General features: G+C 44.0%; 6 protein-coding genes and 1 pseudogene across 8 annotated transcripts; 2 read left to right on the top strand and 5 right to left on the bottom strand.

The window, feature by feature from the left end:
* Nucleotides 1-37929: 37929 nt before the first annotated feature.
* LOC127304234 (F-box protein At1g60400-like) lies at nt 37930-39291 on the top strand. Its single transcript, XM_051334933.1, has 3 exons — nt 37930-38679; nt 38725-39174; nt 39271-39291. The coding sequence occupies exons 1-3, from the start codon at nt 37930-37932 to the stop codon at nt 39289-39291; spliced, it is 1221 nt and encodes a 406-aa protein (XP_051190893.1).
* A 1203-nt stretch (nt 39292-40494) lies between these two features.
* LOC127302462 (uncharacterized) lies at nt 40495-41014 on the bottom strand. The gene has a single exon (XM_051332934.2). It carries the CDS (start codon nt 41012-41014, stop codon nt 40547-40549), a length of 468 nt encoding a protein of 155 aa, XP_051188894.1. The 3' UTR covers nt 40495-40546.
* Nucleotides 41015-42502: 1488 nt separating this feature from the next.
* Nucleotides 42503-43516, bottom strand: LOC127302461 (pentatricopeptide repeat-containing protein At2g36980, mitochondrial-like; annotated as a pseudogene).
* Nucleotides 43517-43612: 96 nt separating this feature from the next.
* On the bottom strand, nt 43613-45635 carry LOC127302457 (pentatricopeptide repeat-containing protein At2g36980, mitochondrial-like). The gene has a single exon (XM_051332929.2). It carries the CDS (start codon nt 45569-45571, stop codon nt 43613-43615), a length of 1959 nt encoding a protein of 652 aa, XP_051188889.2. The 5' UTR covers nt 45572-45635.
* Nucleotides 45636-47534: 1899 nt separating this feature from the next.
* On the bottom strand, nt 47535-52903 carry LOC127302460 (probable 1-acylglycerol-3-phosphate O-acyltransferase). The gene is made up of 9 exons (XM_051332933.2): nt 52523-52903; nt 51363-51599; nt 50695-50741; nt 50251-50369; nt 50008-50168; nt 49229-49338; nt 49036-49135; nt 47972-48095; nt 47535-47859 (listed from the first exon to the last, which is right to left on the bottom strand). Exons 1-9 carry the CDS (start codon nt 52747-52749, stop codon nt 47731-47733), a joined length of 1254 nt encoding a protein of 417 aa, XP_051188893.1. The 5' UTR covers nt 52750-52903; the 3' UTR covers nt 47535-47730.
* A 1394-nt stretch (nt 52904-54297) lies between these two features.
* LOC127302459 (probable 1-acylglycerol-3-phosphate O-acyltransferase) lies at nt 54298-58986 on the bottom strand. 2 transcript variants are annotated; one of them, XM_051332930.2, is made up of 9 exons: nt 58686-58984; nt 58142-58375; nt 57492-57538; nt 57056-57174; nt 56825-56973; nt 56093-56202; nt 55907-56006; nt 54826-54949; nt 54298-54740 (listed from the first exon to the last, which is right to left on the bottom strand). In XM_051332930.2, exons 1-9 carry the CDS (start codon nt 58877-58879, stop codon nt 54612-54614), a joined length of 1206 nt encoding a protein of 401 aa, XP_051188890.2. In that variant the 5' UTR covers nt 58880-58984; the 3' UTR covers nt 54298-54611. The 2 variants fall into 2 exon arrangements, with proteins under 2 accessions (XP_051188890.2, XP_051188891.2); XM_051332931.2 differs by lacking the exon at nt 54298-54740 and having other exon boundaries at nt 54927-55032; nt 58686-58986.
* Nucleotides 58987-61800: 2814 nt separating this feature from the next.
* LOC127302456 (uncharacterized) lies at nt 61801-63405 on the top strand. 2 transcript variants are annotated; one of them, XM_051332928.1, is made up of 3 exons: nt 61801-61911; nt 62629-62823; nt 62928-63405. In XM_051332928.1, exons 2-3 carry the CDS (start codon nt 62664-62666, stop codon nt 63131-63133), a joined length of 366 nt encoding a protein of 121 aa, XP_051188888.1. In that variant the 5' UTR covers nt 61801-61911; nt 62629-62663; the 3' UTR covers nt 63134-63405. The 2 variants fall into 2 exon arrangements, with proteins under 2 accessions (XP_051188888.1, XP_051188887.1); XM_051332927.2 differs by having other exon boundaries at nt 61812-61911; nt 62619-62823.
* The last annotated feature ends 7878 nt before the right edge of the window (nt 63406-71283 follow it).

The following is a 71283-nucleotide window of genomic DNA, read 5'->3' as shown; positions in this document are numbered from 1 at the left end:
AACGTATCTATAATTTCTGATGTTCCATGCTTGTTTTATGACAATACCTACATGTTTTGTTCACACTTTAGATCGTTTTGATGCGTTTTCCGAAACTAACCTATTGACGAGATGCCGAAGTGCCAGTTCCTGTTTTCTGCTGTTTTTGGTTTCAGAAATCCTAGTAAGGAAATATTCTCGGAATTGGATGAAATCAACGCCCAGCATCTTATAATTCCACGAAGCTTCCAGAACACCCGAGAGGGACCAGAGGAGAGCCACAGGGCCACCACACATGTGACCGGCGCGGCCCAAGGGGGGGCGCGCCCCCCTATTGTGTGGCGCCCCCGTAACCCTTCCGACTCCGCCTCTTCGCCTATAAGAAGCCTCCTGACCTAAAACATCGAGACGAATAAGCCACGGTACGAGAAACCTTCCAGAGCCGCCGCCATCGCGAAGCCAAGATCTGGGGGACATGAGTCTCTGTTCCGGCACGCCGCCGGGACGGGGAAGTGCCCCCGGAAGGCATCTCCATCGACACCACCGCCATCTTCATCACCGCTGTTGTCTCCATGATGAGGAGGGAGTAGTTCTCCATCGAGGCTAAGGGTTGTACCGGTAGCTATGTGGTTAATCTCTCTCCCATGTACTTCAATACAATGATCTCATGAGCTGCCTTACATGATTGAGATTCATATGAGTTTTGTATCACTATTTATCTATGTGCTACTCTAGTGATGTTATTAAAGTACTCTATTCCTCCTCCATGATGTAATGGTGACAGTGTGTGCATCATGTAGTACTTGGCGTAGTTTATGATTGTGATCTCTTGTAGATTATGAAGTTAACTATTACTATGATGGTATTGATGTGATCTATTCCTCCTTTCATAGTATGATGGTGACAGTGTGCATGCTATGTTAGTACTCGGTATAATTGCGTTGGTCTATCAGGCACTCTAAGGTTATTTAAATATGAACATCGAATGTTGTGGAGCTTGTTAACTCCGGCATTGAGGTGCTCTTGTAGCCCTACACAATTAGTGGTGTTCATCATCCAACAAGAGACTGTAGAGTGGTTTTATTATGTGATCAATGTTGAGAGTGTCCACTAGTGAAAGTATGATCCCTAGGCCTTGTTTCCGAATAGAAAAGCTACACCACAAAGATTCCTATCTCCCACGTCAACTGCACGCCAGCAAGCATTTTCTGGCGCCGTTGTCACTGTTTGTTTACTGTTCCACTGCATGTTTACTCACTGCCATATTTTATTCAGATTGCTATTACCACTCATATACATCCATATTACTTGCATTTTACTATCTCTTCGCCGAACTAATGCACCTATACATCTGACAAGTGTATTAGGTGTGTTGGGGACACAAGAGACTTCTTGTATCGTGATTGCAGGGTTGCTTGAGAGGGATATCTTTGACCTCTTCCTCCCTGAGTTCGATAAACCTTGGGTGATTCACTTAAGAGAAACTTGCTGCTGTTCTACAAACCTCTGCTCTTGGAGGCCCAACACTGTCTACAGGAAAAGGAGTGTGCGTAGACATCAAGCTATTTTCTGGCGCCGTTGCCGGGGAGGAAAGGTAAAAGGCACTCGCACTCCGGTCTCAGGTAACTAAGTTATTTTCTGTCGCCGTTGTAAGTGCTCGAAGCTATTTCCTTTAGATCCTGCAATTGCATCTTTTTGTTTCTTGTTTTTATTTTCACTAGTTAGACATAATGGAAAGCAACATGGAGCTTTTTAATCTATTTCCTGAGTTAAGGCATGGATGGTTTGATGCTAAAATTAAAAAACCCAAGGAACATATTAGTATGAACGCTTTGAACACCATTGTTGCTAATGATATGGAAAATTCTAAGCTTGGGGAAGCTGGTTTTGATGAGCATGATATTTTTAGTCCCCCAAGCATTGAGGAGAAAATTTTCTTTGATGATACTTTGCCTCCTATTTACGATGATTATAATGATAGTGGTCTTTTGGTGCCACCTACTATGGAGAGTAAATTTTATTATGATTATACTATGCCTCCTACACTTGATGAGAATAGTAATGATAGCTACTTTGTTGAATTTGCTCCCACTATTACTAGTAAAATTGATTATGCTTATGTGGAGAGTAATAATTTTATGCATGAGACTCATGATAAGAATGTTTCATTTGATAGTTATATTGTTGAGTTTGATCATGATGCTACTGAAAATCTTTATGAGAGAGGACAATATGGTTGTAGAAATTTTCCTGTTACTAAAACACCTCTCTTTTTGCTGAAAATCTTGAAGCTGCACTTGTTTTATCTTTCTATGCTTGTTGCGTTATGCTTCATGAATTTATTTATTTACAAGATTCCTTTTCATAGGAAGTGGGTTAGACTTAAATGTATTTTGAATTTGCTTTTTGATGCTCTCTTTTGCTTCAACTCTTATGTCTTGCGAGTGCATCATTAAAATTGCTGAGCCCATCTTAATGGCTATAAAGAAAGAACTTCTTGGGAGATAACCCATGTGTTTATTTTACTACAGTACTTTTGTTTTATATTTGTTTCTTGGAAGTTGTTACTACTGTAGCAACCTCTCCTTATCTTTATTTTATTGCATTGTTGTGCCAAGTGAAGTCTTTGATAGTAAGGTTGATACTAGATTTGGATTACTGCGCAGAAACAGATTTCTGTCTGTCACGAATTTGAGTAGTGTTCTCTGTAGGTAACTCAGAAAAAGCTGCCAATTTACGTGCATGATTCTCAGATATGTACGCAACTTTCATTCAATTTGAGCATTTTCATCTGAGCAAGTCTGGTGCCTCTAAAAAATTCGTCTTTACGGACTATTCTGTTTTGACAGATTCTGCCTTTTATTTCGCATTGCTTCTTTTGCTATGTTGAATGGATTTCTTTGTTCCATTAACTTTCAGAAGCTTTGAGCAATGTCCAGAAGTGTTTAGAATGATTGTGTCACCTCTGAACATGTGAATTTTTGATTATGCACTAACCCTCTAATGAGTTTGTTTTGAGTTTGGTGTGGAGGAAGTTTTCAAGGGTCAAGAGAGGAGGATGATATAATAGGATCAAGAAGAGTGAAAAGTCTAAGCTTGGGGATGCCCCCGTGGTTCATCCCTGCATATTTCAAGAAGACTCAAGCATCTAAGCTTGGGGATGCCCAAGGCATCCCCTTCTTCATCGACAAAATTATCAGGTTCCTCTAGTGAAACTATATTTTTATTCCATCACATCTTATGTGCTTTACTTGGAGCGTGTGTGTGATTTTATTTTAGTTTTGTTATTTTCATTCTCTGACTAAATGCTTGTGTGGGAGAGAGACACGCTCCGCTGGTTCATATGAACACATGTGTTCTTAGCTTTTAATGTTCATGGCGAAGGTTGAAACTGCTTCGTTAATTGTTATATGGTTGGAAACAGAAAATGCTACATGTGGTAAATGGTATAATGTCTTGAATAATTTGATACTTGTCAATTGTTGTGCTCATGATTAAGCTCTTGCATCATATACTTTGCACCTATTAGTGAAGAAATACATAGAGCTTGCTAAAATTTGGTTTGCATGATTGGTCTCTCTAAGGTCTAGATATTTTCTGGTAAGGGTTTGAGCAATAAGGAAGACAGTGTAGAGTCTTATAATGCTTGCAATATGTTCTTATGTGAGTTTTGCTGTACCGGTTCATACTTGTGTTTGCGTCAAACAACCTTGCTAGCCTAAGCCTTGTATTGAGAGGGATTACTTCTCGTGCATCCAAATCCTTGAGCCAAAAACTATGCCATTTGTGTCCACCATACCTACCTACTACATGGTATTTTCTGCCATTCCAAAGTAAATTGCTTGAGTGCTATCTTTAAAATTCCATTCTTTGTCTTTGCAATATATAGCTCATGGGAAAAATAGCTTAAAAACTATCGTGGTATTGAATATGTACTTATGTATCTTATTTCTTATTAAGTTGCTTGTTGTGCGATAACCATGTTTCTGGGGACGCCATCAACTATCCTTTGTTGAATATCATGTGAGTTGCTATGCATGTTCGTCTTGTCTAAAGTAAGGGTGATTTATCATGAGTTGAATGGTTTGAGCATGCATATTGTTAGAGAAGAACATTTGGCCGCTAACTAAAGCCATGATCCATGGTGGAAGTTTCAGTTTTGGACAACAATCTTCAATCTCTTATGAGAATATTATTTGTTGTTGAATGCTTATGCATTAAAGAGGAGTCCATTATCTGTTGTCTATGTTGTCCCGGTATGGATGTCTAAGTTGAGAATAATCAAAAGCGAGAAATCCAATGCGAGCTTTCTCCTTAGACCTTTGTACATGCGGCATAGAGGTACCCCTTTGTGATACTTGGTTAAAACATATGTTCTGCGATGATAATCCATGTAAATCCGAGCTAATTAGGACAAGGTGCGGTCACTATTGGTAATCTCTGCACGAGGCTTGCAACTTGTAGGATATCTTATACGTAATACATATGCATTATTACTACCATTGACAAAATTGTTTCTATGTTTTCAAAATAAAAGCTCTAGCACAAATATAGCAATCCATGCTTCCCTCTTCGAAGGGCCATTCTTTTACTTTAATGTTGAGTCAGTTTACCTACTTCCTTCCATCTTAGAAGCAAACACTTGTGTCAACTGTGCATTGATTCTTACATGCTTACTTATTGCACTTATTATTTTACTTTATGTTGACAATTATCCATGAGATATACATGTTACAAGTTGAAAGCAACCGCTGAAACTTAATCTTCCTTTGTGTTGCTTCAATGCCTTTACTTTGAATCTATTGCTTTATGAGTTAACTCTTATGCAAGACTTATTGATGCTTGTCTTGAAAGTACTATTCATGAAAAGTCTTTGCTATATGGTTCATTTGTTTAATCATTATCTTTATCATTGCTTTGAATCACTGCATTCATCTCATATGCTTTACAATAGTATGATTAAGATCATGTTGGTAGCATGTCACTTCAGAAATTATCTTTGTTATCGTTTACCTACTCGAGGACGAGTAGGAACTAAGCTTGGGGATGCTGATACGTCTCCAACGTATCTATAATTTCTCATGTTCCATGCTTGTTTTATGACAATACCTACATGTTTTGTTCACACTTTAGATCGTTTTGATGCGTTTTCCGGAACTAACCTATTGACAAGATGCCGAAGTGCCAGTTCCTGTTTTCTGCTGTTTTTGGTTTCAAAAATCCTAGTAAGGAAATATTCTTGGAATTGGACGAAATCAACGCCCATCATCTTATAATTCCACGAAGCTTTCAGAACACCCGAGAGGGACCAAAGGAGAGCCACAGGGCCACCACACATGTGGCCGGCGCGGCCCAAGGGGGGGGCGCCCCCCTATTGTGTGGTGCCCCCGTAACCCTTCCGACTCCGCCTCTTCACCTATAAGAAGCCTCCTGACCTAAAACATCGAGACGAATAAGCCACGGTACGAGAAACCTTCCAGAGCCACCGCCATCGCGAAGCCAAGATCTGGGGGACAGGAGTCTCTGTTCCGGCACGCCGCCGGGACGGGGAAGTGCCCCCGGAAGGCATCTCCATCGACACCACCACCATCTTCATCACCGCTGTTGTCTCCATGATGAGGAGGGAGTAGTTCTTCATCGAGGCTAAGAGCTGTACCGGTAGCTATGTGGTTAATCTCTCTCCCATGTACTTCAATACAATGATCTCATGAGCTGCCTTACATGATTGAGATTCATATGAGTTTTGTATCACTGTTTATCTATGTGCTACTCTAGTGATGTTATTAAAGTACTCTATTCCTCCTCCATGATGTAATGATGACAGTGTGTGCATCATGTAGTACTTGGCGTAGTTTATGATTGTGATCTCTTGTAGATTATGAAGTTAACTATTACTATGATGGTATTGATGTGATCTATTCCTCCTTTCATAGTATGATGGTGACAGTGTGCATGCTATGTTAGTACTCGGTATAATTGCGTTGGTCTATCATGCACTCTAAGGTTATTTAAATATGAACATCGAATGTTGTGGAGCTTGTTAACTCCGGCATTGAGGTGCTCTTGTAGCCCTACACAATTAGTGGTGTTCATCATCCAACAAGAGAGTGTAGAGTGGTTTTATTATGTGATCAATGTTGAGAGTGTCCACTAGTGAAAGTATGATCCCTAGGCCTTGTTTCTGAATAGAAAAGCTACACCACAAATATTCCTATCTCCCACGTCAACTGCACGCCAGCAAGCATTTTCTGGCGCCGTTGTCACTGTTTGTTTCCTGTTCCACTGCATGTTTACTCGCTGCCATATTTTATTCAGATTGCTATTACCACTCATATACATCCATATTACTTGCATTTTACTATCTCTTCGCCGAACTAATGCACCTATACATCTGACAAGTGTATTAGGTGTGTTGGGGACACAAGAGACTTCTTGTATCGTGATTGCAGGGTTGCTTGAGAGGGATATCTTTGACCTCTTCCTCCCTGAGTTCGATAACCCTTGGGTGATTCACTTAAGGGAAACTTGCTGCTGTTCTACAAACCTCTGCTCTTGGAGGCCCAATACTGTCTACAGGAAAAGGAGTGTGCGTAGACATCAGCCTCCCATTCCTCTTGGGTGCTCCCCTCCGGCTTCGTCTTCAGCAACGGCGCCTTACAAAGACCAACGATCCATATAAATATTATATTAGACATGGTGTTTAGGGAAAGAAGCTAAGGGGAGGCCTTCGATTAGCGAGATTTTCCTGAAAACTAGAGACGTGAAATTAGCCTTTCTTACGAGTATATAGATACTATATAAAAACTACAAAAAAGAAAATATGGAAAGTATGCAAAAACACACACAAAATGGAAAGGTCACACACCAATGTGGGAAGTATATTTTACGAGTATAATTAAGAAGCATCTTTACAAGTAAAGACACATGAAATGATTCGAAGCTTAAAGGAACTAGCTCGCGAGGCTTTGCCCATGGAGTCCACGTGCACACACAAACACTGGACTAGGTCCATTTATCGTGGCTACTTTGAGATTTACTCTTTTCGCTGTATGAGTAGCGTCGCCTACATGTCGTAGAGCTTGGTTCAAATAATCAAATGAAGTGAAGAAACTATCATGTATAGCCACATATAAAAGAAACAAGACAAGGGACTGCCGCGCGCCGCACACATACGTGGTCATTAGGGGTTGCCGCTATCCTCTCTGTTCTCGAGCTCGTGATGGTAGACATGGAACATGTTTTCCTGCGCATGTATGATGGCCCAACGCGTCGTCATTACCTTCTAACTCCTCTTCATCACCATCGTCATGTAGTCCTTTTCGAGGTACTTGCGCTCGTCAAACTCGGCCTTGATGACGGCGGTCGTCGTACTTCGGGGAGAACATGGCGTTCGGGTTGAGCCTGCCGTGCTCCGCCACTGCCTCAAGGCGCCAGAATCACCGCTGCTGCATGGCACCGAACTCGCCGCTCCGCTGTGAAATTGCGTCGGACGCAGTATGCCTCCCACTCCACCTGGGTGCACCCCTTCGGCGTCGTCTTCGGCAGCGGCGCCTTCCAACGACCAATGATCCATATAAAATATTCTATCAGAAGGGGAAAGAAGCTGAGGGGAGGCCTAATTAGCAATATTATCTTAAAAACTAGAGGCGTGAAATCAGCCTATCTTGTGAGTATATACATACTATATAAGAAATACACAAAAGAAAATATGGAAAGTACGCAATAACACACACAAAATGGAAAGATCACATACAACGTGGGAAGTATATTTTAGGAGTCGAAGTAAGAAGTGTTTTTACGAAGCTTAAAGGAACTAGCTTGCATGGCTTTGCCCACGGGGTCCACGTACACACACAAACACTGGACCAGGTCCGTTTACGTGGCTACTTTGAGCTTTACACTTTCCGCTGAGCTTGAATCCATCCCTCTCCCTAGCATGTGGGACTACATGCACACGGTATTCATGGGGCTATGTTACACCAACACCACTACTCCATGACGTAGTGCAACCCTTGCATGTGGGCCTATGAGAACATGTGATACCTGCTACGTTTGACAAATGCCTGCATGACCCAACAACATCCACATTTCCTCAGTTGGAACTATTTATGTGGCTGTGCATGTGGGGTCCGCATGCACACGTAGACACTGCACCGGTCCGTTCACATGTGGCTACCCAGTGGGTACTATACATCTAGTAAAAGTGTAATTTGGAGCTCTTGAAGTTGGAACAATATTGGACCAACGTTACCATGACGTAGCGTTTTCCATGTTTCTCTCTAGCTGGAACTATCATGTGGGTCTCCCGTGGGCTCCACGTTCACACGTAGACGCTGAACCAAGTCTGTTCACGTGGCTACGTCGCGTTTTCCTCTTTCTGCTGAGCAAGAATACGTCCCTCTCGCTTGCATGTGGGCTCACATGCACATGGGGTAATTCTTTGGGTTGTGTTCGACCTACGCCGCTACACAATGACAATAATATCTTCCATGTTTCTATCTAGCTAGAAATTTCATGTGCAGAAACATGGACAGTGTACCGGTTCCATTCAACCAAAACTGGCCACTGACACGGTCGTGGGAGGTTGTCATGTTTCTATCTGGCTGGACTTCACCCATCTCCCGTGTTTGTGGTGTTGGGGTGCACACGACTTGCCATATGAGTTCTAATAATGCCACCAAGAGAAACATTCACGTATACATGGGAGTCGGGCCCATATACGGACATGATTCATGGGCCAAGTTCACGCTAAGTTCAACTAATGCCACCATTGATATGGTGATGTAAGGCTGCCTCATTTTTGTATACATGGAACTCTTTTTCTAGTGGAACCTAATGGTGAAGGCTCACCTCTCTCTCTTTCTCTTTCTATATCAATTTCATCCCTTTCTCTCTTTTGCAAGGACCCAATATGTTATGGACGCGTTCGGTAGCCTACATGACCTCAAAACAGGTTGCACCGATACAAAGTCGATGTGTTTGGTTGGTCGCATGAGGCATTCATCTCGCATAGCACGAAGCGAAAGCACCGCTGAGGCAAGCCAAGCAACAACGGTCGAAACATCCGTTTTTTGTTGAGCCATGCCGGGGCAATGCAAAAGCGGGCACGTGGAAGCGTGCGGCATCTGTGACCGTGAAGATGGGAAACGCGGCATTACCCACCATGTTTCCCGCCATGCCTACCCTCACCTTCCCCTCTGGTTTACCTCTCGGCTTCAAACCCTCACGAAAAGTCCTATTTTCCCTCATTCGGCACAAGTGGACTGCGGAGACGCGGATCTGTGCTCCCCGGTGATTTGTCCAACTCCGACACCGGACTTCGGCGATAGCAAGCGGCTCAGACACGTATCTGCACTCCCCTATGATTTCTCCAACTCTGGCACCGGTCTTGGGCGCCAGCAACCGGCTAACGTGCACATCACCCTAACTCCCTCACCCCGACTTCTTCTCCCTCGTTAGCTATGCCAGAGGTAAACGAGTCTCCTCCCTACCCTACCCCCCTTCCGTGTGCACTCTGCATGTTGTCTCAAGTTAGAGACTAGTCATGGTAGATACCGTTTATTAGGTCAATAGCATGACACTCATCCATTAGGTAGCCGCACTAGTAGTTGTCATCCAGGCCTGAATCACGATGATGCACACGACATCTGTTAGGCGCTGCTTATCCTCGGCTCATGTACGTGCCTATGTTGGCCCTAGATCAGGAGAGAATAGCTAACCTCAACTACATTTGCAACAATGCAGAGTCCCTCCAAATGCCATGGATGAAAATATTACCATTCTTTGCACTAGTTCAATGCTAAGGGGCAATAATGGATTGTTAGAGGATAGAATCCACACCTTTGCGGAAGATCATGTTGGTATGTTACTTCATATGGTATGTCATAGCTAGAGGTTTAGAGTCATCCACAAGACATTCAGAAGATCCATGGAGACAATATCACATTATTTCTTCGGAGTGTTGTATGAAATTAGGTAGCTCAAAGAAGAGATGATCAAACCCCCATTATCTAGACACCTCCCAAGATAGTGAAAAGCTTTAGGTGGATGCCATATTTAAAGATGAACATTTGAATAGTTTTTTTTATCATGGCTTGACATGTTTCAAAATGGTCCAGAAACATGACTTTATTTTGTTTCATTTTGCATGATTGTATTGGTAATCTTGACGGTACTCACATCACTGCCAAAATTTCCGAGAAGAGGTTGCAACTTACAAGGGTAGGAAGCACTTCACAAGCAAGAATGTGCTTGCTTCTGTTGACTTCGACATAAAGTTCAGATACGTGCTTGCTAGTTGGGATGGATCAACACATGATTCAACCATCCTTGCTGACAACCTATCTAGAACTGATAGAATCAATATCCCTACATGCAAGTTCTACCTTGGAAATGCAGGTTATGATTGTCGGCCTAGGATTCTTCCACCCTTAAGGTCAACAACGTACAATCTCAACGAGTTCACTACTAACAACATGCCTAAGAATGCCAAGGATATGTTCAATCTCTGACACACTAGCCTTAATGTCACCATTGAGAGAGCATTTAGTGCTTTGAAGAACAGATTCAAGATCCTTGATCATAAGCCATTCCACACGTACCACGCCCAGGTAAAGCTAGTGATTGCATGTTGCATTCTTCACAACTGGATATTGGTGTTTGGCTAGAGGACCTTGTACCAAAGGAGGATACTGTTGAGCCTGCTAGCATTGACGTTGAGCATGGTGTTGAGGAAACTGATCACCAAGCTTGGAAGAACAAGAGGATGGAGTGGGCACATCCAATGTGGGAATACATAGGTCACGCCACCATCTGAGAAGAAGAATAGGAGAATAAGAACCCCTCCCCGGACTATGATCGACTGGAGTGTAACAATATGTTGAACAGTTGCTGCTTAATTTCTATTAGCTAGGATGCATGTGCTACTTCTTAATTAATACTAGCTAGGGTTGTGATGATGAATTGCTTGTGTGCTACTCCTTAATTCATAGTAGTTATAGTTGTGAACTGCCTGTGGACTATCTACTTCTTATGTGCTACGTGATTGTAGTGCTAAGGTCACAACTTGAGAAAAGTGGTAAGCAGAAACATGAGCCGGGTTCAACCAAACACACAACTTTGCATCACCCATGTACGAAGTGCTTGCATGGAGGCTACCAAAAGTGTTATTGCTTCACAGGCTACCAAACGAAATGCACAACATGCATGACCTAGTGCCTGTTTTTTCTTAGCACTGCCCACCCTAGCACTGGCTAGTTGGGCCACAATTTGGATGCAGGCTACAAAACAAGTCCTTTATTTCTCTTAAAGCGTCCGACTCTTACACAAATCTCTCTTACACCCAGCAAGGTATCTTCTTTCCTCCAAGTTAGTATTCAAACCTACATGAACCTATGTAGAATTGTCACATCCTTGAGGCACATGGCTGTACATGTTCTAGAAGAGTCTCATTCAAACAAATTCTACATGGGCTAGTAGGAGACACCACACATGGTTTCGTAGGTTAACCCACCTTTTTTGATTTATTATGTATTTTTTATATGAATTAAAAAGTTGGGAATGATTAGCGGAAGCATGCTATTTCGAAAGGGAGACATGCATGACCCTCGACACATGTGGTCATGGCACTGCCCATGGCTATGAGATCTAGTTTTTAAAGTCAGATTTGTGTTTCTTACATTTGCGCATCCGGTTTCCCCTATTAATTTCTTGGTTTTATATGAACTTTCTTTTAAACTTTTCTGATCTCAATGTGTCACATTAATATTCAAAGTACATGTGTGAACAAGTATTTACATGGTTAGTACGTAAACATTATAAACACTAAACATATAAGAGTGCACACACTATTTGTTAACTACACAAAAGCTAATATGGGACGTACACAATAGTATTTAGACTACACAATAATGTGGAAACTACACAATCATGTCAAGGAATATGGAAGTACATAAAAATATACAAAATTTATAAAGTGTACACACTAATAATGGTGACTGTGATTTTTCTCTGTATGTTGTGTTGCCAAACAATCGGGCATCTTCAAAACCGCTAAAGGTAGTAATTGATCAATTAAGTTTTTATCTAGGGCATGCATTGAATTGTTTTGCTTCTCCCTAATTTTATCTTCTACACCAAAATGATTGTCGATTTGGTACTTTCAAATGGCAAAAGCTTATAATTTTCCCATGTTGCCAAATAATTATGTATATTTGATAGTAGCAAAACACATACTATATTAAAGAATCTATTTTTAGGAGTTTTGAATATTCATTTATATGTTCAATATGATTTGTGTAGACAATAAATGGATAGTAGGTTTTTAGAATTGTTTTTTTCGTCCATTACCACATCAAAAGCAAACATAGAGTAAAAATGAAAATGCAGATTGTATTTTATGAAAAAGGAACAGAACAAGAATATTTTAAACGAAAGAGGCAAAGGAAAAGTGAAAGCCAATTTTGGCGGGAAGTCTTGGAAATTCCAGAAAAGTAAATAATAAAAATTTCTGAAATTATAATTTAGCCATTCCCACATACTTTTGTGAGTCGGTAATTTCTAGTGATGCATCCCAAAAAATGTTTGGATCATCAAGTGGGGAGAACTTATATAAGAGTATGAAGCTTCTACTTTGTTGTACAAGCCTAAATGTGACATATGTGCATATCAATCAATAATTATGCACGAGGAAGCTTTATGAACTCCTCAATTAGAGATCGATTGCTTAACATTAGAGAAAGGTCTACTAATAGTTTTTGAAGGACGCTTGTAAGTGCTACGCAAGAACCTCACTTCTTGAATCTGACCTACTACCAAAGAACATAGAAATTTTCTTCCACAATAACATGAAGGCCACACTTCTCACCCAACATTGTGCACAAGTAATGGACACTTTCATTAGTCAACAAAGTTGATTGTAGCAAGGTAGCACGGTAACATCATGCGTCTCTTTAAGTAAATACTTCTTCTATTTTCTTCATTTATGCAAGATACTCTAAATTGTCTACACGAGGCTGGGACAATGGAATGATTGAACTGTAAGACGCAATTCTACACACAAAAGTAACTATGCATTCCATACATTAAGACAACATAACAAATTGCAGGTTTTGAGCACATATTGCCTCTGTGAGAAACACTTCTATCACCAGTACCACTAGCTGCACAACCTGAAGAAATATTTTCTTTGGGTAAGTTTCATTTCTTTAGTGGATATTTATAAAAAAACAAATAATTGCATCTTCTGCACATGAATACTCTACCATAAATACTTTGTGAACTAAACCAGAAAGATTTTTTAAATCATGTATTTAATTGGGAATTCTGGTTTAGAAGGGATTATGGTTCCAAGAGCTAATCCATCGAGAGAGTTGGGAGAGGAAAGAGGAATGGGACACCCTGACATGAGGCACAAGAGGAAGAGGCCGACCTCTACCAAAGTTGATCCATATGGAGCTCACAGCGGTGGGAGGTGGATGAGGTAGCCCGCGCTGGCCTAGGTGGAGCCAGCCATTGAGAGAGAGAGAGAGAGAGAGAGAGAGAGAGAGAGAGAGAGAGAGAGAGTGAGAAAGATATATATAGGAGGATATGTGGAGGAGTCTCCTATGCCTCCGTCAGGGAGTTTGTGGCTACCTCCCGTCCTTGAATTTTCGTCGTCCATTATGTTTCCTCATTTGCAGGGAGGGCTGAAAGGGCAGGGATATTTGCCCTAATGCAGAGGTCTCCTCCTATGAATTTGCAAGTAGGTCGAGCTATAGTGCAAACACAACTAGGTAATACATGCTACATTCGACCAATGTCGGCATTATGCAACGCCTTCCACGTTTCTCTCCAGCAGGAACTATCATATGTGGATTTGCCAGTGGTGTCCACGTGCACATGTAGACACTGGACCGGGTCCATTCACGTGTGGCTACTCTGTGGATACTATACATCCAGTAAAAGCTCAATTTTGAGCTCCTGAAGTCTGAATAATATTGGCCCTCAAGAGTATGCAGATGAACCCAATAAAAAGGCGGATTGATCAACCGATTGACACCTGTAAGGGCATACATATATTAGGCAAGAGATGCTTCTTTTCCATACATCGAAAGATGGATCACCTTACTAACAAACGATCTATTGAGTTAGATTCCATACCTCTCCATTGCATACGGGCCCTGCGTGCACACATGATTCACGGGGCTTCGTTCGACATGCGCCGCTATGCCATGTCGTAGCGACGACCCTTGCAGGTGTGACCATAGGCACACGTGCATACTTGCTGCGTTCGACCAACGCCGCAATGACATAGCGGTTTCCATGTTTCTCTCTAGCTGGAACTATCACGCGCGGATTTGACCATCGGGTCCACGTGCACACATAGACACTGGACCAGGTCTGTGTTCACGTGGCTACGTCGAGTTTTCCCATTTCCGCTGAGCTACAATCCGTCCCTCTCGCTTGCATGTGGGCCCACATGCACACATGGTAATTCGTTGGGCGGTGTTCGATCAACGCCGCTACACTGTGAGGTAGCATCTTCCATGTTTCTCTCTAGCTATAAATTTCACACGTTGGTTTGCTTATGGAGTCCATGCGCACACGTGGATAGTGTACCAGTTCCATTCAACAAAAATGGGCCACTGACACGGTTGTGGGACGCTGTCATATTTCTATCTAGCTGGACTTGACCCATCTCCCATGCTTGAGGTGATGGGGTGCGTACGACTCGCCATATGGGTTCTAATAATGCCATTAGGGGAAACATTCACGTGAAGTTTCTCTCTTGTACATGGGAGTCGGGCCCATGTATGGACATGATTCATGGGCCAAGCTCACACCTGGTTCAACTAATACCACCATCGACATGGTCATGTAAGGATGTCTCATTTTTGTATACATGGAACTCTCTTGTTCTAGTGGAGCCAAATGGTGCACAAGACTCATCTCTCTCTCTCTCTATATATATATATATATATATATATATATATATCTTTCTACATCTATTTCATCCCTTTCTCTCCTTTTCAAGGACCCCGTATGTTTGGACACGTTTGGTAGCCTGCATGACCTCAAAACAGGTTGCATCGATACGAAGTCGATGTGTTTTGTTGGTCACATGAGGCATTCGTCTCACGGAGCACGAAGCGCAAAGCACCGTTGAGGCAAGCCAAGTGACAACGACCGAATAAACCTTTTTGTTGAGCCATGCCAGGGCAATGCAAAATCAGGCAAGTGCAAGCGCGCGACATTTCTGACCGCGAAGATGGGAAACGCGATATTCCCCACCATGTTTCCCGCCATACGTACCCTCACCTTCCCCTTTGGTTTACCTCTCTGCTTCAAACCCTCAAATTAAATCCCATTTACCTCATTCGACCCCTGTGGCGGCGGTAGGCCGCTGAGACGCGGATGTGCGCTCCCTGGCAATTTTTCCAACTCCGACACCAGACTTCGGCGATAGCAGGCGACTTAGATGCATATGGACCCCATGTAAGCGCGTAGCATCTGTGACCTGGAAGATGGGAAACGCGACATTCCCCACCATGTTTCCCACCATGCGTACCCTCACATTCCCCTCCGGTTTACCTCTCTGCATCAAACCCTCACGAAAATTCCTATTTTCCCTCATTCAGCACAAGTGGCAACAGTAGGCTGTTGAGACGCGGATCTGCACTCCCCGGTGATTTATCCAACTCCGACACCAGACTTCGGAGATATCAGGCGGCTCAGACGCGGATCTGCACTCCGCGATGATTTCTCCAACTCCGGCACCGGTCTTGGGCGCAGCAGCTGGCTAACATGCACATCACCCCAACTCCATCGCCCCAACTTCTACTCTCTCGTCAGCTATGCTAGAGGTAAACGAGTCTCCTCCCTACCCCTTCCCTACGAACTCTGCATGCTGTCTCGAGTTAGAGGGTACTGATGGTAGATACGTTTTATTAGGTCGATAGCATGAGACTCATCCATCATGTAGCCGCACTAGTAGTTGTCATTTAGGCCTGAATCATGATAATGCACTAGACAACTATTAGGTGCTGCTTATCCTCAGCTCCTGTACGTGCCTATGCTGGCCCGAGATCAGGAGTGGATAGCTAACCTCAACTACATCTACAATGATGTAGAGTCCCTCCAAATGCTCTAGATGAAAAGACACCCATTCTTTGCACTGGTTAAAATGCTAAGGGACAATAGATTGTTGGAGGATAGCATTCACACCACCGTCGAAGAGCATGTCGGTATGTTTCTTCATATGATATGTCATATCGAGAGGTTTAAAGTCATCCACAACATATTCAGAAGATCCATGGAGACAATATCATGTTGTTTCTCCCCAATGTTGTATGCAATTGTGGATGCCTTATTTCTGCGTGAATACTTGTATATCTTTTACTCATGGCTTGACATGTCTCAGTATGGTCCAGAAGCATGACTTCATTTTGTTTAATTTTGCATGATTGTATTGGTACTCTTGACGGTACTCACATCACTGCCAGAATTTCCGAGAAGAGGCTGCAACTTACACGAGTAGGAAGCACTTCACAAGCAAGAATGTGCTTGATGTTGTTGACTTCGACATAAATTTCACATACGTGCTTGCTAGTCGGGAAGGATCTGCACATGATTTAACCATCATTGGTGACAACATGTCTAGAACTGATAGGATCAATATCCATACATGCAAGTTCTAGCTTGGCAATGCAGGTTATGATTGTCGCTCTGGAATTCTTCCATCCTTAAGGTACGTAAGAAAGGTACCATCTCAACGAGTTCACTACTAGCAACAACACTCTAGCCTTAAGGTCACCATTGAGAGAGCATTTGGTGCTTTGAAGAACTGATTCAAGATCCTTGATCATAAGCCATTCCACACGTACCACGCCCAGGTAAAGCTAGTGATTACATGCATGTTGCATTATCCACAACTGGATACTAGTTTTTGGCCTAGATGACCTTGTACCGGAGGAGGATATTGTTGAGCATGATAACATTGACATTGGGCATGGTGTTGAGGCAACTGACCACCAAGCTTGGAAGAACATGAGGATGGAGTGGGAACATGCAATGTGGGAAGACTTAGGTCACGCCACCATGTGATAAGAAGAATACAAAAAGAAGAACCCCTCTACCTAGACTAATCGACTGGAGTGTAACAACATGTTGAACTGCTCTGCTACTTAATTCCTAGTAGCTAGGATTGTGTTGTTGAACTGATTTTGTGATACTTCTTAATTGATAGTAGCTAGGGTTGTGATGATGAACTTCTTGTGTGCTACTCCTAATTCGTAGTAGCTAGAGTTTTGAACGGCTTGTGGACTATCTACATCTTATGTGCTATGTGTGATTGTAGTGCTAAGGTCACAACTTGGGAAAAGTGGTTAGCAAAAATATGAGATGGATTCAACCAAACACACAACTTTGCATCACCTATGTCCGAAGTGCTTGCATGGAGGCAACCAAAAGGGCTGCTACTTCACAGGCTACCAAACGAGATGCACAACATGCATGGCCCGGTGCCTATTTTTGCTTAGCACTGCCCACCCTAGCACTGGCTAGTAAGCCCGTGATTTGGATGCAGGCTACAAAACACGTCCTTTGTTTCTCTTGAAGCGCCCGGCTCGTATCCAAGACTCTCTTACACCCCTCAAGGTATTTCTTTTCCTCCAAGTTAGTATTCAAACCTACATAAACCTATGTAGAATCGGCACAATCTCGAGGCACATGGTTGTACATGTTCTAGAAGAGTGTCTTTCACACAAATTCAACTTGGGCTAGCATGAGATATCACACGTGATTTGGTAGGTTAACCCACCTTTTTTGATTTATGATGTAAAATTTTGAGATGAATTAAAAAGTTGGGAATGCTTAGCCAAGGGTGCTATTTCGAAAAGGAGACATGCATGACCCTTGATACATGTGGTTATGGCACTGCCCATGGCTAAATCCTTTCTATGAGAACTAGTTTTTAAAGTCAGATTTGTGTTTCTTACACTTTCGCCCTGTTTCCTTATTTCTTGGTTTTATGTAAACTTCCTTTTTACAATTTTCTGGTCTCAATATGTCACAGTAATATTCGAAGTACATATGTGGATAAATATTTACATGATTAGTACGTCACCATTATAAACACTACACATATAAGAGTGCACACACTATATGTTAACTACACAAAAGCTAATATGTGACGTACACAATAGTATTTAAACTACACAATATTGTGGAAACTACACAATCACGTCAAAGAACAGGGAAGTATATAAAAACAGACAAAATTGAGAAAGTGTATACACTAATGGTGAGTTGGTGACTGTGATTTTTCTCCGTATGTTGTGTTGCCAAACAATCGGGCATCTTCAAAACCACTAAAGGTAGTAATGGATCAATTAAGTTTTTATCTAGCACATGCATTGAATTATTTTCCTTCCTCCCTAATTTTATCTTCTACACCAAAATCATTGTTAATTTGGTACTTTCAAATTGCAAAAGCTTATAATTCTCCAATGTTGCCAAATTATTATGTATATTTGATAGTAGCAAATCTATATTATAGAATCTATTTTCAAGATAGTTGAATATTCATTTATATATTCACCATGATTTGCGTAGACAATAAATGCATAATAGGGTTTTAAAAAAGAACGGATTTTTTTCGTCCATTACCACATAAAAAACCAAACATAGAGTAAAAATGAAAATGCAGATTGTATTTTATGAAAAAGGAACAAAACAAGAATGTTTTAAACGGAATCGGCAAAGAAACGTGAAAGCCAGGTCTAAACGGAAGTCTTTGAAATTCTTGAAAAGTAACTAATAAAAATTATTGGAATTACAATTTAGCCATGCCCACGTACTTCCGGGAGTCGGTCATTTCTAGTGATGCACCCAAAAAATGTTTGGATCGTCAAGTGGGGAATAGAACTTATAGATGAGTATGAAGCTTCTACTTTGTACATGCCTAAATATGACATATGAGCATAGCAATGAATAATTATTCACGAGGAAGCTTTATGAACTCCACAATTAGAGATCGGATGGCTTAGCATTAGAAAATTGTCTACTAACAGTATTTAAAGGATGCTTGTAAGTACTACACAACATCACTTCTTGAATCCGACGTATAACCAAAGAACATAGAAATTTTTCTTCCAGAATAACATGGATACCACACTTCTCACCCAACATTGTGCAGAAGTGATGGAAACTTTCACTAGTCAACAACGTTGATCATAGCAAGGTACCACGGTAACATCATGCGTCTCTTTAAGTAAATACTTTTTTTTATTTTCTTCATTTATGCAAGTCCCCAACTCCAAATTGTCTACATGAGGGTGGCACAACGGAACGATTGAACTGTAAGACGCAATTCTACATATAAAAGTAACTATGCATGCCATACATTAAGACACCATAACTACTTGCAGATTTTGAGCACATATTGCCTTCTGTGAGCAACACTTATATCATCGGTACCGCTAGTTGCAAAACCTGAAGAAATAGTTTTTTGGGTAAGTTTCATTTCTTTAGTGGGTATTTATAAAAAAAACAAAGAATTGCATCTTCTGTAAATGCCGTGCTCTACCATAAATCCTTTATAAACTAAACCACAAAGATGTTTTTTTTTTCAAATCATGTATTTAATTGGGGATTCAGGATTAGAAGGGATTAGGGTTCCAAGAGCTAATCCATCGAAGAGAGTTGGGGGAGGAAAGGGGAATGGGGCACCCTGACATGAGTCACAAGCGTAAGACGCGTCCACCATCAACCCCCCCCCCCCCCCCCCCGTGGGATGACTACCTCCGGCACGAAAACACGGGTGATGGGTTTCATCGGCGACTGGGACTATAACTTCGGCCGGCCTCCACGGTCTCATTGGCTGCTACCGCCTATGTCGCCACCTCCGCCGCCTCCTGTGCCCTAGGAAATGTGGGGTGATGAAAAATCGAGCTGCCGGAATAAATGACCGAGGATGAGGCGACGAGGCTAGGCATACTCATATCAAAGCTCCCGCAGCGGCCACCGCCGATGCTTCAGTATACCGTCGAGCACATGCCGACATGACTGTCGGAGGAAGACACCTTCAATTTGGCGTTGCAGGCTTCGGTGACGCCTCCTCCGCCTCCTCTGCCCTCATGGAACCCATCGGCAGCAGTGGAAGCTCCACCTCCACCACCGGCATTTGCTCCGCCAGTTCCCCGACTGGCCATGGGTGATCCCGGACCTCATCGACCTGACGCAGGTGCCAAGCAACGACGAGGTGTAGGCTAGGATTAGTAGACCATGGCTTTTTATATTTTCATGTTTTTATTTTTGCACTATGTAAATTGTTTTATGAATGATTGTTTGGGGGGGAATAAATGTGTCGGGCCGCTGTGGGCAGCCCCGGCCGCAAACGGCATGCCGCTCGTTGTCAACCGATTTCGCGTTCGTGTCCCGATGTAAACGGACACAGACGGTCACTCTTAGTGACCAAAATATATCAAGCCGCTGGAGGTGTCCTTAAACCTAGGCAAGATGCTGGAGTTTAGACAATAATCCTTGCAGATAGGCCGCCATTAATTGTCCAAAGATAGGTAGGCAAAGAACGCATATAGAAAGGTAAGGTACTATTAGCAATGACCTCCACACCAAGAAAAACACCTAACTCGATCCCTTCCTCGACAGGGACACCGATGGCTAGTCGAATCGCTTACTCCATGGAGGGAATTGGCATGCTTCCTTTCTCCAACTAGCCCATCATCTATCCACCAGTAACCAAAAACTATCTAGATAGTTTTGTTGTTGTGTGATCTATTCAATTCATTATGCTTTTATGTTGATTTATGTTGAAATCGGTTTGCTTACAATCCCAAGTTGATGTTTCCAATAGCTCTTTCGAATCAGATTTCTTGGAGACCTTTGGGTGGTATATTTCTCTGCTAGAGCAAGCATGGTGGTACGTATACTCGCTCAAGCCCGACCTTCGGTCTCGACCGCATCATGTACATCAACGTCAAGAACCACACTCAAGGCCGAAGTCACGGAGGCATGGAAAAGAAGAAGGAACAAGAGCGTCCGAGGTCGCCTAAGAGAGAAGGCGCCTGCCACAATTCAATTAGGGCCAAGACCCATGTACCCCCTTCTATGCCTAAACTACCCCTCCTTAGTGGCTCCCTATATATAGGCTCCCACCTCCCCCTTCAGTAGGATAGACATAACTTGAGTGAGAACTTGGCTTATGCCTCCACCATCCCTTTGAGATTAGGGAAACCCCCTCCTCTCTTAGACACAAACCTATGAGTTGTATCAAGGCACTCCTTATATGATTTATCTTTCGCACTTGGGATTCTACTGCGGTCTCTCACACGTGTGACTCCATAGATCGTATATCGGTATTTCTCTTGGGGATTCTACCTCGTGTCTCTCCTTGAGAGATTCTATTGGGATAGTGGTTCGGGCTATCGGGAGTAAACCGGAATTGTATCGGGTTGTGTTGCGTGCGTTCGCCGTGTTCTTCGCCGTGTTCTTCATGTTCATCCCTCGCCCCCCTCTTGTTCTTGGTCAATTCGTGAGATCGGGCCACAACCGAGCCCTTAGGGCTTGTTCATATGGTATCAGAGCAAAGGTTGCCACGATTTTGACCCCCGAATTTCTCCAATCGTCCAAAAAAATTCCCAAAAAATTGCCCCCAAAAAAATAGCTCGAAATTTGATCTCTGAATTTGTTGAGTTTTTTGTGGTTTTGATTCACGGATCTACTAGTGCTGATCTATCATTCCCCCATCTTTTCCCCATAGAATTCGTTCAATTTCGTGCAAATCGGAGAATTTTTGAGCCACTTTTCGTGTCCGTGTTCATAGCTGTGAAGAACAGCTGGGGAACCATCCCAAATTGATCCACGCGCTCCTCGATTCCCCTGGCCGCGCTCGATTTCCGCTGCCACCACGCGCTGCCCGCCCGCCGCTGCCGTGCCCTGCTCGCTCACCACCAGCGCCTCGCCCGCCCCACCATCGGCTCCTCGCCCGCGCGATCCCCTGGCACCAGCCGCCCAACCACCTCGCCCAGTGAAGCACGCACGCGCGCCACCCATATCCCCTGCAGGCCGCCCCGCACGCATCAAGCGCCTCCACCAGCAGCAGGCCCACGCCCCACGCGCACAGCACCGCCACCACCACCAGCTTCCGCCCGCGCGCAGCAGGCCACCACCACCACAAGCCGCAGCAACTTCCTCTGTCTGGCCCGCCTGGCCCGCTCCACTGCCGCATCCGGCGCTCCCCATCCACCTCGCCTCTGCGCTGCTCGCCTCCGCCCGCCTTAGCCGCCACGCCCACATCGCCTCGCTCAGCCCCAGCCCTGCTCGATTTCTGCTACTCTCGCACGCCACCAACCGAAGCAAACCGGGCGGCACGCCGGACAACCCGGTTGAAACCGGAGCATAGGCTGGTGCCAACCGGAAGAGGTACTGGGGCTCACCCGGTCAACATCTGGTCCAGCATCCGGTTCAAACCAGATGGGCCGGCCCCAGACCCGGCTGAACCGGTCTCCTGTGCAATTTTTGTCCAATTTTGACTCCATTTTTTGCCCCAAATTTTGACAACTTTCCGGCGCCCGTTTGACTCCAAATTTTAACAACATCCCCCAAATACTCCACGTAGCCCATCTCTAATTTTTGACGATTTTTGAAGCCCAACTTTTGACCGCTCGTTTCGACCCAACTTTTCGGGCATTGACTTAATTTGCCCGGTATCCGTTTTGGAGTGCCTTTGGTCCGTGAGAACCGCTTCCGCGCCTACATCAACACCGCGACAACGACACCAGCACCCTGGATTCCGGTGCATCTTCGACACCATCATCATCACCATCATCGCAAGTTCGTGTGCTTGACACCGCCTAACATCAATAGGTATAACTTGCCTCCCCTACCCCTTGTAGTCCCTTTCTTCCTTTGCGTACCTATCCCATTGAGAGTGGCTTTCCGAGCGTTGCGAAGCATTGCACAAGTGTCACGACCGTGAGAGGGTGTGTGTGCGTTGTGTTGAGCAAAGCTCCGAAGCAAGCTCGGTGAGAAAGATACACAAAACAAGAAAAGTGTGACATATACATAGAGAAAAATAAAGCTTCTAAGCATAGAAAAAAAAGTGAAAAAAGAGAAAAACAAAAACAAATAGAAAAAGAGTGTGCGTCCACCAATACAAAGGAGTGCAAAGCTTGTAAACACTAAGAGAGAAAAGAGAAGAGTGACATTTGTGCAAATCTTGTTGCTTCTCTCATATGCAACCAAGCTACGGTCTCTCTTGTGTTGGCGCGACACCGAGCTAATAGTCTTCGTTAGGACCATCGTTGTTACTTGCTCACTTCCGTGGTCGCGCTAACCCCATTGTTCTCCTTTGTGTGTGTGTTTCCGTGTTTCTTGACATAGATCACCACTTTTGACATTTGACTTTGGATCTTACCCACATTTGACAATAGACTTTTCCGTTGATCTTTTTCGTTTGCTATCCACCCCTTACCCACCACATATAGAGTTCTTAGCCTTTTGCGTGTGCTTTGAGTGTGTGTGTGAGTAACCCCGATACATTTTGACTTTGCTCTTGACTTGAACCACTTTTACGATACTTTCTTGATAGGTGAGATACTTGTGTAGTTTTCCTTCCACCACATACATATACACCTTCCTAGTGAGATATATACATGATGACCCACTAGAGCAAGCCGAGATGAGAGCATACTTCGCCGAGCTAGATGCTCGAGAAGCCCAAATGACACCCAAAGAAAAAGCCGAGTGCAACGCATACTTCAAACACCTTGAGAGCAAGAGAGATACACACCATGAGTCGAGTGAGGATGTTTCGATTTCTAACAACTTAACCTCTACTCCTCTTGTGTTGTCTTCCTATTTGTTAGGTTGCTCGGATATCGACGACGCCATTGCCATGAAGATGAGGGACTCCACTATATGTGAGATGAGCGACTCCACTATATGTGAGATGAGTGACTCCACTATATGTGAGCTCGAGAGACACCACTTTGAGGACATGAGTGATACACCGAGTGAGATGAGAGTGGTAGTTGATAGGTCATGTGAGGCCATTTCAAGTTCTAACAACTTACCCTCTACCTCTAGTGTGTTCTCTTGTGTCTCATTAGGTACCATGGATGACGAGACGCCGATCATGGAGAAGATGTACATGGTGCATGAAGATGATGATATCACACCATGCTTGATTGAAGATGAACATGGAGGCCACATCAAGCCTACCACTTCCACAACACCTACCTCATATGAGCGGGACTACAAAGGTACATATATGGGTGTTGATGATGCCATGATCCCACTAGTAGACATGATGATTTGTGAGTCCTTGCATGAGTTGGATGATCCTATTGCTATGTCATATGCTTCTTTCACTTTCCCTTGTGATACTTGTGATATCACCATTGTTGATCATGTGGAAGTAGTTGCTTGTGACACTTTGACCATGCCATGCTATGAGTGTTTCGATTTCTATCCTATTGCTTGCAATATGTCGAACAATTTCTCTTTCCCATGTATTGCTTGCAATGTTGATAATGATGCTTGTGTTGTGATAACCTTGCCGAAAAATTGCTCTGTCCCTAGGTTTGTCAACAATAATGATCAAATGTTGAACATGTTTTGTGCTACATGCTTGCAATATTCTCCCATTAATGCAACCAAAATGATGAACAATTTCTCTTTCCAATGCTTGGCTTGCAATAGTGTTAATATGCTTGTAAATGAGATTGCCCCCATAGCTCTCTCACTTTTTGGAGACTTTGCATATATCCATGTTGAGCATGTTCTTAAGTTTTCCCCGCATATTCACCATGTGTACTATAATATCTTGCTTACCGCTAATGGTGATGTGCAAAAGAAATGGCGCATCATGATGGATGATGTGTTCATATACCATGCGCACACGTTGTTCTTGTTGTCTAACATGTGTGTAGGTACCCAAACTCCAATGTCAACCTCGATTCAGCACGAGTTGACAAAAAGAGCTCTTGAGAGCATGATACAAGTGAGCTCCAATGAGTAGTTTTGCCCGCACACTTCAACTACACAAGATCTCTCAATGAGAGCACACCGACACTTTGATAAGGTGACCTCCTTCTACTTGCGCCCTCTTCCTAAATCCATTGAACTTTGGCTACGCTTTGATTGCTCCTTTGCTTTTCTTGTGCTATTTATAGGGCTCTTGACAAGTGAAGGGACATTCAAGCGTTGGTGTCATCTACCTCCTCTACACGTTCACGAAGACTCATCGTCGAGGACGACTCTTTTTCAAGTGGGGGAGATGATGCAGCCCGACCTTCGGTCTCGACCGCATCATGTACATCAACGTCAAGAACCACACTCAAGGCCGAAGTCACGGAGGCATGGAAGAGAAGAAGGAAGAAGAGCGTCCGAGGTCGCCTAAGAGAGAAGGCGCCTACCACAATTCAATTAGGGCCAAGGCCCATGTACCCCCTTCTATGCCTAAACTACCCCTCCTTAGTGGCTCCCTATATATAAGCTCCCACCTCCCCCTTCATTAGGGTAGACATAACTTGAGTGAGAACTTGGCTTATGCCTCCACCATCCCTTTGGGATTAGGGAAACCCCCTCCTCTCTAGACACAAATCTATGAGTTGTATCAAGGCACTCCTTATATGATTTATCTTTCGCACTTGTGATTCTACTGCGGTCTCTCACACGTGTGACTCCATAGATCGTATATCGGTCTTTCTCTCGGGGATTCTACCTCGTGTCTCTCCTTGAGAGATTCTATCGGGATAGTGGTTCGGGCTATCGGGAGTAAACCGGAATTGTATCGGGTTGTGTTGCATGCGTTCGCCGTGTTCTTCGTGTTCATCCCTCGCCCCCCTCTTGTTCTTGGTCCTTTCGTGAGATCGGGCCACAACCGAGCCCTTAGGGCTTGTTCACCTTTGGGTGGTATATTTCTCTGCTGGAGGAAGAATGGTGGTACATATACTCGCTCAAGCGGGGCAGTGGTACATGATTCCAGTGGGTTCAACGTGAGAGATTTAGCTAGATAAATATCTTCTAATTTTTTAATGCCAAATGTATGACTTGATGGTTTAATTGAGAGACAAGATATATGGCCATGTTGTCTTAACTGAAGAGAAAAAATAAATGGATAGATACAGTGTTTTATTTTTGGGTTGTTGTTTGTGTATACTCCTATATGATCCATGTTGTTGTTTTTATATTGACGGTTGGTACTATTGTTATGTCGGGCTCCACTCGACAACCACAATAGGTAAGCAGCAATGGTGTGTTGCGACCAAAATCTCGACCTGTGCTTTCTACGGTGGACATAAAAACTAATTTTTCTCCGAACATAGATAATAATTGCATCCCTTGCAGTAAATTTATGTAGCCGACGACATATGTGCACAACCATGGTGATAGGAACTTTGGTATTTAAGCAAGCGCATGTTATTATAATTATCAGTGACCAAGGATAGCAACTTTGGTTCTTACCAAGATGATTGGTACATGAGCTACATTCACCTACAGAGAAATATTCATCGAGATCAATATGATCATTGATATGGGATTGATTGGAAGTGTGCTCTTTCAAAAGGAATAAATGGAGGCCGGCCTACACATGTTGTCGGACCTCTACCCATGGTGTGAAGTTATTCTATGCGATCTATCTTCGCAAGCCAGATTTATGTTTCTTACATTTTCTCCTCCAGCTTCTAGTTTTTCCTAGTTGTTTGTAAAACTATTTTTTTTCACGGTCACACCGTGTCACTATTATATTGGGAGTACAAAAACAAAACATAGACACACACACATGTTTAGCATATAAACATCGCCATTAGACATATACATATTACACATAGGAGTATACACACAATATGAGAACTACACAAAACCAAATATGGGAAGTACACACATGTGTAATCTACACCCTAATTTAGAAAGTACGTACAAGGCGATAAGACAAAAATTATGGGAAGTACACAAAAAGACAGAAAAGTGGGAAGGGGCACACCAATGTGGAAAGTATATTTTTGGAGTAGAAGTAGGAAGTATCTAAACATGTACTAGGGAAGACCATACAATTTTTTGGCTACGCGGTCAAGGGGTAAGTTGTTTGGAGGATAATTCAGAGCCACACCTGCGAGTCGGATGCCATTGGCCGTGAACGGTAGTGTATTGCTTACATGCCAAATTGTTCCATTGTTTCAGTTGATCATAATCTGAGCGCGAAATACTAGCATATATTTCATTTGACATGGACACCGTCACAAGGATAATAATGTCCCGGTCATGTTGCTATCTGCGCATGGCTGGCGTCGCACAAGTGTACTTGAAATACGGGTCATCAGTGGCATTTACTCATCACAATGATGACGTAGAGGGCTGCAGAGTGGCGCCCAGCTAACCACTTTGTTAACTAGTGTCAACGCATTTACGCCACATGGACGATAGCTTCAAGGGATCGTCACAGACGCAATGCATGCAAGCATGCATCAGCTCTCGTGTATGTACCTCGCTTCTTTTATCACGGGACCTTGGAACCATGAGTTCGTGAAGACTTCTACATACACTCTATTTTCCACTACTTAGGACATGTTTGGTTTCTAACCTGGTTTTTTCTCCTTATTTTAGTTTTGGCCCATCAGGAATTATGTGTGGAAACAAATTTTGGGCATATTTTTTACAATTTGTTTGGATGCTCTCTTGGAGTTTTGATGCAATTTCGGCCTGTTTGTTTAAATGCATTGTTTTCATGATGCAAACACCAAAGTTGAATCTTTGTTCTGGTTACCAGTTTAAATTTTTTGATGCTACCACCACATAAGAAACACCCTATACCACTTATGTACCACACATACACATTGCATGCACTTAGACAGTTAACATCATACTAACAGGTAGATGACACACATAACTATTGCATCTAACAAATAGGGGGTTCACACAAACACAACTAATCAAAATACACCATCGAGAGAGGCATCGCATGCCCTGGTATTGGGGTTCATATCATAGAAAACAAAAAAATTCTACCACAAGAACGAATAAAACCAAGATCCAATCTATGAAAAAACCAAGATCCAATCTATGAGATCTATGCAACGACATAGATGAGAAACTAACACTCATACATCCAAAGTATTAACGAGATCAGATATTATGGTTGATGTAGATGTACACTTGATGAACTCCGGTTCGTGTTGCAGTCCTTTCCAGTGATGCGATCGGGCAGCACTTCCGTACTCGGTCACACATATGGTGTCGATGATGACGCCCTATCCCCATTCCAGCGGGGAAGTAGATGTAGTAGATCCCCTCGAAATCCTAGCAGCACGACATCATGGTGGAGGTGGAGGAGAAATCATGCAGGGCTTCGCCAAGCCATCGCAGGATAGAGGGAGGAGGGAGAGAGAGGGAGCGGCTAGGTTTTCAGGGGAAGGTTGTGGTTGACCCCTGCCCTCTCCTCACTTTATATAGGAGCTGGGGTCGGCCAAGGTGGCCACCCAACTCATCTAGGGTCGGCGGCCAAGGGGGAGACTTGCCTCCCAAGTTTCTCCCCCTTAATTTTAGGGATTTGGCCTTATCCCTTTAGGGCGGGCGCATGGGGCATGGTGAGCCGCAATCCTAGCCCATGTGGGCATGGTGCACCACCCATTTAGCCCACGTGGTCCCTCCGAGACAGGTGTGCCCCACCATGGGAACCCCGAAACCTTCTAGAAGATTCCCGGTACGATACCAGAAAAATCACGAACTTTTCCGGAACCCTAAAATCAATTTCCGTTGTATGAATCTTATTCTCTGGACCATTCCAAACCTCCTCATGATGTCATGTATCCAATCCTAGACCCCGAACAATATTCGGTCTCTATCTCATATTCCATATCTACTTGAACAACATCGAACCTTAAGTGTGTCACCCTAAGGCCGGTTCGCGAACTATGCAGACATGACCGAGACACCTCTCCGACCAATAACCAATAGCGGGACCTAGAGATCCATTATGGCTCTTACATATTCAATGATGACTTTGTGATCTAAAGAACCATAAACATAGAATACCAATTCCTTTTGTCGCGCGATACTTTACTTATCCGAGATTCGATCATCGGTATCTCCATACCTAGTTCAATCTCGTTACTGATAAGTACTCTTTAACCGTTCTGTGATACGACATCCGTTGTGAACTATTCACATGCTTGCAAGCCAATTGGATGCCATCTCACCGAGAGGGCCAAGAGTATATCTCTCCATCATTTGGATGGACAAATCCCACTCTTGATCCATGAGCTTCAACTCATACTTTCAGAATACCCAATGCCACCTTTATAAACACCCAGTTACAAAAGTAGCGTTTGATGCCATCAAAGTATTCCTCCGTTGTTGGTGATTAACATGATCTCATGGTCGAAGTATTATGTTCCTATGCATTTGAGAGCTACAACAAAGTAAACTTTAATGACTTGATCTTATTGCTATGTTTACTATGGGTGTGTGTCCATTATATCATTCTCCTAATGACATGATCTTGTTATTAAAAACATCCAATGTTCATGATCAGGAAACCTTGATCATCAATTAATTAACAAGCTAGTTTAAACGAGAGGCTTACTAGGGACTCCGGTTTGTTTGCAAAACACACATGTATTAATATTTCCAACTAATAAAACTATAGCATGGGATGTAAACATTTATCATGAACACTAAGATATAATAATAACCACTTTATTATTGCCTCTCGGACATATCTCCAACAGTCTCTCACTTGCACTAGAGTCAATAATCAAGTTTACATTTGTAAAGATCCAACACTATGGCATTCTGGTTCTTATCATGTTTTACTCATGGGAGAGGTTTCAGTCAATAGATCTGACACACTCATAAATGTATGTATTTTGCAATTCATTTGCGTCTTCACGCATCACTCATTTTTCAAATGAGTCAGCATTATATATGTTTGGTCTTCTGGTGAAACCTTAATTATGCGGTCTGAAATATGTTATGAATATTGTCACACACAATATAGCTTTATAGTTCTGACACTATCGGAACTATAACAAGTTCTAAAAGAAATCCTTGACTCAAACACCCTCGGTCATTGTAAAAACAATGATATATTCCGCCTTCATTTGTAGAATTTATCACAATAGTTAGAACCCATCTAAATCTAGTATAGACTTCTTCTAGCCCATTGTGCTACCTTTTAATGAACACTTAGCCTAATTGAGATTGAAATTCATTTTCATATGTGACCAAACTAATATCGGTGCAACACTTTACATCGATTTATTTGTCATTACCACATACAAAACTATATATATATATATATATATCCTCGGCTTTTCCAAAGCACTTAAGGATATTATTACTGTTGTCCAATGATCATCACATGAATCACGTACTCTGGTATATGCTCGTAACACTTTAAACCACATGACAACAAATTGTGTACATATTATTCATGATCTAAAATCACTCATGAGTGTCAAATACACTCAAGTTTTGTTAAACCTCCACACAGAAAAGAACACCTTCTTGACGTTTCCATATTGAATTACTTCAATATTTCTTCTATGTTTGGTCAAAATTTTCAAAATAGTTGAACATATGTTTCACCAGAGTACTATAATTTGTAGATAACCACAGAAAGAGATTTATTCAAAATCATACAAAAAGAATTTGAGCACTTCGAAAACTGGCAAATCTTGATGTTGGATGATTTCTTGCCACAAAATATGTGTTTCCCATTTGTTAATTTTTTCACTATCGAAACTGCAAATTGCACTTAATTGGTGTTCGACGTGATACATCATCTGCATGGACATCATGAACTATGCACTAGAGCCACTCTCAATGTTTCAAATGAATGTGTCTCATATCTTTTAACAACTTTCACCCTCATTTATATCTTCCCTTTGCTTTCTCCAACCTATATCCCCACCCTCCTAGTATCTAGTGCAACTTGGTTGTTCTTCTATGTTGCTCTCATCCTCCAACCCCACCATCTTTGCCCTCTTGGACCTGGTCACCACAAATAACACTCGCTTGCTCTTCTAGTCACCTGTTTAACTTCCTTCCCGTGGGAGAGAACGTCAACTTTTCACTAGGTGCACAAGCATTGGCTTTAGTTAGCTTATCCAGCCCTCGTTAGTTGGTAACCTCGAGTAGACTCATTCATTTTCAAGGAAGCATGTGTTGTAGAGTAATAATCTTTTGTAGTTATGCATGCCCGTGCTAAGTAATTCTCGAATTAAGTGTGTTTCGTGATTATATGTGTACATTGAACTTAACAATATTTGAATACGAGTTCAACTCCTCTCCCCAAGCCCTTATGGTTTTCCTGTAGAGTCAGTCTCAAATCTTCATATTAATCTTTTTTATCAGTTTATTATGAAGTGATATTTGTTTGTATACTTATTTTTTTGCATGTTTCTCTCCCTCGAGCCTATCCCTAACTTGGGTGGTTAAATATTTTTTGATTGAATAAAGTACTTTGGGAGAAATATGAAATGTTCTTTTCTGTATGGAGCATACCAATGATCAAGGCCATGATGGTCTTCCCAAAGAGATTTTCCAAGAAATATTGCCTGTAATATGTGATCAATAGAAAATGCAATTTTCTCTGTGGTGCATAATAAGGACCCATGCCCCTTGTACATTTATTATGCTAGCCATTTTCTTGATTGTCTGTGATGGACGAGTGTTTTTGAAATAAATACTTGTCCATTAAATATAAATACCTCTATTTAGCTTTGAAGTGCTTGTCCCTTTTTTGTAGATCTTGTACTTTTATATCTATCTTCTGCTAGATTTGTCCGTTATCAGAACTTTTTTCTAGATTATTGTGGTTTTTTTCCTGCCTTCGCGGCAATTGCTTAAGTCTTACCGTGAGTTCATCCTGAATTTTCTCGAGTGTCAGACAGGGGATATTCCGTTATATATTTGGTTTGACATGATACTGCTGGTTTAATAATTTCCATACTTGTTTTATGACTGATTTATTACCTACTATATTATCATTTGCTCACTACCTCTTCGGTACATCCATACCCCAACTCTTGTACTGATATTGCCATGTGAATTGGTTTAGCAATACCGAGATTCCATACGGCCGGTACGTGGTTAACCGTCCACCTCCACGCCAATCAAGAAAATGGGTATAAAATTCGATCAGCCAAACGCGCTATCAGTCAAGAGCAAGGGAGAGACGCGGCCGACTGTTGGGCATCTTTGCAGTTGCTACTCCTAAAAGTATTGAAAATTTGATTGATGGAATGACGGGAACTGACTGCCCTACGACGGGTGGAATGACGGGCACCTGCCGCGCGGGTGGCGCCTCAGCACCACGCGGGTTCCCATCCCGCCGGTGCCACTGTTCGTCCCGGAGCGACACAAGGAGATCCCGCAGAGGCGGGTCGTTCTTCCGCCAGACCTCCGTGTTGACCCCGCGTACGCCATCAACTCCCCCATGTGGGATGACTACCTCCAACATGAAACCGAAAAGTGGCGGGTGATGGGTTTCCTCGGCGACTGAGACTACAACTTCGGCCGGCCTCCACGTTCTCATTGGCCGCTGCCGCCTATGCCACGACCTCCGTCGCCTCCCCTGCCCCAGGAAATGTGGGGCGAAGACAAATCGAGCTTCCGGAATAAAAGACCGAGGAGGAGGTGACGAGGCTAGGCATCCTCATTTCGGAGCTGCCGCAGCCGCCACCGCCGATGCCTCGGTACACCATCGAGCACATGCCGACATGACTGTCAGAGGAAGGCGCCTTCAATCTAGAATTGCATGCCTCGGTGCCGCCACCTCCGCCCTCATGGGACCCATGGGCAGCATCGGAAGCTCCACCTCCACCTCCACCACATGCATTTGCTCTGCCGGTTCCCGACTGGACATTGGTGATCCTGGACCTCGTCGACCTGACCCAGGTGCAAAGCGACCAAGAGGTGTAGACTAGGTTTATCAGGCCATGACTTTTTATATTTCATGTTTTTTTTGCACTATGTAAATTATTTTGGATCGATGTGGGCACCCCTGGCCACAAACTGCCTCCCGCTCGTTGTCAGCCGATTTCACGTCTGCGACCCAATCTAAACGGACACAGAACGGTCACTTTTAGTGACCGAAATGCATCAAGCCGCTGGAGATGCCCTTAAGCCCATGCCAGGTGCTGGAGTTTAGACAATAGTCCTTGCAGAATGACCACCATTAATTTTCAAAGGTAGGTATGAAAAGAACGCATATAAAGAGGTAAGGTAATATTAGCCATGACCACCACCGCCACACCAAGAAAAAACACCTAATTGGATCCCTCACTCAACAGGGACACCAATCGCTAGTCGAACCACATACTCCATGGAGGGAATCAGCATGCTTCCTTTCTCCGACTACCCCATCACTTGTCCACCGGTAACGAAAACTATCTAGATAGTTTTGCTGTTGTGTCATCTGTTCAATTCATTATGTTATGTATATTTATTCATGTTGAAATCTGTTTGCTTATAACCCCAAGTTGATGTTTCCTATAGCTCTTTCAAACCGGATTTCATGGAGAGCTTTGAGTGGCATATTTCGCAGCTGGGTGAAGAATAGTGGTACAAATACTCGCTCAAGTGGGGCAGTGGTACATGATTCTAGTAGGGTTCACGTGAGATATTTAGGTAGATAAATTTCTTCTAATATTTTTAATGCCAAATGTATGACTTGATGCTTTAATTGAGAGACGACATATATGGCCATGTTGTCGTAACTGAGGAGAAAAATAAATGGATAGAAATAATGCTTTATTCTTGGGTTGTTGTTTGTGTATCCTAATTCCATGTTCACAATATCTGTCTACATACATGCCAATCGAAGAACATTCAATGTGATCCCTGTTGTTGTTTTTATATTAACGGTTGGTCCTATTGTTATGTTGGGCGCCACTCCACAACCACAATGGGTAAGCGGCAATGGTGTGTTGCGGCCGGAATCTCAACATGTGCTTTCTACGATGGACATAACAACTAATTTTCCTCCGAACACAGGTAATAAATTCATCCATTGTAGTAAATTTATATGCATGTTATTATAATTATCGATGACCAACGATATCAACTTTGGTGCTTACCAAGATCATTGGTACATGAGCTACCTTCAACTAAAGAGACATATTCATCGACATCAATAGGATCATTGATATGGGATCGAATGGAAGTCTGCTCTTTCAAAAGGAAGAAATGGATGCCGGCCGACATACACACACACGGCACACATACATGTAATCTGCACAATAATTTAGAAAGTACGCAAAAGACAATAATTACACACAAAATCAATTGGAAGTACACAAAAAGACACAAAAGTGGAAAGAGCGCACACCAATGTGGAAAGTATATTTTAGGAGTAGTGTACTAGGGATACCGTACAATTTTTTTGGCTACGCGGTCAAGGGGTAAGTTGTTCGGATGATAATTCATAGCCGCACCTGCGAGTCGGATGCCATTGGCCGTGGACGGTAGTGTACTGCTTACATGCCAAATTGTTCCATTGTTGCAGTTGATCATGACCTGAAGGCGAAATACTAGCATATATTTCATTTGACATGGACACCGTCACACGAACAATAATGTCTCGATCATGTTGCTAATTGCGCATGCATGGCGTCGCACGAGCGTACATGGAAGACGGGCCATCAATGGCCTTTACTCATCCTAGCGATAACGTAGAGGGTTGTAGAGTGGCGCCCGGTTAACCACTTTGGTAACCAGTGTCAAAACATTTATGCCACATGAACGATAGCTCCAAGGGATGGTCAGAGACGCAATGCATGCATGCATGCATCAACTCTCCTATATGTACACTTATTTTGTCACGGGACCTTGAAACTATGAGTCATTGAACACATCCATATACACTCTTCTTTCCACTGCTTAACACATATTTGGTTGCTAACCTGGGTTTTTCTCATTATTTTAGTTTTGGCCCGTCAAGAATTACGCGTGAAACAAATTTTGGGCCTGTTTTTACAATTTGTTTGGATACCCTCTTTGAGTTTTGATGCAATTTCGGCCTACTGTTTTTGTTGAAATGCATATGTTGTTTTCACCAAAGTTGAATCTTTGGTTGGGTTACTAATTTAAATTTGTTGATGCTACCATCACATAAGAAACACCATATAGCACTTAGACAGTTAACATCATATTAACAAGTAGATGGCACACGTAACTATTGCATATAACAATCAGGGGGTTCAGACAAACATAACTGATCAAAATGCACCATCAAAAGGGGCATCACATGCCCTGGAACATCAGGGGTTGAAACACCGATCGAAAACGACCACATCAGTTTATAATTTCGCCAGTTTGCCACGCTAGTTTGCCAGTTTGCGTCGATGTGCACCTTCCCCGCGTCTCTCCGCCCTTCCACTCGACATGCTGGACCGCGGCAATGCGTGTACAGTGCTAACGTCGTTAGACACGTGTCGAGCAGAGAAGGGGTGGTCACGTATCCCCCTGATCACAAGGCTTCACCCGTACATACAAACATCAAAACATAGATAAAAAGAAGGCTTCATGGGAGGTCACCGTCTAGCCATGGTCATACTAGATGTACTACCTAGCGGTGGAGTTGTTGGACTTGCAGATCGTCATCTTTAGACAGAAGGCCTCAATCTTGAACTACACCATATCGTTGTACTTGAGATCATACTTGTACAATGCATAGGAGTATACACACAATATGAGAACTACATAAAATCAAATATGGGAATTACACACATGTGTAAACTATAAAATAATTAGTAAAATACACACAAGGAGATAAGTACACACAAAATATGGGACATACACAAAAATAGTAAGGGCACACACCAATGTGGGAAGTATATTTGGTGATAAGAATCAAGAAGCATCTCAACATGTAAAAACACATGAAAGGGTTCACATAAATTTCACTAACTTATATGGGTTTAAAATAGTATCATGTCAAACTTTTGGGACTAGATTTAGATAAAATCATATGGAGTTGAAATTTAATCAAATTGAATTTAATTTTGAAAAAATTGGTCAAAATATTCAAAATATTTGTACATATGTTTCACCAGAGTACTATAATTTATAGATAACCACAGATAGAAATTTATTTAATATCCGATATAAAAAAATCAAGCACTTTGAAAACTGACAAATCTTGATTTTGCATGATTTCTTGCCACAAAATATGTGTTTTCCATTTGTTAAATTTTTTCACTATCGAAACAACAAATTGCACTTAATTGGTGTTCGACCTGATACATCGTCTACATGGACATCATGAACTATGCACTAGAGCCACCCTCAATGTTTCAATGAATGTGTCTCATATCGTTTAACAACTTATAAAGTAATTTATATCTTCCCTTTGCTTTCTCCTACATATATCCCCACCCTCCTAGTACCTAGTGCAACTTGGTTGTTCTTCTATGTTGCTCTCATCCTCCAACCCCACCATCTTTGCCCTCTTGGACCTAGTCCCCGCAAATAGTACTCGCTTGCTCTTTTAGTCAACTGTTTAAATTCCTTCTCATGGGAGAGAACACCACCTTTTCACTAGGTGCACAAACATTGTATTTAGTTAGCTCCCGCATTCCGGGTGGAGTACTCACCCCATGCGCAGCTCTTCAAGGAACCACGGGTGGAGAGGGAACTACAGAGGGAGGGGAAGAGGAGAGGGAGGCGCCCAAGGGGTCTCCTTTTTCCCTCAACCCTAATTGTGTTTACTCCTCTCCTCCAAATCCTTCCACTATATATAGGGGGAAGGGGAGGGGTGGAGTTCATGCCTTGGCAAGTGTGGGACTAAAAAGGGGCATGGGAGAGGGGTGGCCGGCTGGGCCCTATAAAGGCCCATGCCCCCCTCCCACCTAAAAAATCATAGCCGCCCACCCATAAAACCCATGGGGTGGCCGACCAACTAATGGGCCTCCCTCCGGGAGGGGCCCATTGAGGTGGGTTGCACCTTTTTATAAATAAATAAACATATATTTAATATTAATTCATTTAATTACTATATAATACATATTATTTAACTCTTGATGATCCGAGACACCACTCGTATCACTCCGAACATCCTTCGGATACTCACGGAACCCTTTTCGGTTCTCTCTTCTCTATTTTCCGGCGTTTACAATGAATCCAAAATAATAAACCCTTAAGCGTGTTTCCCAAAGGTTCGAGAATAACACATACATGATCGAGACATCTCTCTCTCTGATCAATGATTGCCAGGGTGTTGTGGAGAACAATAGCAACTCCTATGAATTCTACAAAGATGCAATCATCGTTTGAACCCATTACATTGCATATCATTCCATTTGTTACTTTGATACCGATACTCATCCGAGATTTGATCATCGGTATCAGGATACCTAGTTCGATCTCGTTACCGACAAGGCTATTCAACTCGTTCCATTCGATTCCATTCTAATGACCTAGTCAATTAGGGATGCACACAACCATTAAGCATGAGTACTAAGATTTTTAATCTTGATGAATATTGAAGCATAGTCCCCGAGATAAATTGCATGAGTACCAAGTCCAACCTAGACCTCAAGTATTAATAGAAACGTAAATTCGCATCCACCGGAATTTAAACTCAGATGATGAGTTTGTACATACACTCCCCAAACCAGTTGAGCTAAGCTCACTTCTACAACGAGTTATTAATTGCCTTAACCAGTTGAGCTAGGCTTAATTACTTCCCTAATTAATTAACAACACTTCCATAAAAAATAAAGTTATTAATTAGGGCACGCACTAAATCAGACCATAGCTTAGGAGAAACATGAGAACGTTCCTAAATAACATCTTAAACCTACGCAAGCTATTTCCTATTCGACCGGGAAACATAATTTCTGAAGGTTATAATTTAGACGCGAACAAGCGAGACAATTACCGTCATCGATCGGGAGAACCAAAGTGCACTAGCGGCGGGCCTCTTGGCGCAGGCCGGCGCTCTCCATGAAGAAGCGCACGGCAGACGGGAACGTAAAGGTTAAGTTGGAGTCGCCGGGAGTCGATCGGCTTGGCGGCCTTCCCGACGACGTGCTTGGCCACATCCTCGGCTTCCTTCCCACCCCGCTGGCGGTGCGCGCGGCCCAGTTATCGCGTCGGTGGCGGCGCCTCTGGCCGGCGCACGTGCTCGCCCTCAACCTCTCCGTCCGGAACTGCACGAACCGCGGCGTCGGGGTCACGTTCCCCCGCCTCTGCACGGAGGCCCTCTCGCGGTTCCCGACGTTCGACATCCCCTCCATCTCCCTCGAGTTCGGCAGGCACGTCTACATCGCCGAGGCCAACACGTGGTACCCGGAGGCCATGGAGCGCGCGGCCGGGTCCGTGCGCGTCACGGTGCCACGGGGGGTGGTCCGGCTGGAGCTCCCGCGGTTCACGCGGGCGGAGACCCTCAACCTGACGCTGCACCACGGGGCCTATCTCGAGCTCCCGCCGGCCGGGGACGATCCGGTGCACTTCGACAGGCTGACGGAGCTGGTCCTCGCGACGGTGCGGCTGCCGGCCGGGACGCCGCCCTTGCACGATTTCCTCTCGTCGTGCTTCCCACGGCTGCGGAGGCTGCGCCTGTGCCGACTGAGGGGCGGGGAGGCCACACGCGAGCTGGTCCTCCGCTCCGACGTCCTCGAGGCGCTCGACGTCGACAACGTCGACGACCTGACCAGGCTGGACGTGGCGGCGCCCAACCTGCGGTCGCTGAGCGTATGATCCTGCTTCCGCTATCCAATCACTGCCACCGAGACCGAGACCGATGTGGTTGTCTCGGCGCCGAGGGTGGAGTCCATCTGCTTGTACCGCAGCTACCCGAAGCGGCTCGTCTTCCGGGAGGACGGCACCCTGACGCGCGTCCGCCGGCTCTCCGGCCTCAAGCTCGCGACGCTCGGGCGAAGCGACCAGTTCGACTACCCTTACACCAAGCAGCTCCTGCAGGCCTGCTGCCTCACCACGGAATACCTCGAGCTGGACTTGCTTCTGCCGGACGAGATGACTCTCCTCAACTGGTTAGGCCCGGAGTCGTCTTCGTGCGAGGACCTGATGACCTACGTCCCAAAGCTGCCTCGTGTCACCGTGCTCTCTCTCACGGTGCGGTGGGGGATCCATGCCAACGTCGGGCCGTGCCTGGCGTCCCTCCTCTCGCGTGTCCCGAGCGTAAAGACGCTCTACGTCGACTCCGCCCCATACTGCATCACCGTCTTGGTAAGTTTCATACGTCAATCGCGAATTAAGTTTGTTCTAGATCAAATCCTAAACCATTAGATTTGCACATGAGAATTACATATATTTTTTTCCCAGTTAGACGTAAATTACACATGAGTCAGTGAACGAGAATTGAGTTAGTTCTAGATTGCATCTAGTACATGTTTTAAAAGCGCATCTAGATGCATATGTATCTAGACAAAGTTAAGTCAAATGTATTTTTTGAACGCAGAGAATTATATGTATGTCGACGACTTTGTTTGCATGATTTCTGATATTTTTTCCATCTCTTGCAGCAGAGTCCCGTGCCACGGCGAGGAAAGTATCGGTGGGGTCGCGCCATTTGCGCAGATCAGAAGATGAACCTAGACTCCCTCCGAGAGGTCAGTGTCCATGGGCTAAGGGGTATGGACGCCCAAGAGTGTAGGCTCATTGACTTTTTGTTGGGAGTCGTGTCACCGTCGACCGAGAGGATATCACTGGTGTTTCGCGATGATACATCCGAGCATGTTGTCGATGAGATCACCACTGAGTTACCAGCCAACTTTCCTATTGCGACCCATGGACGTTGGGTCAAGATGACAAGGTTGAACGGGCTCGAATTGACAAAACTTACGTCGGATGCATCGGAGCATGGAAACTCCAAGAGATTAGAAAAAGAGTAGCAAAATATCTATAAAAAAGGTCAACATTGGTTAAATGGAAGTACGTGCAATGTGCATCCAACACATGGCTCAACGCCGTGAAGGAAAACCAACTGGAAGTGGTCTCCGCGTGTGATACTTGTCGCAACGAGAAGTATAGTGGGGTGAGGGCCGGTGGTACTCCGGCGAGGCAGATTTCCCTTAGGGGAGACGGGGGGGGGGGGGGGGGGGATGGTTAGCTCAGGAGCACGCGACGGGGTGGCCAAAGAAGGTCAACTTTTCAGGAATTCTTCTCTATGTTACATACTGTGTTTGTGATTTGCTACATGTGTGTATAATTTTTGTTGTGTAACTATGGGAAAAGTGCTTCAACAATTCTTGCTACCTATGCTACGATGAGATTGCACCAATTTACATATGTAGTTGCATGATGTTAGATAAGTTAGGCAAAACTGATGAATGTATTGAAAAAGTTGTTACAACACGGTGTCACATTTTTAAAATTGCAACATACGCAGAAATTATATTTGGAATTCTTTTGTAGCCGTCTGCTGCATAATTTCGCAACTTTAACAAACTATGGAAACAATATTGGAGACTGATGCTACATACTCTAGAAAAATGGTTGATGGGGTTTGCTCTTTTATAGCCAAATGTAACCTAGCGTTTGCCTACTGATAATGCCAAAGTTTGGCCACCTCCTTATTATTACTCGTAGCTGAATTCAGTCACGCGCTGGGATAAAACCAGTCTACTCGCAAGCTACGGCCGTCAAAGTCATAGCAGTTGAGCTCATCAATGGCCTTCTCGGCATCCTCCCGGCGCTCGAAGACCACGCAGGCGAAGCCCTTGCACACCGCGGGGGCGTCCATGGCGACGTGCCACATCCGCAGCGGCCCGAACCGGGCGAAGAGCGCGGCGAGGCGAGCCGGGCGGGGGCAGCGCTCCGGCAGGTTGGTGACGCGCACGAAGCGCCGCAGGAAGAGGCGGTGGCTGGACGGCGCGTCCCCGTCCTCCCTCCAGACGGCGCGCCTCGCCCTGCAGGGCACGTACCCGGCCGGCGACACCAGGTAGTCGTAGGGGCAGGCGAGCTCGACGTGCTTCTCCTCCGCGTCCTCTTCCCCGCAGATGCAGCATGACTCGCCGTTAGGGTCCTTCCAGAAGTTGATCGTCGTGTCCCCTGCGTCCTCTTCCATTGCCGCGTGCTTAATAGACTGGAGTTTCTTTCGATATTTGACGTTGCCTTTTACATCAAGCGAATCTGGTCCGAGTCCCTATCGAACTGGAATTGGACATCCAGCCAGAACTCACAATTATAAACAAGCCACAAGGTCATGATATAGAAAAGGAATCGACCAGATCGCGGCAAGGTACGGCAAGTAGAGGAGATGGCTGGCCGCAGACAATGGAGGACGATCGTCCAGAAGAAGAAGAAGAAGAAGAGAGATACTAGAGCGGCGACGATGAAGAAGAAGAAGATCGTCAAGGAGGAGTCTCAGCCAGCGCCGCAAGGTTCGTGCGTTTCTTGGACAAACAAAGCTGAGCTCATCTTTTGCTTATATAAGCGACCTCCACAAACACGAGTACCCACACATCTGAAAAGCCACCGGCCGACTCAAGTTATATGCCGCGTGCAGGGGTCGCATAAGCCGGCGGCAGGACACGGTGGGCGAGGCAGCGGCGCCGATCAAGGAGCACGCCGACAGCAAGGGTGAACTCGGTAAGTCTCCAGGCCTGTACTCTCATAGTCTCAGGTTTCCCTAGCCTCTTTGATTCATCATAGGGAAAACGGAGGAAAAATATACGGATATGAATTTGTTTTGGTTGTCACTATCCGTCCATTTGGTTTAATAAAGTAGTGGAGCGAAAGAAAACAACGGAGGAAAACTTTGTCTGGCCTCGCATATATAGCAGTTTTGCAATGCACTTGCATTCCCATCTCTACTGATTTGGCTATGCTTATTGAGAATCTTGTGTTTATCGTATGAACCCAACACACCCAAGGTTATCTGTTTTCGGTCCTCTATTTTACCCAGAATTAGCATCACAATCCTGTCTTCATACTTATTCCTTTATTTTTTACAACCAAAGAGGCCATTCATATTTTTCTCAGGCAACGAGCGCCGCTGGCAGAAGAGGACGTGTAGCTTCTGCGGAGTAAGCAGAATCCACGAGAACGATCACTTCTGCCCCTACAACTACATCAACGGGGCTTTCAACCTTAGGACCTGCAGGGCGCGGTGCCAGCCGGGGAAGCACCCGCTCTTGCTACCCTCCTCCTCCGGCTCCAGCTCCGGCTCCGGCTCCGGGAGCCACCACTTGCTGCGGCGCCTTGTACGAGTCACCAATGTGCCGTTGAGCGCCATCCCCGGCGAAAGCGACCTGTGTCGGCTCTTCAGGCGGTTCGGGCCGCTCGTCGGGTCCAACCTCACGAGCATGAGCCTCCACGACCCTGTCGGCTTCGGGTGGGTAGCGTTCGAGAGCCGCGAGCACGCCGAGGAGGCTATCGACAAGCTCAATGGACACCTTGTTGGTGACCGCAAGCTCCGAGTTGACTGGGTCTATCCTCAAACCTGAACACCTCCAATGTATCTCTGTGTTCCGATCCTATGAACCTTTCTATCAGCAATAAATTCAAATGCTAAGTTGAACTCTTTTTTTCGTTTGTTCATTCTCGTCCTCAGTTCCAGCAACAGCAGTGTTTGGGATATATATTGAGCAGGGCTACACAATATATGACAATGTCAACGCAGCCAAAAATTACTGTGTTAAAACTCATATTAATTTGCGGACTGCAACACACTGTATTCCTCACTTCCTCATCCAACAAGTGAATGATACCACATACTATAATCTGACGGATCAAGGTGCCCTCCTGATGATACAAACACCTTAACAGCACCCTTCACGTGGATCCAGCTACAGCCGGGAGACTTCTCGACACCATGCTCTGACATGGCTCTCCTTACCATCTCGGCTTCCGTCCACTGCCCAGTGGCGCACAACAAGTTGGACAGCATGACATAGCCAGCATCTCTCGAGGGCTCTGTCAACACCATGCTGCTCCCCCACCACCTTTTCGATCCTTACGTCCAGGTGACCAGATGTGTAGGAGCTAAGCAGAGCCTCACGAATGTTGCTGCTATGTGGCTGAACCGTTTCTGAATATTGATCCAGCATCTCAATGGCCTTCGCGATGCTACCTGATCTAGCATACATATCCAGAACACAAGCTAAATGTTCTGGTGTTGGTTTGAGTCGGTGGACAGATACCATTGACTCAAAAAAAAGGCTCTTCCTTGCTCCGTGAGTCCAGAATGGCTGCAGTCAGTGAGCAAGCCTGCAAATGTAACTTCGTCGGGGCAGACATCATGGGACAAGATGGCTTCATGCAGTGCTAGTGCTTCGTTTCCCATCCATTTATGCGAACCTGAAGAACATGGTGTTCCACGAGACCAAGTCCTTCTGAAGAACAGTATTGAATACACTGCTTGCACCTTCTACATCTCCGCACTTGGCATACATATCCAGTTGTTGGCCACATACAAGTAGGATACATAACCAGTTTCGAATGCACAGGCATGGATCATCCTTCCAGTGGCCAGAGATGGCACGGCAGCACAAGCATGAAGCACAGCCCCCAAAGTGAAGTCGTCAGGTTGGATTTCCTTCTCTGTCCACATACAAGTAGGATACATAACCAGTTTTCGAATGCACAGGCATGGTTCGTCCTTCCAGTGGTCAGAGATGGCATTCCAGCAAAAGCATGAAGCACAACCCCCAAAGTGAAGTCGTCAGGTTGGATTTCCTTCTCTGTCCATATCTTGACCAACAGTGCAGCGATGCATAGTACTTCTCATTTCGTCATCCAACAGGTGAATGATATCGCATTCTATTGAATTAAGTTCTTGACCACCTGATACGAACACCTTAATAGCACCCATCACTTGGATCCAGCTACAGCCAGGAGACTTCTTAACACCATGCTCTGACATGGTTCTTCTCACCCGCTCCGCTTCCGTCCACTGCCCAATTGCGCACAACAAGTTAGACAACATGACATAGCCAGCATCCTTAGCAGGTTCCATCGACACCATGCTGCTCCCCATGCTCCTTCCGATTCTGACATCGAGGTTGCCCGACGAGTAGGCACTAAGAAGAGCCTCGCGCATGTCACTGATATGTGGCTGGACGGCATCTGAATATTTGTCCAGCATCTCAATGGCCTTTTTTATGTTCCCTGATCTAGCATACATGTCCAGAACAGAAGCTAAATGCTCCGGTGATGGCTTCAGTCGGTGGACAGACACCATTGACTCAAAGAAAGCTCTGCCTTGATCTAGGAGTCCACAGTGGCTGCAGGCGGTGAGCAAGCCTGCAAATGTAACTTCGTCGGGGCAGACATCATGGGACAACATGGTTTCATACATTGTCAGTGCTTCATTTGCCCATCCATTTATCGCGAACCCAAACAACATGGTGTTCCACGAGACCAAGTCCTTCTGTAGGACATCACTGAATATATTGCTTGCACCCTCCACGTCTCCGCACTTGGCATACATGTCCATCAAGCTGTTGGCCACGTACAAGTAGGACGGAAAACCCCTCTGGAATGCACAGGCATGGATCATCCTTCCACTGGTCAGAGATGCTGCAGTAGCGCAAGCATGAAGCACAGCTCCCAAAGTGAAGTCGTCCGGATGGATATCCTTTTCTGCCAATATTTTGACAAACAGTTCAAGGGCCTCTTCTGCACAGCCATTCCTTGCAAAACCTCCGATCATCGCAGTCCATGAGATGACATTTGTCTCCGGGGCACTTCGAAACAGAGCAGCTGCTTGCTCAACGTGGCCAAGCCTTGTGTATGCGTCAATCAGCGAATTCCATGACACCACGGTCCTACTCTCCATAGACTCGAAGATCTTCACGGCATGATCTAGCAAGCTGAACTTGCTGTAGAAGGAAATAAGCGAGTTACTGACCTCGGGGACGGCATTCCAGGCACTCTGCACCGCAATCTTGTGGACTGCAAAGCCAGTAGATGGGCAGGGCAGCTCCGTGCAAGCATCAATTAGAATGCAGAGTGTTGCATCGTCGCAACAGAGGCCTGACATACGCATCTCATTGAACTGAAGAATATATTGTTTAGCACTGCCACTGCGGGAATACCCCATGAGCAGCGTATTCCAGGCGATATTGTTTGCGGAAGGCATTTCGTCGAACAGCTCCTGTGCAAGCTTCATGCGGTCTGAGGCGACGTAGGCGTTCAGGAGGGAGCACCAGGACAGCGCGTTGCGCGCGGGCATCTCCCGGAAGGCGCGCGCGGCGTGGTCCGCGCGGGCGCACCTGGCGTACATGGCGACGAGCGCGTTGCCGACGGGGAGCAGCGCGCGGAGGCCGAGGCGGAGGACGCGGGCGTGGAGCTGCGCGCCGGCGGCGGGGCAGCGGAGCGCCGAGGCCGCGGAGAGCGCGGCGGTGAGGGAGAACGCGTCCGGCGCGGCGCGCATGCCGGCGAAGAGCGTGAGGGCGGCGCGCGGCTGGCCGGCCCGGGCGTAGGCGGTGAGCATGGCGTTCCAGGCGACGGCGTCGCGGCGGGGCATCGCGTCGAACACGGCGCGCGCCGCGGCGGCGTCCCCGGCGCGGCCGTGGGAGGCGATCCTGGAGGTGGCGGCGGCCAGGCCGGCGAAGGTGGAAGGGGCTCCATGCTCTGCCACGCGTGCGGCGGCGCGACCAGCCTGAGGGTTCAGGCTCATCAAATGGGATAGGCGAAGCCGCGAAAGAGTCTGCGGCTCGCTGGTGCTGAAATGGAATCGCAATTTTTTTGTTCTCATTTTGCTTTTTTCGATGAAGGGAATACTATATTAATATCACAATTACATCTAACCTTTGCAATAACGTAAAACCCAAAGAAAAAGAAATAAGAAACAAAATACCTGCCAAACAACAACAATACACCCACCACCAAGACAACAATACATCCACTCTCTAACGTGCAGCGGAAACAACAAGAGGTGGCAGAAAAGGACACAAAACCCATATAGGGTTCCGTCCTCCTCACCGGCGATACTGCTGCTTCACTCTGCCTTTGGTGGTCTTGCGGTCTTGGAGGTGAAGTTCAAGTATAAATCATGTTTCTTTGGACCCCAGGAAAATCTGCAAATCAAGTTAAATAGGAGCGCATCCCGACTTGTGATGTGGGGAATCCATCCCTGCATTCACCCAAGCCCCTCACCCTCACTCATATTTTTGGATTTTCGGCTATAGCCGTAAGGAAGCTAGAACCAACCTAGAAGGAAGGTAAAGGTGAGAAGCGAACACCCGCAAGCATTACTAATTCAAAGTTGGTTTTCATGTTTGTTTATGTGGTTTTATGTCAGTCTCTTTCGATCTACAGTTGTTATCACTGGCGATGGTTGCTGCTCTGGTGCGCTGGTCCTTTGGAACCTTAACACGACGATTTCCCGTTTGTCTACTACAACAAGCTCTACTATGACAAGTTTTGCCTGACTTCGGCGATGGAGGGGCGAGAACAACGGCGCGTCTTCGACTCGTGCTAGTGTCTGTAGTCGTCGCTAGGTGGTCCGAGTACCAATTTGTATTTTTTTTACTTTTTGGGCTATTTGTACTATTGTTCATGATTATTAATAGATAGGTGGATTCCTCGCAAAAAAATACACTCTCCAACTCGAGGACGTAGTTTCCCCATAAAAAAAACATGTGTCATATAACAATTATACTAAATATAGTAAAGAAATAAATAAATCTAAATATTCCCAGTAAAAAAATATATAGAATAGAAAAATATGGGAAGCCTTCAAGAAGAGAACAATGCTCTAGCATCATCATCGCCGATCAAAGATCTTAGATTTTCACCCTGAAGATAGTTTCCGCTCTCAAAAGAATGCCTCCAACAAGTTCATTGCTAGACACAATCAGTTAAAGCCAGATCTTGGGTTTTCACCCTGAAAGATAGGACTCTGAACTTCACCTGTGCTGTCGTCCCCACTTTCATACCACTGCTGTGAAGCTCGGAACACCAAGCAAATCCCTCAACAACACAGAGACTTGAACCTCCCTTAGCTAGTCCTCCCATCCGATCTTCATGATATTCTCTTCTTCTGACTTCACCATGGCCCTAAAGTCATCTGATGTCAACACAGAAGAGAGCTTCACGCCGCTCCCTCCTGAGCGAAATGGTCGGAATAAAAGCATCCCTCTAGAACCAAACAGTCGGAATAAAAGCATGATCAAAATGGGGAGAATTTTACTTTCCGGTCTCTGCACCAACTAAGGATGCACATAGCCATTAAGCATGAGTACTAAGATTTTTATCTTTGTAAAGATTAAAGCAGAGTCATCAAGATGAATTGCATGAGTACCAGGTCCAGCCTGGGCCTCAAGTATAAATAGGAACCTAAATTCGCCTCACATGAATTTGAACTGAGGTGCTAGGTTCTCATTTTGCTTGACATCCAGTCACACATATCTAAGTTAGCTTCACCTTCCGGAACAAACGTCACCTTTTGTATTTTGAGTTTCTAACTTGTTACTGTTGAGATAAATTAATGCAGTGATACAAATGCTATTGCCATGACACAGCAATGGCTGCATCAGATATGTGCAATAATAGAGTCGGTACTATAAAGATGGGACACACAAAACTGAGATTGAAAGAATTAAGAATTTCACTCACAATAAAATGATCTAACACGCGACTAGAGAAATCTCAAATATTATAACCACTATTATGTTTCAGTATTTTGGTAACCAAGCACATATGGATGACACATATTCACACAACTCATACATACAAAAGCAAACCAGTACATCTGTCATTAACATTTCCTATCGTCGTATAGCTTTGCTTTATGCTCATACCGCTATTCGGTATGAGATCACACGAGACAACGCATCATGCAGATATCAGGCCATCGGGAAGAGAGAGGCCTTCCTCTGCACCTTCAGATAAAAATTTCCGGCACGCGTAGAAGATCGCTGAGTGGAACCCCACAGGGTTATCTATGAACACGAAGTGTCCTCCCTGCATATCCATTGAGTACCTATCGTCAGTACCAAATTGCTAGCTCTTATTGTATAGACTACCACCAAATTGCTAGCTCTTATCGTATAGACTACCAGAGAGGAATACTGACCTGTGGGACTCTGATGATTTCACAAGGAACTTTCATGTTCTCGCGTGCTTGCTGTGCGCCTTTGTAATTCATCCAATCATCATGGCCATATATGAAAGTAGTCGGCACTTTCCAATCGGATGCACTGTTGCAAGTTACGGTACAGTGAGAAAACATCAGAGATGTATTCACTGCTTCACGCAGCATAAAATCAGTGATGTGTGTGTGTTTGTTGCCTCATCTGTATTACAAATATATGGATGAATACTGATTGTATAGTTCATTAGTTATCCACTAATACTCTGTTGTTGAAATCAGAGTGAAAGTTTGACACGGAACTCTTCCACACAAAGATTGTATCAAGTAAAGTAGTTACCCAACAGGGGCAGTTTCTGTGCAGAGAAAGAGAAATGTGGTGCAATGGAGTAAAACTAGTGCCTAGTTCAACTGCATCAGCTTGGTGCTAAATCCTTATCAAGTAAAAATCATGTGAAGAATATTTTCAACTTTCTAAGCCATAATCAGGTAAAACAGAGGATCTGGGATCAATGATATTACAAAACTGATATCAGAATATGAGAGAAATGCAGTCAAATGTTCAACTATTCGGTATGGATCGCCCATGCTAGAATTGCATCATGTTCAAGCTAACCCTAGGTATATCTGAACTTAAGAAATAACTTAAAGGTAAAAGGAGATTATCAACTGTGCCGTGGAAGAACATGAGTTAAAAATCTTACCCTGTCTGCACAGACTTGGACACCAACAATCAATGAAAACGAATTTTGCTAAGCTAGTTGAGCCCACACATCCATTTTTCACCTTTTTAATGCAATTATTTTTGGAAATTGGGTGCAGGTGCAGCTAGTTGCAAACTTTCATTTTCCATCATCCTATCTAGGAAGTAATGAATTGTAGTTTCTCTCACTAGAAAAGAGAACCAACAGCTCTAAGTAAACATATACAAACTGTTATCTGATACAATTAATGATTAATGAGAATCATAACTAATGCACATGCTGTTAAGATTTAAGATGACCAGGATTTCTTTGGTAGAAACTAAGCACATAGAGAGAGGAGCTGACCTCTGCAGAAGAGGTTTCTTTGCAAAAGCCCCAAAGGAAAAAATATACTTTAAGCACAGCTCTCCACTAGCTTTTGCAGCTAAAGTGTGGTAAATATAATCTTCATACATGGAAAGCAACAATAAGGTTCAGCTGCAAGCATCATTTAAGAATATGGACTTATTACTGATATAATGTAACAACAAATGTTTACCTGTCAGCAAGCTGGACTCATGATCTGTTAGTAATTCACCCATTGAATGTGAGCCAAATCTAGCTGTGGTATATCTCCGTACTAAATCTGGGCCCCAAGGACCCAATCCTCTGTTTAAGAAAAACAAACGGATGTGAGGACTCAGGACAAAAGGTATTAAGAGTATATTAGGAACAAAACAACCACCCAAATGTTTTCTCTAATAAATCACAGCAGAAATCTCAATGCTTCTGCACTAGAGCAGTTCTGTACTCAAAATTGAACATCCTGCTCATCTACTTTGCTAGAAGGAGAAATGAAGCCCTTCCATCAGTTTTATCTGACTGAAGAATGGCGTGACTACTATAAATGCCCAGTTTTAAGTTGTAACTGCCAATTCAGAGCATATGATGTCTCTGTGACGTATAAGGAAGTTTCAAAAGGAATTTGGCTCTATTTATGTTAATTTGTACTACTTTGAACGTCTGGAGTACAAATTGGTACTGTCCAATTTGAAAGAATCACAGCTTCTTTTTGGAACTTCCATTCACTTTGCGTAACACAACCTTACTAGCAGGTTTCCCATGATATGGTTGTCAAGGCTACCATAAATGATTGCCGCAAAACACTTCGATCAGTACATGGGCAGATGTGGCAGATTTCTCTCCTACCTACAGTATTCAAATTTAATTACAAGTGCCTGATTGCTCCTAATTGTGAAGTGGTTTCCATTGCCACCTTGCTTTTTTTTCATATTGTAGCTGAAATAAAAATACAAACAGAAGAAGCCCTAGACTTACCTCACTATTCTCTGGGGAGTAAAATTGGACTCCCAGAGATGGTTCGCTAGCATGCCTTTCCATGTTGCTCGAAACTTGGTTACCCACTCAGAGCTTTGATCTGTTTCTGATGAAAAGCCAGCAGAACCAACCAAAATCAAGTGTTGCACATGTTCAGGATGCTGAAATGAAACATGTAAAGTTTAGTACAATCATAGGCACTGGTGGAGTAGCTTCACTTGCTAAATGTATAATGTATATTACCTTCAAGGCATACTTTGCCGCAACGTATCCCCCGAAAGAATGACCAAGCAATATAAAATTACTAAGGTTCTTCGCTTTGCGCCATTCCTCAAAAGAATCTATGAACCAAGCCTCAGTTTCTGTTTACAAAGTTGACCAAAGAACGAACGGAAACTTGTTAACCATTCTTGCAAAAAAGTGCATGTACCAAAAACTAAAATCAAAAAAAGCAATATCATGGCGTAAACCTATGTAGGTTTCCCAAAGCAGCAGCAGTTCACAGGATCACCCAGAAATCAAAAGGACGGGGGCATTTTAAGATGGTTCGCCATAAAACTATATTCCATGTCATGCTAAACATGAACAACATAAGGAATAGTGGCAACTTAAGATCACCAATAGCATAATAAAATATCTAACAGCATTTTACAAAGTCATGCAACAAATAAAATTTCTGTATCTAACCTTCAGTACTTTTACAGGTGAAGTCAGGTCTGCTTGATCCACCCCAACTGCAAAAGGGAAGGCAAAAATTCAATATATGCAAGGAAAAGTAACTAAATAAACACTTACAAGCATGGGTTATCATCCATGCCACGTTTCTGTAATAGTAGGCAAACACTTCATGTATCACCAAGCTAACTTTCACTATCTTTAGGTGAGGTGAGGTGGATACTTACCGCAAATGTCATATAGGTTGTATTCTCTTTCTAGGTTCATAGATCACATAAAAATAGGAAAAAGTAATAGGGAGAAAGGTAAACAAATAAGAAATTGAGTCTACTTCTTAACTACGCTCTATGATAACATTTAAATTCTAAGATACCTACACTAACAATTCTCGTTCTTTACCTAAATTACTAAGATGAGCAACATCAAATCCCATATTGGTGAGCAAATCACAATAAGATATGTGGCATGGCAACAAGTCAGGAATCATATCCTACTGTGGGTTTTTTCTTTATTTACGTAAATACTGTAATGCACAAAATTCTTCAGATCAATATCCCTTTTCTGCAGGTCTCGGCGACTGTTGTAGCAATTGAGAAACATTGAGCACAGGAATAATTAATTAAACTCCACACTGATAAATATAAGTCACAATGCAGTCCTTTAGTTTTCTTAGAGCTTACCCCAGCTGATCAATGGCAATCACCCGGAAACGGCTTGCAAGGGCATCAAAGTTCCGAAAGAAGAACCCCTGCGAAGCGCCATAACCATGGACCATGACAAGGGTGGGAGCATTGTCCTTGCTATCGAATGTCACCGTATTTATGAACCTAGGCTCGTCGCTTGATGACCCGAACCATCTCACTTTCGAGCCAGGTGGAGCCGAGCCAATGTTAACTGATTCTTGGACATACCCAGTTCTGTAAAAGAAAATAGAAAGACACATCACATGCCAGAACAATGAATAGAAATCACGTAAAACACATTAAACGGAGACGTACTAAAAGACAACTAAGGGGAAAACCTGGAACGCGAAGCCCCATGTCAACAACATAATACAATTATATATCTTTGACTGAACGCGTATCATTATCCATTAGGGGTCTTATTAAGTTACAGGATGGGAAAAAAAAGTTCTAAATGCCTCCTTGCATAAGTCAGAACAGTTGCATTGTATGGATGGCTAGATCGAGAACAAATGGACAAAGCCGAATGAACCGAATCGAACAAACAGTCATGGACTTGCATATATATACAGAATAGACAAATGTAATCCTTCCGAAGTAGCACTATCGGATACGGCATAGACTATATCACTGCATGAACCTACCCTGCAGGGTGTCCCACAATCGAGCCGCTAAAATTAACTAAAATCCAGGCTTTAGTGATGCCGAAGTGACACACTATTCTCTTAATGACCATCCCATGTATAAAGCTAGTAACTTCCAATCACAACTGGGTCTGGAATCAGTACTCAGAGACTTGGTTACTACCCCTCAGCAGCTGAGCTACACTGCCATGGTCACAAACGCAGAACAGAGTACAGATAGCAAGCTGCAGCGCTCACCTGGCGCTCCCAGCCAAGTGATTGTGAGAGGGAACGCGCAAATTAAGCCATGTATGTGAAGTGCAAGTTCAAAATCCCCAACTTTGAGCTACAGAGAGGAACTTAATCTGATATTCACGATTGCAGGCAACAGAGAGAGCTAATTGGTAGACCTAATACCCATCGAGCCAATTCGAAAGCTAAAGCAGCAATCTTTGTGATTTCTTCCTCAAGCGGGTTCAGAGAGACGGAGGAAAATTTGCTGGAGCGGTGGGGGAAGGAGGAGAGGGGAGGTACTTGAGCACGGAGAGGAGTCGCTTCTCGGCGGCGATGATGCGGTCGGTGGAGGTGGGGATCCAGCGCAGCGCGGACGGCCAGACCCGCGCCCACCGGGACCCCGCGGGCGCCGGCACGGACGCGGACGCCGCCTCGGCCGCCGTGGCGGCGGCGGACGCCTGCCTGACCTCCTCGGCCGCTGCCATCCTGGTCGTGGTCGCGGCGGCAGTGGAGGCGGCGCGGCGCATGCGAGGGATTCTGCCCGCGGCTCTGGACTCTTGTGGGGAGATTGGTAGTAGTTGATTCTGTTGAACGCACGGCGAGATCGGGGTGGTTGTGGAGTTCTTATTCGGAGGGCGCGCCCCGAGTCCCCGACCGCAGGTTGTGGCCGTGTGCGGCGCGCGAGGTTTGCCTACGTAATGGCTTGCGTGTGCCGTGTGCGTGCCGACGCCTATGGACTGGAGCGCAAGCAAAGCAATGGGAGAGTGCCGTTGACCGTGATCGCGCCGCGCCTTCGGGGAAGTCTCTCTGTGGCTTGGCTGGCGCCTGTGCTGACGGCACCGGCAGGCGAGGCCACGTGTCTTCGTCCGGTTGGAGAAGCCGCCAAAACCCAAGAGGGAGCTCTTCTCCGGCGAGAACATCCCGGGCGAGGAAACCTGGAATGACACGGACGACTACCTGGACCACCTCGCCTACGTGGCCGAGGTGGCCAAGGAGGAGGGAACTGTGGGCCAGCTCCCGGTCCAGCCGGACGACATCAACGACGAGGAGGCGATGAGGCTCGCACTCCTCGTGTCACAACAGTTAGAGACGCCGCGCCTACAACCCAGCTACGCCAGTGCGGTGATGTCGGCACCCTCAGCCCCACCGCCCGCTGTCACGCCTGCCGCATCCGCTCCTCCTCCTGCGCCGGTGATCACCATGGAAGCGCCGGCGCCCAACTGGCCGAGATGCCCTATTCGCAGACCTGGCCCAACAACCGAACGACAACGAGTAGAGGGCTAGGGTTTGAACTAGTTCGAGTATCGTGACATGGGGATGACTTGTTGGATCTGCAAGATTAGCGTACCTAGTATGGATACAGGAAGAAGCCCATGAAAGCCATAATAAAACACAACGTGGAAGCACCTGAAGCCAAGGAACGAGACGTAAAAGCCCATTAAGTAGCTGACATTGATATAGGCTTATCCTTGTATTTGTAATGGGCCCGGATTGGACTCTGAGACCCATCCTCGCATATAAAGGCTGGGAGGAGCCAACAGGGAGGAGAGAGATCAACTCGCAGCATAGTCGTTGTAACCCTAGATCGATTCTAGCAATCCGGCGATTTTGTGTTTTTCCATCAATAACATCAAGTCCCTTGTTTGTATGATAAGCCGAAGAAATCACCAGCGCACCTCTTTCCTTGAAACCCAAGTCTATGATCATGGATATTGACGAGGTCACCCCTCGTCAATTGGCGTCGTCTGTGGGTAATGGTAGAGAGAGGTGAAAGGATCGTATGCCGCACCTAAAGGAGGGTGAATAGGTGCTACCAAATCAGTACCCCGCGAGGCTGGCGTAGTTGGCACAAGAAGTAGGCGGAGTAGAGGCAGCAGTTGTGGGCTCAGGTGCAGCTATCGAAATCAATATTCCTGTCTGGGGTTGGTGGAGTTGGTAGAAAGCACGGTTGGCGATAAGTTGGTACTGGTTTCATTCTTTCTATTCCAAATGGTTTTGTGCTAGTTGCTATTGTGTGAAAATGTTTCGATCCGGGCCAACACAAGTTAGTGTTAGCTGAAATATACGGAGATATGTTACGTAGATGGCATCATCATGTTTCCCATTACTGATACACAAGCATATAGATGCAAGTGAGTACACTTGCCCTTTTAGTTCAAAAAAATGAACTAACTTTCTGATAACAACATCATTTTGCAAAAGTTAGTTTAATTTTTTATATTAAAGAGGGCGGAGGGTACCCTAATATTGGCCCACTTGGATCTCTATGCAAGCACATATAAATGGCACACACACAATTCATACATACAAAACCAAAACAAGCTTGTAACATTGGTCGCTTTCTAACTTCGTATAGCCTTGCTTATGTTCATTGGTGCCAGATGACGCCTCATGCAAATGTCAAGCCATCTGGAAGAGAGAGACCCTCCTCCGAATCTCTGGATAGAAAATCCCGGCTCGCATAGAAAACCGCCGACTCAAACGCTGAAGGGTTATCCATAAACGCGAAATGCCCTGCCTGCATATATAGGCATTGAGGTATAGGTAGTCAGTGCCATTCTAAAGCACCTATTAATGTCTGTATTGACAGAGTGGAAGATAACCTGTGGGACTCTGATGATTTCATAAGGAATTTTCATATCCTTGCATGCTTGTTGCGCCAATTGGTAATCCACCCAATCATCCTGTCCGTATATGAAAGTAGTCGGCACTTTCCAGTCGGGTGCACTGTTGCGAGTTATAGGGCAGCCAGAAAACATCACAAAGTTGTTCACACAGCATATATATACGGACAGTGCATCACCCTGCATCTAGTTTTTCATAGTTTTTTATATAAATAACTGAATCTACAATATAGTACATTATGTATATTTAAAATATATATGAACAGCTGAACACTCACTACATACTACTATCTTGGAAAGAGAAGATAGTATCACACAAATAGTGCAGTTTAGGATCGGCACTCCCACAGAAAGAATGTATCAACTAATTCTACAACAAGATCGTACAACGGAAGTAGGTCCACAGAAATTGCAGATTGTGCGAAAGAGCACACCACAGGGGAAAGTCACAAAGTAACATTTGAGAAATGGAGTAAAACTAATGTATGCTTCACTTGCATCAGCTTGGTACTAAATCCTAAAACGCATGCACGGTGTGAAGAAAATTCTAAGATTTTAAAGCCATAATCTGGTAAAAGAGAAGTTCCAGGATCAATGATAATGAACTGATATCAGCATACATGCAATTAAGAGTCAGATGTTCAACTTTCCGTTATAGATCAGCTAGGCCAAAATATATTCATGGTAACAAACTAGCGTGTTATTGGCAGCGATAAGCACACCTGAACTTGGCTAAGAGTTCAAAGAGAAAAGTAAGTTATCAAGTATGCTAAGGAAGTTTACACCATCATATATTTCCTGCATGAGATTTGGAACCAGCAACCAATGAAAGCAGATATTTTTCAGCTAGTTGAGCCCGCACGCACATCTTTCACTATTTTTTTTAAACGTACAAAGTTTTGCAATGGGGCGCAGACTGCAGAGGGAACTAAAATGATGAAGAGATCTAAATGAATAAAAGTAGATTCTCTCTTAATGATTGACAACAAGCATTATGTACATGCCATAAATATCACAAGGAAAACTCGGAAAAATTAAGCTCAGAGGAAGAGGAGCTGACCTCTGCAGAAGAGATTTCCTTGTAAATGGTCCCATGTAAAAAAGATATTTTTGGCACAGCTCTCCACTAGCTTTGGCAACTATAGTATGGTAAATGTAGTCTTCATATAGCAGAAAGCAACAATAAGTTTCGACTACAGGTTTCAGACAATGCACTTACTGGTTAAATTTAACTTCAAACGCTTACCAGTCAGATAGGAGGACTCTTGTTTTGTTAGTGATTCACCTGTTGGGAATGAGCCAAACCTAGCAGTGGTATATGACCGAACTAAAGCAGGACCACAAGGGCCCAATCCTCTGTTTAAGAAAAATAAATGAACGTCAGGACAAAACATACTAATGTGTAGCTTAGAGAAGAAAACATTATTTGTTTTGAAAAAAAATCACAGCAAAAATCCCATTTTATTGCATCTGAATTGGAGAAGAAATATCTACTTAAATTTGAACATTCTATCCTTCTACTTTGCTGAAAGGAGAAATGAACCCTTCCATTCCGTTTAATTGACTGAAACATGGTGATGCTATTACTAAGCCCAGTTGTGACTGCCATTTCAGAGCATATATGATGCCTCCACGGATCTCTTGGTTGTGTTTTACTCTTATTAACTTTGGTTACTTTTTAGTAGAATTTGGTAGTTTTCAATTCTAAAGCAAAAACTGGTGCACCTTATTTTTGGAACTTGCATTCACGACTTTTGTTTTATTGTTTCCCTAACAGAACCATGCTGGCGGTCCCAGTTTCCATACAAGATTTGCATGCAAATAAAAATTAGATTGCATGCAGTCAGTTAGGAGAAATCAATGGGTGAGAGGATGTCATAGAGGGGAGCAACTGCACGAACCTCAGCCCATTATAATTTCCGTATTTCTATATATGTTAGGTGACATGAAAATACAATTAGAGAGGCCCTAGATTTACCTCACAATTTTTTGAGCTGTAAAATTGTACTCCCAAAGATGGTGTGCTAGCTTGGCTCGAAACTTGGTTAAACTCTCGGCGGTAGGATCTGCTTCTGGTGAAAAGCCAACAGGACCGACCAAAATCAAGTGTTGCACATGTTCGGGATGCTGGAATTAAACATAGAATTTAGTACAATTATTATAGGAACCGCTGGAGTAGCTTCACTCGCTAAATTTACTACAAATATACCTTCAAGGCATACCGTGCAACCACATATCCTCCGAAAGAATGACCAAGCAATATAAAATTACTGAGGTTCTTTGCTTTGCGCCATTCCTCAAAAGAATCTACGAACCAGGCCTCAGTTTCTGGTTTAGTTAACCAAAAGAAAGAAAAATGGAAGCATGTCACTACGTGATCTCACTAAATTATGTGGCAGGAACTAAATCGCAAAAGCAAATACAATGGAACAAATCTAGGTGGGTTTTTCTTGGTAAATTTTGTTAACAGAGTAACAAAAAAATCAGAAGAAAAGGGAGGATTACAGATGTTCCAGATTAAAATTAGATTCTATGGCATGCTCAACAATATGAATAATATCAGCAACTAAGGATCACCAATAGCATAATGAAATATCAAACGCCATCATAGAAATTTGTACAACAAATAAACTATCGTTTCTAACCTTCGGTATTTTTACAGGTGAATTTAGGTCTACTTGATCCACCCCAACTGCGAAACAGAAGACAAAAGTAAATACTATGCAACAGCAAAAGAACGCGGATAAGTAAGGGAACAACATAAATCATTGTTTGGAATGCATGGCACAACTCTGTAGCAAAGGCAGAACACTCGTCAAGCTAATTTTCATTATTTCTGGATGCGGGTGGCATTTTTCCTACTAATATCATATAGGAAAGAGTAATATGGAAAAATATTAAAGGAGGTAACTAACTCCTCCCGAGTACTCTGGACTCCTCTTCGTAAGCCACATTCTACGTATGATAGCATTAAACGCTAAAATAAATATTGAAGTTTGAGGTCAGTGAATAGGCAATTTACATTTATGTTCCATGTCATAAACTACTGGAAGAGAGGGACACAGACACTGATAGTGGTCAATAATCAAAATTAGATAGGCAACATGGCAACAAATGCAATAACTATATGCCAGTATTGGTAGGTACAATGCACAAGTATCATAATGCAGAAACTTGCTGAGCTCAATGTTCCTTTTGTAGGAGTGTCATGGACAGTTGTAAGAAAAATGATATGTACTAGAATCACCACATTGAGGGATATAAAAATCGCAATTCTGGTTTCCTCATAACTTACCCAAGCTGATCGATGGCAATCACCCGGAAACGTTTTGCGAGGGCATCAAAGTTGCGAAAGAAGAGCCCCTGCGAAGCACCAAAGCCATGGACCAGGACGAGGGTGGGCGCATCCTCCTTGCTGTCGAACGTCACCGTGTTGATGAACCTTGGCTCATCTCTTGACGATCTTGCTTTTAGCGCAGGCGTAGGTGGAGCCGGGCCGATGTTGATCTGTTCCTGGACATATCCAGTTCTGTGACAGAAAACAGAGAAATGTACATTGCGCGTGAGAAGTCAGAGCAGTAGAAATTCCCCGGCCGGCGGATTCTGGTCTAGGTTGCCGAAATCCGAAGATATCTGGGATGCCACTGGATTCCCGTTAGAAGAACCTCGTTGTGCTAGCGGTTTGGTAATAACAGGTACTAGTATTTGATATAATAAATAAATAAAAGCGCGAGAAAAATATTCAGTCAAAGTTCAAAACAGGGCAGTCAAAATACGCCCCACGCATTTTGACGAATCGCGACGAGCAATACTAGAGAGGCGCAGGGCGAGGAGGTTACTTGAGCGTGGAGAGGAGGCGCTTCTCGGAGGCGACGACGTGGTCGGTAGAGGTGGGCATCCAGCGCAGCGCGCGCCGCCAGCTCGACCGCGGGGCCGACGACGACGCCGCCGCCGCCTCGGCGGTGGCGGTGGATGCCTCCCTCATCCCGACGGCCGATGCCATCCTCCTGGTAACGGCGGCAGCCCGGCGCATACGCGACCTGTGTTCCGCTGGCTGGCTGTGGCTTCCCGTCCGGTGGGCGGTGGCAGAATGGCGAGCTCTGTTGTGAGTTCTGAGTTCTGACTGACTCTGTCTCGACGGGGCTGGAGCTGGCTCCGTTTTTATACGGTGGGAAGAGTCGTGTGTTTCTAGAAGGACTGGAGCGCAAGCCGCCGCGAACATGGACCTGAAGACATTTCAGTCTGGTTTACTCGAGAAATACACGTGCATCTACTGTAATCATGTGTTGTTTATGTCTCCTGCCTTCATTGTTCTGGTCGCCTCTTCTGGACTATCCATTTGATTTAGGTTTGAAATTTTCCCACGGAAAATGTACCGCATAATATGATTGTAGCGGGATCTCAAGCTATGCTGTCTAAATATAGAGTATCCCTCCGATACATATTACTTGATGCTAAAATAGATGTATCTAAAATTAAAATATATCTAGATACATTTACATTAGCATTAATTAATATGAATCGGATGAATTAATAGTAAAAGCGGAAATCCACTTTTGATCTGGGGTGTATATGGTCCTAGTATCTGAAATAACATTTTAAAATGTCAAATAAAATCCTGTACATATCATCATTCTATATGCGAACCTCAAGTTTCGTGGAAAAAAAAGCTGCCATTTTTTTGTGTCCTCTGTAAAAGAGATAAGGAAATGTCTTTTGAAAAGCTTATTTTGAGCATTGAATTTTATCCTTTTTACACCCGACACAAAAAATATCGATTTTTCGTGAAACAACTTTGCGAGCATATAGAACATCGAGTTGTGTGCGGGGCATTTTCTGTCAGATTTTTTTGACATTTTAAGATGTGCATAACACTCTTCTAAAAAATCAGGAGCATATGCTCCTGGGAGCCACAACGCCGCGTCCTAATAAAAGGCACGGAATAGAAAGTTGTCTACGGAAATATGCAAGATTTGGTTAGTCACAACAGTTAGGGCTAAATTTAACCGGTGTGATGTTTATGGCAAAAAGTTGATCATGAAAAATTGATGATGTGGATTGATGACATGGACAAATGGATTACTCAAATGATAGGTGATGTGGGTAGATGACATGGACAAATGGAGCACATGTTATTGGAGATTCACTTTATTTGATATACAGATTCACAAAAAATATGATATGTAGAAAGACATTGAGTTTTTTTTCTTGCATTAGCAATCTGACACGTGGGAACTGAGATTGGGGTCGACGAGAGGGGAGTCATATCCACATGCATACTTACGTGTCCTATCGCTAGAAGAAAGAAAAGGCATAAATGAAGTATGCACATTTATTGTCAACGATGAAACTACCACCGATGTTATGATCTATGAGGGATTCATGGAGCAAAAAAGTGGGTGGCTCAGCTTAGAAGGTGTTTGGTTCGTGGCTTTGCAACATTATTTAATATTAGTGCTAAGTGGTACTCTTAAATCGTGTCTTTAATTGTCCTCTGTGTGTAATCAAGTAACACCGTATCTCGACCTATGCACAATATAATTCCCTTAGATATTCGGTGTTATCGAAATATGATACAACCATCTATCTCCCACTCATCTGCTTTGAGTTGCCCTGTGTACCCCCTTATTCCCCATGCATAACATCTCCGTGTGACAATTCAATTGTCGCTGCCCGCTGCCATCCACATTGGTCTTGCTCTTCTCCTTTCACACCTCTTACATGCCACGATCTCTATTTTCTCAAACACACAAGCAATTCAATCCCCTTTCCTCGCTCCCTAACGTGCACGAAGTTGTGCCAATAACATCATTGTTTCTTTTCCTCCATGCGGTGTCATGCATGACTAGATGTAGGAATCAAAGCTTCTACCGAGCATGGATATTCTTCCACGTTGTGTAAGAGTTCCAGAACTTTCCTATATTCTAGCAAGAAACATCTTTTTATTTGGGTAAAAGTTCTAATGATGAAAGATTTGCATAGGTTTAGGCATGCTGAAAAAGTTCAAAGTGGACCCCTAATTCTCCAATACTCATCTTAACTATTTACTTTGCAAAACTTCAATTTTATTTGAAAACCCAACATTTATTTGATTGAAAACGGTAGCTAAACTTGTATATAAAATACTAGGATCCCAAGGGATGCTTAAGACAATAAAGATAGTAAACAACTGAACCAGTAAGAGATAAACCACAAAACATAAACGAGCAACGCCAGAGTCTTACTCTCAACGATCCCATAAATACATGATTGCAATTTAGATCCCATGTTGTGGGTGCTTATCCTGGTGATGCAGTGCTATGCATTCGCCGTCCAGGTTTATGGATTGGAGCGCAAGGCACATGGTTGGAGGAGCCGTACCGGCGAACGCTGACCTGATATGACCGCGCAGACATTTCAAAGTCTTTTTCCTTACACCTATACGAATGGAGTTTTCCTTCATAATTTTGAAATGCCCTAGCAGGCAATTCACAAGAGCGCAAACAAACACCTGCTACAACAAGGAATTGTGACCAAGTTGGTCTCAAAGCGTCATATTTCTTTACGTTGTGCTGGTTCAGAAGTTTGTTTGTCATAGTGTGAATGCTGCTTAATCGACTTTACGAGATAAACGTAGCTGAGATATCAAGTCAGATATTCAAACTTTGGTGAAAAATTATATTTTCCACCAAACTTGACCTAAACCTGATAGCCAGTTTAGGCACATCCAAAATTTACTAAATTGGTCGATTTTCTGTAAATCGTTATTGTGTAGAGTGATTTTTCTTGTGGGAAGTGTAGGGATTTGTTTTTTAGATCTGGCCCGGAAAACGATAGGCTTCAGCAACTGACTATGCCAAGGGATATACTGTAAATGCCACTACGGCCCAAACCCAATAGAGCGACGAGATACACTAGACCCATTTGATGGGCTTTAACTGGGCTAAGAAGGCCTCCGTTACAGTTTCCATATCACAATGCGAAAAATGTCAAAACGTGGAGAAGGGAAGAACATTTTCGCTACCGACCTCGCCGCCGTTCAACGATTCCCCGCTCGCTTCTCCGCCGCCGCCGACGACTCTTGTGGTACGCCCTCCGCTTAATCTCGATTTCTTCCTCAAGCTCTCCTGCGCTCGTAGCGCACGCCCAACCTCCGCCTGATTTGGTCCAGACTCGGGGAGGGAGATTCTAGGTCTCTGCGGAGATTGGGATTGGGTGATTCGTAGGCCGATTTGCGAGCGCCTGGAGTTGGATTTAGGGCGTCAGTTTTAGAATAACGCTAGTCACTAGCCTATTGTTTCTTAAATAAGGAGTATGCTCGGATTTGAGCTCTGCGCCTCTGTGTGCTCGTAGATTTTGATGTCGGATGTTTGGGATTTTAAGCCCACGGATGGGACTAGTCAGTAGAGTACAGGAACGTACAAAGAACATCTCTTCTAGCGCACTGGTTCTGGTTCCCGAGTGTCAGGATCAGTGGCTGAGCCTGAGCAGAACGAGAACGCATTTTTGCCGCAAGAATCAAGATTCTTGCCTGTGTCCTTTTGTGGTCCATGTTTTGGTCACATGAGTCCTGGGATTGTATAGATTGATTCTTGAGCAGCTGCAGATTCCTTTCATTAAAATGGATTAGTGTTCGGGAAGCAAGACTTGGCCAATGTTTCAGATATTCCCATGTCTGCATTCTACTTACTATAGGTCTATAGTTCGTAGCGTTCTTTCCGGTGCTAGTGAGTCAATAAATTATGAAATGAAACCTGCGGTGGAAGTTAATTTATTTAAATTTATGTTGGGAGACTTTGACAGGCAACATAAGCTGAACCGAATAGTAGTAAAGAACAATGGCTTCTACTGGCGTGAAAGATTTCTACCGGCAGAAGAAGAAAGGAGGTGTGGCCAAAACTTCATCATCCTCTAAGAAGAAAACAGGGGCTTCTGTTGGGGCCTCAAACCCTGCTCAGATGCCAGCACTAATTTCTCACGGATCCTTGGATCTGAAAGGTACTTGTTTCTGGATAGATCGTTATGCTTACAGTTGAAAGTCTGCTGTTTAAGAATTTGCTGTTTTGACCGTAATTCTTGATGTAATGATGTTGCTGCCGCAGATGACTTCAGTGAGCAAGAGGAGCAGCTGCGGCAGTTTGACCTGGACATGAAGTTCGGACCGTGCATTGGTGTTAACCGGCTTCAGCGCTGGGAGCGTGCTTCTGCCATGGGCCTCCAGCCACCGCCTCATCTTCGGGATCTCTTAACTCAGGCCTCATCTGTTAAGAATCGCAATACTGAGTGCCTCTGGGAGGGTAAAATCTAGAACCAAAATTCCTCTACAGGAGGTGATACATGGCAAAGCTATCCATCTTGGTATCATCTGCCCGGGTCCTCTTGGCCCCTTCATAGCTCGGACCAGGCAGTTTAGCTCAGACTCTTTTACTACAAGAACTCTTGCTGTTGTACCAAACCTTGTTTTTCTTCTCAGATGTTGCTGCTTCAGTTCTGCCACCGCATCTTCAGTTTGCCCCGTGCAAGTTGTTCATCTTGTTTCCGTATGTTAAGAGGAATTAAAAGACATGTTTTTTTTTCTTCCCTTGAACTGTTTCCTGTACAGTTTGTTTGTTTCTCGTCCGAACTGCTCAACCAGTTTTATGGGCTATGATGGTGAAATTCAGAATTTAAAACCATGACCGTGCGTGATGTGCAGAAAAATTTATGGGCACAGAATCATTGCCGCTTTCTTGCTAGGAGCATGGCCGCATGGAACAAGAAAATTGAAGTATTCAAGTACTGTCTGTCATCTGCTTATGTCATCTGCTTAGCTTTCATGGTTACTGGGTTGCACACATATTGTCCTATTCGGTTGTCAGGATTCTAGAAACGCAAGTATATTAGACGATTGAATTTGCAGTAAAAATTGTTTATTACATTAGAGGAGAAAACAAAAAAGTATCTCCCCAGGAGGTTAGACTCAGATGAAAGAAATCCTATTGAATACGAATATATACAATACTAGGATTTCTAGTCTTTGAGGGCCTCTTTGACTCGTAGGATTTCTAAAACACATGAATATATACACGATTCAAATGTGATGCACTCCCGAATCTTGTAGGATAGAAAACTACTGGATTATTAGTAACAAAGAGAATACGTTGTTGGTTGCACACATTCCGTCCTCAATTTTTAGGATTCTAGAAATACAATATTACAATGGTATTCTCATTTATTCTTATATGACTGAATTTGCACTTGCGTTGTTTAATTTCATTACATCATAGGGGAAAACAGATTTATCCAAGGGAGGTTAAACTCAATGAAATTTCCTACAAAATATAGTGCAAAGAAAGCTTTAGGAAACATAAATCCTATACAATACATGAATCATACATATCAAAAAGAACATTATACTAAAACTACCACAAGCTTCTAATCCTTTAGTGCATGGGTTGTACATCCACTTCCCTAATCAAATAAGCTAGACTCATTTCTTGACTTGCGAGTTTCTGAACCACATAAATAAAAATAAGAAATAAACATGCATGGTTGAAATACCATGCACTCTTGAATCCTATGTTGTTAGAAAATTGTAGGATTAGGCTTGACAAGTATGTAGGTTGTGGACATATTGTTGATTCTCAAAGATTCTAGAAACGTATAAAACATAAGATATTGGAAAATTCTGAAAGATATCACACACATTTAGATTGAGTCGAAACTTAACTTGCCCGTCTAAAATGATAAGATCATTTGCTAAGTTTCTTTGTACGAAAATCTTTGAACCTACTGACTTTCTTAAAGGAAAGATCATCATGGCTAGCCCTATTAATTTATTCTAAATAATAGTTAGGGAGACGGCGGAGCCGGCGGTTTGCTTTTCAGGTGGAAGAAGGTGCTTCGATTCGGATCGATGGCGATGGAGTCCTCTGGTGTAGGTCCTGCGGGGCCGGTGATCGGCGACTTCCCGTTCGCATGGGGAAGGCCTCCGTTCCAAGGCGTCTTGGGAGGCAGATGCGACGGCGCGCCACCGACAGCGCCGTGGATAGCCATGGCTATCAGCTTGCAGATGGATGGTTCTGTAATTTTGTGTTCTTTGGGGGGTCTATCTGTAATGTTTCCGAATTAATGGCATCTCTTTTACTCGCAAAAAAAATAGTTACTACCTCCATACCGGTTTAATAGGCAAATACGTATTTTGAGAAAGAAGTTTAACTACAAATTTGATCAACAAAAATATAAGATATATGATACAAAAATTATACCATTGGATTCATATTCAAAAGAAGTTTCTAACAGTATAATTTTTGTGATACATATTTCATATTTTATTGACCAAATTAGTAGTTGAAGTTTTTCGCGAAATACGTAATAGGTCTATAATCCGGTACGGAGGTAGTACATCGTCCGGCAGAGTTTGAAGCAGCCGATATTGGTAATCTATACAACTGCCACAGCTGCCCTGATAGTTTTTCTAGTGGTCGCCCGTATCTGATTGGACGAGAAGCCATGCCAGGTCGCGAGCGTCCCCGTACGACGCTTTGAATACTGCTTCAGAGACACTATTTCCGGTGCCGTGTACAGACAGAGGCTGCGTTCTTGTGGCTGGGGCGCTGGGCGCTTGGCTGCGTGCGGCCGTGTGCGGATGGGCAGCTCCGGGGCACTGTACCGCGGTCTCCATGCTGCGTCCTGAATTCCTGATCGGTCGGTGTGAGATGTCACGTCGGCTGCCGTCGTAATATGCCAATATCCGTCTGAATGTGTGATCGACGTATTCCCCCGCCCATGGCGCTCCCGGAAACGAATGTTGAACTGGAAATCACATAAGCAAAAACAGCCCTGGCTGGGCTTGCTCTCTAAGTTAGGGCATCTCCAACAGCTCCGACATATTTTGGACAGAATTTGCATCTGTTTACGTCGGGCACGAACACGAAAAATGATCACATGTTCGTATGCGTCTGCACCTCGGAACAACAATGCATATTTTCTAACCCAAAGAACCTGCCATGCATATTAATTAGGGAGGAGGGAGAATAAAGATAACTTTTGTGTGACTATAATTGGCCAGCATATAGACATTGCATTAATTTAAGTAGGAGATAGATGGACAGAGCACGCCACACGGACACGCGGACGCATCACAAATTTTGGCTGCGGATAGACCGATCAGTATGCGTCTGACCGCTGGGCGGGGGTACAGACGCATTTTTTACCGCACACACACAAATAGTCATTTTTTGTACGTTTGGGTTGAGCCGCTAGAAATGCCCTTAGCTTCCTTCAGCACATCCAAACTCAAATCAAAGACTTAGCATCGATGTTTGTATTTACCTGAATTTATTTTATAATTTAATAGGCGTTATTTTTTTATAGTGTGGGTCAACCTAAAGAGGGGCATGTACCTGCACGTGTGTGCGAGCGTCTACGTTGCGTTCGTAACGCCATGTCAGCGAAAATCTTTTTAGAATCAACGAGGATCCAAAAGAAAATGAGCATTTTGAAAAGTTCAGCGTTCAGAATTCTGAGTCATCTATAGAAAATTAGAACAAAATTCAAATATCAGAAGAAGTTCAGGGTAGTCTACATTACTTTTCACTCAAGAAAAGCCTGCTAATTTGGCTCCCGTAGTGCTTATCCTTGTCATTGTCAGGGAATGAAAAGCTTGATTTACGCGGCTCCTCCTCTCCGCGTTACTGTTGTGAAAGATCACTGTCTGAATGTTTAGCTCATAGTTACTTCGACCGTTCTCGTCAGCTACAGCACGCGGGCTACTTTGGCTATGCGTATTGTATTTCTGTCCGTAACAAGCTCACACCCTTGCCGATTTGGTGAACACGACGGTCGACCGTCGACGGAGACGTAGCGGCCGAACCATACAAATCAATTAGGCAGAGGTATATATGTGACGATGGGAAACACTGTTCATGAGAACTATGCTCATCTTCTGGCACAAGCCGGCAATATCGTACACAAGTGTATGATGTAAGCTCTTGATCGTCATATATGGAACGACTTTTTGTGGTCAATACTCCATATGATTAAACATTATTTTTCTTTCTTCGTAGAAAAACACTAGCTAGTACACAATAATTATCGTATTATTGGAGTCACTGGTGGAAAAACAGGCTTCCGTCCAGCCCCATAAGTCGCGAAGCTGTAGGAACCGCGACTAATGGGACCTTTAGTCGCGGTTCGGGAGGCGAACCGCGACCAAAGGCCTGGGCCCAGGGCGCTCGATGGCCAGCTGGTGCACGTGAAGGCCTTTAGTCGCGGTTGGCCAGGCACCTTTAGTCACGGTTTGCCAGGCCAACCGCGACTAAAGCCCCTCCCCTATATATACCCATCCAGCAGCCAACACTTAGCCATTTGGAGCCATTCTCTTCACAAACTTCACAAGTGGGTGTTAGGTTTGCTTTTGGTTCCTCTTATGCACATAAGGTGTTTGATGAAATGCCCCAAGAGCATGAAACAAACATGATATGAAGTGTTGGAGCCACACTTGAGCTTTCTCATTTATTTTTTCCTCCTCGATCGCGGTTAGCAACTTGAACCTTTGATGTGTCATTGATAAAATATGCATGTGTGTAGTTCATTGTTTAATTTATATTGTTTGTAGCTAGTTAGTTTAACAAATGCATGATGGTTAATTATATATTTTATATTATAATAATGCAGATGAATCGGCAATGGATGTACGGTAACCGACTCTCCGGCGAGTTCACTACGGGTTTGAAAGATTTCCTCGTAGTGGCTAATGCGAACAAGCGGGGGGGTTTTGTTATCTGTCCATGTGTTAACTGTAAGAATCAGAAGGGTTACTCTTCCTCAATAGATGTTCACATGCACCTGCTTTGGCACGGTTTCATGCCAAGCTATAATTGTTGGACCAAGCATGGAGAAAGAGGGGTTATAATGAAAGAAGATGAAGAAGGGGATGATTTCATCGATGAAAGCTATCTTGCTCATTTCGGTGATACTTTCATGGAGGATGCTGAAGGTGAAGGGGAAGGTGAAGAAGAGGCACGTGATGATCCCGTTGATGATCTTGGTCGGACCATTGCTGATGCACGGAGACGCTGCGAAACTGAAAAGGAGAGGGAGAATTTGGATCGCATGCTAGAGGATCACAGAAAGGCGCTGTACCCCGGATGCGATGATGGTCTGAAAAAGCTGGGCTGCACACTGGATTTGCTGAAATGGAAGGCACAGGCAGGTGTAGCTGACTCGGCATTTGAAAACTTGCTGAAAATGTTGAAGAATATGTTTCCAAAGAATAACGAGTTGCCCGCCAAAGACGTACGAAGCAAAGAAGGTTGTCTCGCCCTCTAGGTTTAGAGGTTCTCAAGATACATGCATGCATCAACGACTGCATCCTCTACCGCGGTGAATACGAGAATTTGAATGAATGCCCGGTATGCACTGCATTGCGTTATAAGATCAGAGGCGATGACCCTGGTGACGATGTTGAGGGCCAGAAACCCAGGAAGAGGGTTCCCGCCAAGGTGATGTGGTATGCTCCTATAATACCACGGTTGAAACGTCTGTTCAGGAACAAAGAGTATGCCAAGTTGTTGCGATGGCACAAAGAGGACCGTAAGTCGGACGGGGAGTTGAGACACCCCGCAGATGGAACGCAATGGAGAAAGATCGACAGAGAGTTCAAAGATTTTGCAGCTGACGCAAGGAACAAAAGATTTGGTCTAAGTACGGATGGCATGAATCCTTTTGGCGAGCAGAGCTCCAGCCATAGCACCTGGCCCGTGACTCTATGCATCTACAACCTTCCTCCTTGGTTGTGCATGAAGCGGAAGTTCATTATGATGCCAGTGCTCATCCAAGGTCCGAAGCAACCCGGCAACGACATCGATGTGTACCTGATGTCTACGTTCCCCCTCCTTTCCTGTAGACAGTGTTGGGCCTCCAAGAGCAGAGGTTTGTAGAACAGCAGCAAGTTTTCCCTTAAGAGGATCACCCAAGGTTTATCGAACTCAGGGAGGAAGAGGTCAAAGATATCCCTCTCATGCAACCCTGCAACCACAAAGCAAGAAGTCTCTTGTGTCCCCAACACACCAAATAGGTGCACTAGTTCGGCGAAGAGATAGTGAAATACAGGTGGTATGAATATATAGTAGCAGTAGCAACGGTGCCAGAAAATAGCTTGCTGGCGTGTAGTTGATGGTGGTAGTATTGCAGCAGTAGTAATACAGTAAAACAGTAAACAAGCAGCGATAGCAGTATTTAGGAACAAGGCCTAGGGATTACACTTTCACTAGTGGACACTCTCAACATTGATCACATAACAGAATAGATAAATGCATACTCTACACTCTTGTTGGATGATGAACACCATTGCGTAGGATTACACGAACCCTCAATGCCGGAGTTAACAAGCTCCACAATTAATGTTCATATTTAAATAACCTTATAGTGTAAGATAGATCAATACAACTAAACCAAGTACTAACATAGCATGCACACTGTCACCTTCATGCATATGTAGGAGGAATAGATCACATCAATATTATCATAGCAATAGCTAACTTCGCAATCTACAAGAGATCATGATCATAGCATAAACCAAGTACTAACACGGTGCACACACACTGTCACCTTTACACACGTGCAGGAGGAATAAAACTACTTTAATAACATTGCTAGAGTAGCACATAGATAAATTGTGATACAAACTCATATGAATCTCAATCATGTAAAGCAGCTCATGAGATTATTGTATTGAGGTACATGGGAGAGATGAACCACATAGCTACCGGTACAGCCCCGAGCCTCGATGGAGAACTACTCCCTCCTCATGGGAGCAGCAGCGGTGATGAAGATGGCGATGGAGATGGCAGCGGTGTCGATGGAGAAGCCTTCCGGGGGCACTTCCCCGCTCCGGCAGCGTGCCGGAACAGAGACTCCTGTCCCCCAGATCTTGGCCTCGCGATGGCGGCGGCTCTGGAAGGTTTCTGTGGTTTTCGTCCAACGTCTCAGGGTTTTCGCGACGGAGGCTTTAAATAGGCAAAGAGGCGGCGCAGGAGGGTCGAAGGGGCGACGACACCATAGGGCGGCGCGGCCAGGGCCTGGGCCGCGCCGGCCTATGGTCTGGGGGCCCAGTGCCCCCCCTCTGGTCCTTCCCGGGTGTTCTGGATGCTTCCGGTGAAAATAGGAACTTGGGCGTTGATTTCGTCCAATTCCGAGAATATTTCGTTACTAGGATTTCTGAAACCAAAAACAGCAGGAAACAGGAACTGGCACTTCGGCATCTTGTTAATAGGTTAGTTCCAGAAAATGCACGAATATTACATAAAGTGTGCATAAAACATGTAGATAACATCAATAATGTGGCATGGAACATAAGAAATTATCGATACGTCGGAGACGTATCAGCATCCCTGCTTAGTTACGCTCGTCCCGAGCAGGTAAAACGATAAACACGTATAATTTCTGGAGTGACATGCCATCATAACCTTGATCATACTATTTGTAAAGCATATGTAGTGAATGCAGCGATCAAAACAATGTATATGACATGAGTAAACAAGTGAATCATAAAGCAAAGACTTTTCATGAATAGCACTTCAAGACAAGCATCAATAAGTCTTGCATAAGAGTTAACTCATAAAGCAATAATTCAAAGTAAAGACATTGAAGCAACATAATGGAAGATTAAGTTTCAGCGGTTGCTTTCAACTTGTAACATGTATATCTCATGGATAATTGTCAACATAGAGTAATATAACAAGTGCAATATGCAAGTATGTAGGAATCAATGCACAGTTCACACAAGTGTTTGCTTCTTGAGGTGGAGAGAAATAGGTGAACTGACTCAACATAAAGTAAAAGAAAGGCCCTTCGCAGAGGGAAGCAGGGATTAAATCATGTGCTAGAGCTTTTTTAAGTTTTGAAATCATATAGAGAGCATAAAAGTAAAATTTTGAGAGGTGTTTGTTGTTGTCAACGAATGGTAATGGGTACTCTAACTACCTCGCCAACCAGACTTTCAAGAGCGGCTCCCATGAAGGACGTTATCTCTACCAGCAAGGTAGATCATCCCTCTTCTCTTTTGTTTACACATGTACTTTAGTTTTTGTTTATTTATGGGTGACACTCCTCCCAACCTTTGCTTACACAAGCCATGGCTAACCGAATCCTCGGGTGCCTACCATCAATCTCATACCATGGAGGAGTGTCTATTTGCAAAATTAAGTTGCTTTGCTGATGAATCAGAGCAAAACATGTGAAGAGAATTATTAATGCAAGTTGTAATTAATTGGGGCTGGGAACCCCATTGCCAGCTCTTTTTGCAAAATTATTGGATAAGCGGATGTGCCACTAGTCCATTATGAAAGTCTGTCAAAAGTAAATGACAAGGTTGAAAGATAAACACCACATACTTCCTCATGAGCTATAAAACATTAACACAAATTAAGAAGCATTTTGAATTGTTTAAAGGTAGCACACGAAGTATTTACTTGG

The sequence above is a fragment of the Lolium perenne genome, chromosome 5, assembly GCF_019359855.2.
Source record: "Lolium perenne isolate Kyuss_39 chromosome 5, Kyuss_2.0, whole genome shotgun sequence".
Taxonomy (NCBI): domain Eukaryota; kingdom Viridiplantae; phylum Streptophyta; class Magnoliopsida; order Poales; family Poaceae; genus Lolium; species Lolium perenne.
This window is presented reverse-complemented; position numbering and strand designations above follow the sequence as displayed.

Bases quoted from the DNA above. Each gene is read 5' to 3' on its own strand.
- LOC127302459 (XM_051332930.2), bottom strand. From the start codon at position 58,879: ATGCGCCGGGCTGCCGCCGTTACCAGGAGGATGGCATCGGCCGTCGGG. The intron at 57,539-58,141 runs GTAAGTTATGAG...TCTGTTTCGCAG, and splicing joins ATTGCCATCGATCAGCTTGG to TTGGGGTGGATCAAGTAGAC. The intron at 56,974-57,055 runs GTATATTTGTAG...GTTTAATTCCAG, and splicing joins TTGCACGGTATGCCTTGAAG to CATCCCGAACATGTGCAACA.
- LOC127302456 (XM_051332928.1), top strand. From the start codon at position 62,664: ATGGCTTCTACTGGCGTGAAAGATTTCTACCGGCAGAAGAAGAAAGGA. The intron at 62,824-62,927 runs GTACTTGTTTCT...TTGCTGCCGCAG, and splicing joins CGGATCCTTGGATCTGAAAG to ATGACTTCAGTGAGCAAGAG.
- LOC127302460 (XM_051332933.2), bottom strand. From the start codon at position 52,749: ATGCGCCGCGCCGCCTCCACTGCCGCCGCGACCACGACCAGGATGGCA. The intron at 50,169-50,250 runs GTAATATACATT...GTTTCATTTCAG, and splicing joins CGGCAAAGTATGCCTTGAAG to CATCCTGAACATGTGCAACA. The intron at 47,860-47,971 runs GTCAGTATTCCT...ATGGATATGCAG, and splicing joins AAATCATCAGAGTCCCACAG to GGAGGACACTTCGTGTTCAT.
- LOC127302457 (XM_051332929.2), bottom strand. From the start codon at position 45,571: ATGAGCCTGAACCCTCAGGCTGGTCGCGCCGCCGCACGCGTGGCAGAG.
- LOC127304234 (XM_051334933.1), top strand. From the start codon at position 37,930: ATGAAGAAGCGCACGGCAGACGGGAACGTAAAGGTTAAGTTGGAGTCG. The intron at 38,680-38,724 runs GTATGATCCTGC...ACCGAGACCGAG, and splicing joins CCAACCTGCGGTCGCTGAGC to ACCGATGTGGTTGTCTCGGC. The intron at 39,175-39,270 runs GTAAGTTTCATA...TTTTTTTCCCAG, and splicing joins CATACTGCATCACCGTCTTG to TTAGACGTAAATTACACATG.
- LOC127302462 (XM_051332934.2), bottom strand. From the start codon at position 41,014: ATGGAAGAGGACGCAGGGGACACGACGATCAACTTCTGGAAGGACCCT.